General features: G+C 34.8%; 1 protein-coding gene across 1 annotated transcript; it reads left to right on the top strand.

Moving 5' to 3' along the window:
- Nucleotides 1-31631: 31631 nt before the first annotated feature.
- On the top strand, nucleotides 31632-47086 carry LOC141698523 (transportin-1). Its single transcript, XM_074503228.1, has 29 exons — nucleotides 31632-31989; nucleotides 32835-33122; nucleotides 33353-33442; nucleotides 33616-33693; nucleotides 33794-33874; nucleotides 34891-34941; nucleotides 35125-35210; nucleotides 35559-35625; nucleotides 35732-35788; nucleotides 35865-35894; nucleotides 35985-36044; nucleotides 36219-36332; nucleotides 36697-36810; nucleotides 37320-37418; nucleotides 38170-38295; nucleotides 38379-38453; nucleotides 38589-38660; nucleotides 38805-38915; nucleotides 39350-39433; nucleotides 41984-42088; nucleotides 42628-42729; nucleotides 42820-42882; nucleotides 42961-43035; nucleotides 44315-44386; nucleotides 44537-44661; nucleotides 45344-45395; nucleotides 45478-45546; nucleotides 45669-45728; nucleotides 46291-47086. The coding sequence occupies exons 1-29, from the start codon at nucleotides 31807-31809 to the stop codon at nucleotides 46372-46374; spliced, it is 2673 nt and encodes an 890-aa protein (XP_074359329.1). The 5' UTR covers nucleotides 31632-31806; the 3' UTR covers nucleotides 46375-47086.
- Nucleotides 47087-72089: the final 25003 nt, after the last annotated feature.

The raw sequence follows: 72089 nt of genomic DNA, 5'->3' as shown, positions 1-72089 counted from the left end.
AAATATCGTTGCAAGGTGATCTCATATATCTAACCTTGTCTCAATGTTTTTCTGAAAATCTTTGACATGCATAAGATAATCATTTACTAGATATAAGTTTAAAAGATGAAGTTACAAGATACTCCAATATACTTATATCTTTTCCAAATACTACTTGAACTACCACCGTTCAAGTTATAATGAGCTTTCAAAAGTTCATCACATAGATGAGACTACAAGACAAGATTTGAATAGATTTAATCTTTGAATATCATTATAAATAATGAAGTTACGAGATACTTCATTAAGTCCCGATATATATATACACCTATATATATACATACGTTTCCTGAAAACCTCTGTCATGTAAAGTATGAACAAAATTGCAATATCCAATAAATTTGGAAAGGAAAGAATTTTGGCATAAACCTGATATCTTGCTGATCAGGCAAAGATACAAATAAGTAACCTTTTCTACTAATAGATGGATGAATCCCCCACCGGTCATCACCCTGGCCACATAAGGACCTTTGTGCTGGACCGCCACCCGGCCTCTTACGCGTTGATGGACTGCCACCCAGCCACTTACACTTTGATAGACCGTACCCCGGCCTGTCGCTTATGCCGACTCAATTAGATGGGCTTACTTCCCGAACGTTGGGTAAGTAATCAATTCATTTGTCAAAATAACAACCTCGTTGTGAATATAATATACACCACAGAGCCGGATCCCTCAGGTTTTGAGCGAGTATTTAAATCCCCTTTGAAAGGAGGATCTTAAATATAAAATAATGAGTTTTGGGATCCGCCCTAACTTTTAGAAATCATTTTGAAGACTCGAAAACATTTTTAAGAATGTTTGGAGTACTGCTGATTTATTAAAATAAATCAGTCCCGATATATTAGAAATATCTGAATATTATTATTTAAATAATATTCTTATAAAGATAATCCTTATAAAAATATTCGAAGTAGAAGTTTTAAAACTCATACTTGAAATGGATATTAAATAACCAAATATATACTTATATGAAAGTACTATCTTTATTTGAATAATCGAAAATAAGTTTGATTATCGAACATTATTCTTTAATAAAATAAAGAATATTATTAAATAATAAGCGGAGTCATAATACCTCGAATGAATATTATAAATAATATTCATTAAATAAAATAAAGTGAGTCATACATCCTCAAATGAATATTCAAATAATATTTATTAAATAATATAAAGTTATCGAATAAACCTTATTCGATTAATAGTTTTGAAAACTATTCATATATATATATAATATACTCGGGAATATCGACTCCCGGTTTAGAAATATGTTCACCTTTTGATCCCCTATACTAAGGGTAAACTCAAATACCGCTTATCTCTAGCATAGGTATTATGCAACTATATGCATTTGAACCAACAGATATATAAATCAAGAATATGAAACAGGCATGCATATATACCATATCACATGCTACAATATATCGCAAGAATTTGCTAATAACAAATATGCATTTATCGCAAGATCATGCATATACACATATACATCACAACAACAGTTATACGGGTAGAAAACTTGCCTGAGTGACTGGGGGTTATTAATGGCTTGGGACAAGTCTGGTAACCTATAAACAACATATAAGTTGGAATTAAACCAAAGTCACTTGTAAATCTATACTTTAACCAATTTAGACTCTAACGCTCGCCTTGCGCTTAATGATTCTCTTAAGTCGCTCGAGTACCCTCGGCTCCACCATTTTTAATAAATTAACCATTACGAGTTTTAAGGCGATTCTTTCGCGAGTGTCTTACCAACTGCCTAACACACTTAACATAATTGTTTCATACACTAATTAACCCTTTTAGGTTTTTAACCTATGTTTCAAAGTAAGGCGAGGGGTAATGTTTCGTTCGCGAAATGTCGTTACTTAAAACGGTCGTTTCTCCTAAACCGTACATCGGAATCAAACGAACCACATATCAAAACGAAGCTCGTAACATGAACTATCTAAACATGGCAATGGTCAAAACCTAGCAGGGAGTTCTCGGGTCCTAATGTTATGAACAAAAGCAAAGTAAATCGGATATTACGACGGCTATGTTTACGCGATTTCCCAATTTTATACCAACCAATTCAACACCAAATCAATACCAATCAATCCCAATACAACCATATGACCATATCACTCATCAACCACTTTAAACCATTTAAACCAAGCTCAAATCATACCATGAATCATCAAGAACAACTAGTGCTACTTTTTAACTCCAAAATCAACAAAAGTACTTAACCACTAAGATCTCAACATGTCAAAACAACTACTACACATAATCTCTCATTCCATCATCATAATCATTTATACCAAACAACTAAATGCTAAGATAATGAAGAGTTATACCTTCCTTGAAGCTTTTAATCCATGAAAGATCCTTGGAATGCCCATGGAAGCGTTAATCTAACCTCCTACAAGCTTGTTCTTTCAAAGAAATCAAGAACACAAAAATTAATTTCAAGAAAGTACTATTCACCATCTTCTTGAATGATTTATAGGAAATGCTAGGAAAGGATTTTGAAGCTAAGATTTCTAGGAAGTATGTAACTTAACTAGGAGAAGCTAGGATAATTACCTTGTAAATTAGCAAGTGGAGGAGCTTGGACTTCCCTTTTGCTAAGAAAGAAGCCGAGAGCTTCATGAAGAAAATGGAGTGTTTGGTGTTTTTTGTGATTTGTTTTGATTTGCCTTGGTTGTTTTTGTTTTGATTTTGGTTAATTACCTTATTAACCTTGAACTTTGTGTGGTTATCATTCATCCACACCTCCTTCCCCCCTATGTCATGCTTATGTCACCTTGTGATGTCATCATCCCTTACTTGCCCTCTTCTTATTGGTTGGATGACCTCATCATCCCTAACCTCCTTGATTAACTCCTAATTGTTTGCCTAATGACCACTGATCTGTTATACGGTTCGCTTAACTTTCGTTCTCATTTCTCGTTTGAGGGATCATACCCGGGATCTTATTACTTGGGTTCCCCTAACCTTTCTCAATACATTATATCCCTTTTATGATCCTCTCTTATAATCCTTGAATTTAAATCCTTTTTATCCTGTTACCTTATACTCAATTCTTTCGGTATCTGGTGTATTTTTAGGAAAAATCAAAGTGTTCGGATTTGGATTCTGACGATCTTTACATACACTTATATCCCATATAAAGTACTAATAAGATCTCATAATAACAATAGAAGAACCCCTACATAGGGTGGCATGAAAAGTTTTCTCATTCAGCATAATCTGCAAAATCACTATTCATAAGGGTTTCAAAAATTCCAAAATTTGGGGTTATTACACTGAGTTTATGCTATCAAATTCAGGTTCATGAGATGAGCTTCCATTCTCATGATTCACTAGTTCAGTTGACTCTTCATTTGTTCTGTGATTTGCATTGAATTCAGCTTCATAATCGGAATCACTATCAATGTTAAGGTTTTCAAATTTTAGGGCTTCAACTTCATTTTCATTAAGGCATTCCAAGTCTGGGCACTTGTCATCATCAAAAGTAACATCCGTGCTTTCCATAATTTTCTTTTGTTTAGTCACAGAGACTTTGTATGCAGTTCTCTCCAATGAATATCCTAGAAAAATTGGCTCAAAAACTTTAGAGTCAAATTTTCCCACATATTCAGAGTTGTCCTTCAACACATAGCACTTGCTTCTAAACACATGAAGATGCTTCACAGTAGGCTTCCTTTTAGACAAGATTGAGTAGGGTGATTTTTCAAGATTCTTGTTAATGAGATATTTGTTTATAGTATAACATGCATTGTTCACAGCTTCTTCCCAAAAACTAGTTGGCAACTTTGCATCTTGTAACATTGTTCTAGCAGCTTCTACCAATGTTCTGTTCTTTCTCTCAACTACACCATTTTGTTGAGGTGTCCAAGCTGCTGAGAACTCTTGAACAATGCCTTTATCTTTGTAAAATTCAGTTAAGGTTGCATTCCTGAATTCTGTTATACTATCCTCCTCAATCTTTTCACACAATTCTGATCTTCAGCCTGCTTGTCAATCTTCTTGATGTGTTCAATTATGATATGTGGAGTTTCATCTTTAGAGTGCATAAATTCTACCCATGTATACCTTGAGTAGTCATCCACCATCACAAGTGTATATCTTTTTCTTGAAATTGACTGGACATTGACTGGTCCAAATAAATTCATGTGAATAAGTTGCAGAGGTGCACTTATAGAATTCACAGTTTTACTCTTGTAACTTGATCTCTTCATTTTCCCTTTTTAACAAGCATCATGGATTTCATCTTGAGCAAATTCTAGATTAGGCATGTCTCTCACCAACTCCTTTTTTACTAGAGTATTGATTGCCTTAAAATTCAAGTGAAACAGTTTCTAATGCCACAGCTTACTTTGCTCAACAGATGCTTTGGTGTAGAAGCAACAAATTCAATCCTCATTTGCTGAGTCCAAGTCTGCATCAGATAAGCTTTCTTTCCTTGCTCTTTTTAGAGCAACTTCGCCAGTCTTTTTGCTCATAAAGATGCATTCTCCTTTGTCAAATGAGACCTTGAATCCTTTGTCTGCAAATTGACTAACACTAAGGAGATTCACTTCAAGACCAGCTACTAGTACTACATCTTCAATGACAACATTTTTATGAATCAGTTTGCCATATCCCATTGTGAAACCTTTGTTGTTGTCTCCAAAAGTCACTAATGGGACAGCCTTCTCCTCAAACTGTGATAGTAGGGTCATATCACTTGTCATATGTCTTGAGCATCCACTGTCTATGATCCATATGACTTTCTTTCCTTTGCCCTGCACACAATGAGTTTTAGGTATGTTTGGCAACCCAAGCAATGTTTGGTACTATTTTCTTGTTAACAGATTTGATAGAGGTAGAGTTTGATGATTCAGAAAGAGTAGAATTCATTGAGTGATGTGCATTTCCTTTTTAACTGAGGGCTCAATATTGATTTCCTTAAGATCAACTCTCAGTTTTTGGCAAATTATCATTACTTTCATGTTGCAAGGTATGCAGTCAAACTTGTCACATAATGAGTAGGGATCTTCAATTTTTGCCTCATTGTACTTGCATGCTCCCACTTCGGACTTACTAACAACCTTTTTACAAAGGTGAGTTAGATGATTCACAGAGCCACATTTTTGACATTGTTTTCTTGGAGCATCTGCAATATAGGAAAAATTGTTGCTCTTATTTATCCCAATCTTCCCATTTCTGTTCTTCTTTTTCTTTCTTACATCTTCAACTTTTATTTCCTTAACATGTGTCTTGGAATCTTGGTTGACCATGAGCTTGTTTTCAGTTTTGGAGATTGGAGTTGTTTCTGTATTTTTCTTCCCACTGTCCTCATTAGAAATTTCTTGCTTTATGATCAACTCCTCTTCACTGAAATCTATTTCACATGCTTTGAACATTGGTGCACCAACCTTTCTCAGCATGGTTGGGACATCTTCATTTTCTGTTGCTTTTCCTTAACCACCAACATCTTTCTTGTTGTTGTTCAAAGCATCATAATCAAGACCAATTGCTATGTTAGCACATGGTTTGTTCTTCTCATGGTATTGACCAACCAACTCATATGCATTCCTGAATGATTTTAGTTTCACCTCATTATTTTCAATCTTTTCTCTTAACACGACTTCAATTTCATTGGCACACTTCAGCTTATTTTTCAAATATTCATTCTCTTGCTTGACTGACTCAAGCTCCACAAACAATATATCCATCTTTTGCTTTTCACTCTCAAGCTTCTCATTAGCATTTGTTAACCTGCTAACTTTCTCAGTAGCTTCTACTAAGCTTGTGTGTATATGAAATATCTCCACACTCATTTTTCCACAGTCTCCTTATATTGACTAGTATTTTATTCAATGGTGGTAAGAGTTGGTACCTTTGATTTTGAAGTGGATGCTTCTTCATGCTCAAAGGCCATTAGAGCATAGTTTCCAACTTCTTCATCCTCATCATCAACATCAGTGTCATCCCAACTTTTTCCTTATGCAATATAAGCTTTTCCAGACTACTTCTTCAAGAGAGCTTCATACTTTGCTTCCAGTTCAAGATATGCCTTGTCTTTCTTTACCTTTTTAGGCTTTCTGCATTTAGTGGCAAAGTGACTCAACTCATCACAATTGAAGCACCTTATCTTTGATCTGTCCACAGATCCTGTTTTGTAGCCACCGTTGCTAACTAAATTATACTGAGTCTTTGGTTTCCAATTGTTGCTGTTGGAAGATTGTCCCTTGCTCTTGAAGAATCTTGGCTTCTTGACTCTTATGTTGGAGAATTTCCTTTCCAAGTAAGACATGGATTGGTCCATTTCATCAAGCTCATCCAAGGTGTAATATTCATCTTCTTCTAGCTCCAATACAACTTGCTTCTAAGGTCCTTTGTTCTCTTGTTCCATAGCTTGAACAACTAGAACTTGATCATCTTGCTCATCTTCACTTTCTTCTCTGTCATTCACAATCAAAACACTTGAACCATCAACAACATGTCCATAATATGCTTTCAGTGACTTTCTTTGCAGCATCTCAAGTTCATAGGTTTTCAAGATTCCATATAGAACTTCGAAAGTCATTATGTTTAAATCTTTTCCTTCTCTTATGGCTGATATCTCTTATTCAAGATGGTCAGGAAGAGCTAGAAAAAACTTTAGGTTAACCTCCTCAACTTCATAATATTTATCATGTAACTGCAAGTCATTTATCAGTTTGTTGAACCGTTCAAAAACTTCAGTAATTCCTTCTTTTGGTTTAGCCATAAACCCTTCATACTGAGAAACCATAATCCTCCTTTGGTTTGACCTAAATTCCTCTGTTCCTTCACATAATATCTCTATTTTCTCCAAAATCTATTTGGTTGTGTCACAGTTAACAATGTTATTGCACATTACATTATCAAGTGACTCTATCAAGATCAGCTGCATGCCACTATCGAGAGAGACTTTTTCTTTTTCAGGCTTAGTGTATTCTGAATGATCTGTAGGAGCATAATATGCTGGAATGACCATGTCTCCATCAGTAGATTCCTCAACTCTTACCATGGGGGTGAAAGGCCCATTCTTGAGGATCTGAATGTATAATGATTTAACCATCCTTATGAACATCATCATTTTCTTTTTTCATAATGTATAGTTAGATCTGTCAAAGGTAGGAATTTTGATACTGCTCAGTTTCTTTCTGTGTATTCATTCTTCCAAGTTCTTTAATCTATTTGATTTCATATTTTGCTTTGATACCACTTGTTGGGTAATGAATACAACACAGGGGGTGAATGTGTTTTAAACAATTTTAATGAATTTTTAAACTGTTATGAATGGTGAACAAAGTAATATGTATTGTAGAGATAATATGCTTTAACCGAATAATTAAAACATGCACATGAACACATTTATCTTTCAAAACTCACTTAATTTTATACTAAAATCAAGCTAGTGTTTTGCTACAAATTTCTGGGTTCTTAGAATGTTAAGATTTCAGCTTCTCTCTGGAGAGTTGCAATATTTTTCAGATCTATTTATTACTTCTAAAACAAAGCATCCAGTGTTTACTTTATAGAAGGATAAACACTGGTTTTACACAACATGCAATAGCATGTACTAAACCCTACTTTTGGATAATTAAATCTTTCTATTTCTGACTTAGTGTATCTTTGCAAATCATGCATGCCTGTGTTTTTACTTTGTCAGTTAATCTTGGCCTTTGATCTTGTACTCTTCAGCTGCTTTTGTAGACTTTTCAAATCAGTGATTGATTTGTTTGTTGATTGATAATCCTGGATATTAAACTGATCTGCATTCTATACTTTGAGTTTTATATCGAGATCTCCAGTTTGTCATATAGAGAACTTGACATCTCGATAAATATAATGACTTATCGAGATCTCTAATTGCTCTATAGTTGTTTTGACTTATCGAAGTCTCTGAGTTCTCTATAAGAGAATTTGACTCGTCGAGATCTCTCATCTTCATGTCTTCATTTTGACTTATCGATATCTCTGAGTTCTCTAGTGATAATTAGGCTTATCGATATCTCAGAGATCTCTAGTGATAATTTGGCTTATCGAAATCTCAGAGATCTCTATTGATATTTTGACTTATCGATATCTCCAATCTTCGTGTCTTCAATTTGGCTTTTCGATATCTCTAAGACTTCTCTATAAGTTTTTCCTTGACTTCTCGATAAGTCATTCTGGAGTTCTCGAATGACTTCTCTATAACACTTAATCTGTGACTTGTAGACTTCTTGACTTAGAATATTTTTCCCAAAATAGATTTATTCAACTCCAAGTTTCTTCACACTTTCTCTGAGGCATGATCTTCATGATCTTCTTCAAGATTTTTTTCTTAGGTTTGAGACTGTTTACAGAAAAATATTTGTGGCACCCTCCAAACCCGGGTCAGAAATTTGGGGTCCACACACACACCTTATTTATAACATATTTATAACAATAATAAAGATAATAATAATATGCAGTGACCCTACTTACCAACTATCACGGACCGCAACAGGTTAAAGTATGCACACAAGCCGAACACACACTTATATTACAAACCGTTCAAATCCCAACTATCCAAACTCAGAACTGAATATTAAACATTATTACAAACCTTTACAAACTTATATTATCCCAAAAGAAGCCTACTAGCTCAGCTCGATCAACCTGAACCCCTAGCTCTCGCACTGGACTGGGGATCCTCGTTACCAACATGTTCATTCTTAACTGGAAAAGAACATAAACAACATCGCACAAATGAGCTAACTAGCTCAGCAAGTCACAACGACAAAACTGAGAATAATGATCATCAGGTGAAAATGGTTACGATATCAAGTGAACAATGAATTATGATTTAGAATTGGACATTATACTTTCATTTTAAAAACCAAGGTTAGGCTGCTAATCAGTCACGCACTAACCCCGAGCAAAGCACACATCATTGCTCTAACTACTGGATCCAAGGCACACATTGGCCTAATTTGACCATCATATGGTCTGACCACGAATCTGGTCCACAATTTTTATAAAAACAATCAAATTCTAGCATAATAACAGAATAAGCAATAATAATCAATAAACAGAATCATTAACAACATTGGATGTTTCATAATGAAATGGTTTCAGAGTTCATGAGGATCAATATGGCATTTTCAAAGCTTAGCTGTTGGGTAATGAAAGAATTGGATAACAAAGGAATCAGTGTTTCAAGGTTTCAAGGATTTTGCCTTTCAAAGCATAGGATACAATGGTTTGAGTGTGAAGATAATTTGATTCAGTGTTTGGTATATAGTTTGTATGTATTTGCAGAATGATATTGTATATTTGTGGTTTGGGTTTAGGTATACAACAATCAAGGGTCTAGAAAGAATCAGGTTTACGGCTCAAGATCAAAACTGGAATCAGGGTTTGGGTTTTAGTGCTTCAAAGCACTTCCAATTTAGAACAGGACTATCAATCACTACAATATCTCGAGAAAGTTCAGAACACTTGCCTGGTGTTAGCTTACTACACTGTACTCGCTTCCAATCTCAACCGCCTTACTCCTCAACTACCTGTTTCCCTTTCCTACATTTTGCCTCTTCTGCTCACATATCATAAGCATCTATCAATAATCAACTCATACGATTCTATTCAACACATACTTCTATCTACCCTTCGTTTCACCCAAATCTGATTAACGGATTGAAAGTTATGCAATAAACAAGTACACATCGAATATAGAGACCGACAGTCAACCAACAAATCACATATAACACATAATACGTCACATAATCAATGACATATCATTTATAAAGAAGTTTCGGGTCATAAATAGGCTTTCTGGTATTTAAAATGATTTTTAAAACATTTTTCGAAATTAAAACGGGTCGTTGGATCAATTTCGGGTTAATAAACAAGGTTCGGTTAGCCAATTCTGGCTTCGAAACAATTTTATAATAATTATTGAGCCTTGGAAATAATTTAGAATAATATTTTAAAGCTCGAAACTATTTTTCGGAATTTTTAAATCATTTTTAAATAATTAAATCTAATTAATTAATTAATTAAAATTAATTAATAATTAATTAAATCAATTAATCAATTAATTTTTGAATTAATTGACCAATTAATCAATTAAAAATTAACTTAAATTAATTAACTATATAATTCAGATTTATTTTTGAATTACAAATAATTTTCGAAATTAAAATAATAGTTTTTAGAATTTTCAGAAATTAAAAACGAATTTTTCTAATAAAAATAAATAGGAAATATGATTTTTAAACATTTTTAAAACAGGAATCCTAAATTTGCAAAGTCTGGAAACTTCAGGGACCTAACTGTATCGTCCCCAAAAGTTCAGGTACCAAATTGCAATTTTTATAGGGGGTCGCCGGAAAACACCCTGTCTCGTCGGAGAACACGATCCAGAGGTGCTCACGCCACCACCACCTCCAGATCACAACTACACTTCACCAGGAACACACCCATACCAACAAATCAACATAACAGTCCCTGAGTTGGCCGGAATTTGGCCGTGAAGTTTGCAAGTTTCCGGCGAACTTCGGAAATATTCAAAACACAACTCCCTTCTCTACAGACCTCGTTGATTCATGAAACTTATACGACTGGATTGCAAATTTCGCAGAGAACAAAACCCACTATATCACAACATCAATCTATTCCAGAATAAGAAACCCCCAAATTTCAATTAAGAACATTCATACGGGTTATAAACCCTAATTTTAAAATTCGAAAATCAAACTCAAATTTGAACATGTTATTGAACTCCAAATCAGACGTATAATATATCAAAATCATCAGGAAAACAAGCTCTACAACATGCAATCATCAAATCATACAAACAATCATCCGAACAAAAATTCATATTTTTAATAAAATTAATTCGAAAATAAATAAAAATATAGAAAATAAACCTTGATTTCTGCAGTAAAACGAAACTCAGAATCTGATAGAACACTTCAAATCCTTTGGATTGAGTACTCGAGCTTTGAAAACAGAGATCGGTAACGCCTTCGTTTTGCTGTTTGATTCTTAGAACAGTTTATGAAATTAGGGGTTTTCTCTGAAAATTATATAATTATCTGTCTGTAAATGATTTTGATACGAAATAAAATACGGGTAAAGGCTATTTATATTTACGGAAAATTAGTATCCCGTTGGATCATTCCGGATATAAAACGGTACGTTTATTTATAAAAACTGATACAATCGGTATCGGTTTTCGGGATAATTATCCAAATCAGTACAATTTGTACTGCGGTCTTGGTCTCGGCACCTGGTTACACGTATTACGAAGTGATAATTGTGATAGTTTAATAAAAAGCTCCCGTTTTTTGAAAATACGAGTTTTATTGATTTACCGAAACGAATATTGTATCGAAAATGTTGCGCCGGGACTCGCGCAGGACAAACCGTACGCCGGATCGAAAAAGTCAAAACATGAAAAATGCTCGGAATATTACAATTAGGTTAGGAAGGAGTTCTCGGAAGAGTTTCGGGTTCCAAAAATGTAACAACGGGTGATGTCGGTTAGTTCCCGTTTTTATAAAATAGATTTTAAATACCCGAAAAAAGATTTTATAAATTTCATATGATTCTTATAAATTCATAAATCAACATAAAAATAATTAGGAAGATATGACAATTATCTATATTTTATTTTTGGACATATAAAAATTAAAATACTCAATTAATATTATTTTTGAATATCCAAATACAGATAACACTTAACAATTAATTCATAGAATAGATACTGAACACATATAATAATTATTTAATAGCAAAATAATTACACGATATATCCCGGATATTACATCCTTCCCCCTTAAAAGGATTATGTCCTCAGAATCTCCTAAGAAAACAAATGAGGGTACTTTTCTCTCATATCACTTTCTAACTCCCAGGTTGACTCTTCAACCTTTGGGGTTCTCCACAAAACTCTTACTAACTTTACCACTTTATTTCTTAATACTTTCTCTCTCTCCTCTAGAATCTCTATTGTACTTTCTACATATGACAAATCCGCCTGAAGCTCTATTGGCTCATATTCTATTACATGCCTGGAGTCTGGATTGTACTTCTTAAGTATTGATACGTGAAAAACATTGTGAATGTGCTCCATGTACGGTGGTAACGCCAACTCGTAAGCTACTTTGCCAAAATGCTTTAGGATCTCAAAAGGTCCGACATATCTTAGACTTATCTTTCCTTTCTTCCAAAACCTTGTTAGTCCTTTCCACGGTGATACTTTCAGTAATACCAAGCTTCCTTCTTCAAATTCCATGTCTTTCCTTGACTGGTCTGCGTATTTCCTTTGACGATCTTGTGCGGCTATCAATCTCTTCTGGATAATTTCAGCAACTTCCTTTGTCTGCTATACCAGTTCAGGTCCAAGTATCTTGCGTTCTCCAACTTCATCCCAATATACTAGAGATCTGCATTTGCGTCCATAAAGGGCTTCATAGGGTGGCATCCCAATGCTGGCGTGATAACTGTTGTTATAAGCAAACTCTACCAGAGGTAAATGCTCGTCCCAACTTCCTTTGAAATCAATAGCACAAACATGTAACATGTCCTCGATTGTCTGGATCGTTCTTTCAATTTGGCCGTCCGTCTGGGGATGATAGGCCATACTCATATTCAATCTTGTTCCTAAACATTCTTGAAAACTTTTCCAAAATCTTGAATTAAATCTTGGATCTCGATCAGATACGATAGACACAGGAACTGCATGACGAACTACGATTTCCTTTAGGTACATATGGACCAACTTATCGAGCGAAAATCTTTCATTTATAGGCAGAAAATGAGCTGACTTGGTAAGTCTATCCACTATAACCCAAATGGCATCATGATTAGCCCTTGTCCTTGGTAATCCAACTATAAAATCCATGACAATATGTTCCCACTTCCACTCTGGAATCTCCAATGGCTGTAACAATCCACTTGGTCTCTGATGCTCTGCTTTAACTCTCTGCCAGGTATAACATTTGCTAACCCATTCCGCAATTTCCCTCTTCATGTCTGGCCACCAATAATTCTTCTTTAAATTTTCTGTACATTTTGGTACTCCCTGGATGGAAGGAATATCTTGAACTATGTGCCTCTTGTAAAATTTCATTTTTCAGCTCCGTCACTGGTGGAATCCAAATTCTAGATGAAAACCTCAGAATACCTTGATCATCCTTTTGCGTGCATAACTCTTCACCTACCAAACGATTTATATCTTGATCCATTACATCTTCCTGACCTTTCTTTATTTTCTCCGGCAACTCCGGCTGGAAAGTCATACTGTACACTTTCGCTTCTTCAGGCTTGCAAACTCTAATCTCCAATTCCAATCTCTGAAATTCCTTATATATCTCTTCAGGTACTGATAACTCATTTAACATTTCCTTCCGACTTAACGCGTTCGCTACAATATTCGCTTTACCGGGATGATAATTAATCGAGCAATCATAATCTCTGATCAATTCTAACCATCTCATTTGCCTCATATTAAGTTCCTTTTGGGTGAATATATACTTCAAACTTTTATGATCTGTATAAATCTCACACTTTTCTCCGTAAAGGTAATGTCTCCAAATCTTCAAAGCAAACACTATGGCTGCTAGCTCCAAATCATGAGTAGGATACTTTTGTTTGTGTGGTTTCAATTGCCTTGACGCATACGCAATCACCTTGTCGTGCTGCATTAGAACACATCCTAATCCTTTGTGAGAAGCATCGCTATAAATTACGAAATTCTCTTGATCGTCTGGAAGTGACAAAACAGGTGTCGTGATTAATCTTCGCTTCAACTCCTGAAAACTTCCCTCGCACTTATCGTTCCATATAAACTTTTCATTCTTTCGTGTAATCTTTGTCAATGGTGTTGCAATCCTTGAGAAATTCTGGACGAATCGTCGGTAATATCCCGCCAATCCCAAGAAACTTCTTACCTCGGTGGGTGTTTGAAAGGAATATGTCCTAAGTCCAATCATGTATTAGGATTTAGGAATAACTTTTATCTGTTTTGATTTCATTGATATTAATAAAAGACTTGTTTTGTTTTTATTACGGGCTCTATCTATTTAAGTGTTTAAATAAGATATACCATAGTTTAGAGTAAAGCTTTTTATGGATTATGATGAGATCATTATAGTGAGACCTAAAAGATGATAACTCTAAACTTAAATAGTTCCTGATCATAGGATTACTAACTGGTAATTAATAATCCGCAAAGATCGGTACATACTATGCTTGCTTCATTATGAAGGATGTCTGTTTTCATAAACATTTGTGTGGTGACACTATAGCTAGTATGTAGGTGCTTATTATAGAATAAGTTCACTGAACATGACTCGCACAGCTGAACAACTGATGGAGTTCACTCACGTGTCAGTAGTTGTTCACATAGTGATAGTTGTACAAGTGTCCTTAGACTTGAGGTCATCATAGTCATCTTGTGTACATTGAACTATGCTTTGGTTTAGTTCTTAGTCTCCAGGGACATTGTAGGGTAGAAGGAGTTTATTGTACGGTAACTATTCACTGAATAGGTTCTAGGTATTCTAAGCAGTGAATTCATATTATCCGGATAGTCGCGATATGCTGAGAAGTATCCCTCACGATGTAGAATAAATGTGATTAATTATTTAATCATATTTAATAAATTAGAGAATTTATATAAATAATAATAAAATAGTTTTATTATTATTTATTTCTACTACCGGCTTAATATTGAACCTACAGGGTCACACCATAAAAAGAGAATGATTTAATGGTGGAGGAATTAATTAATAATGGCTAATAATTATTTATTTGTGAATTAAATAATTAATTGGCAAATTTAATAATTGATTAAATGAGATTTAATTGATTATAAATTAATTAAGAAAAGTTCTTAATATTATTAGTTAAGGATTTAATTTTTTGGAAATTAAATCAAGAGAGAGAATTATTTCTAAAGTGTTTAGAAAAAGGATTAATAATTAAAAGGTGTTTTAATTATTAATGAGAATAATAAATGGGATAATAATAATAATATTTATGGGAAAATTTCAGCTGAAAATTTTGCCTATAAATATACTATTATAAACCCTATTTTTATTCTAACCCCAAAATTTATAAAACCTAATTCTCTCCACCTCCTCCTCCTCCTTAACGTCGTTTTCTTGGTGGATACCGGTGGAGTGCTTCACGTTTGAGGAGCAGCTGCTAAGGATCTCCGATCGTTGCTTTTGGATCGTATATTAAAGGTTAGTAATTGATTCATATGTTTTTACCACGATTTATATGCTTTTATTTGGATTTTATATGTGTAAAAGTGTTTTACCATGCCTCCGCTGCGATTAAAATCCATCAATGGTATCAGAGCTTAAGTTGTATGCATATAGATCTCTGGTAAAAATTTCAGAATTTTATGTGCTTGTATGAATTAATTATAATTTTTACAAGTTATATTATCGATTAATTATGTCTGATGAGAAATCGTTTCTCAGAATAATTTTGAATGTTGATCTGGGTTCTACAAGTGTTGTAGATCGTCTGGGTATTTTTTTCATAATTTTATGATGTATAGATTTTTTATTATGAATTTTTGAAGTTGTTGTAATTAAATTCGTAATTAAATAAAGATATATATATATATATATATGAGTTGTAAGTATGTATATATATTTGTACATCTGCTTATTGTCTGTTGCTGTACTGTTGATTGCACGGAAAGAAAGAACAGATGTCAGGCACGGCGTTCGAGAATTGTCAGGCGGCTGTTCTGACAGGCGAAGAAACGCAGAAGAAAGGGTGTCGCGCATTCTGAGAATGCGTTACACCCTGTGGCACATTCACGGAATGCGTTACACCTTTTAATGGCTTAAAAGGCTTGTAACGCATCACCGGAATGCGTTACAGGGCTTGTAACACGTTCCTGTAATGCGTTACAGCCTGTCTGTTATTTTTAAATTTGATTTCTGGGAGTTTCTTAACTCCGTTTTGGGCGTGCAATATATCGTTGGATTCGTTTTTCCGAGACGGATCTAATGGAGTTATCAAATTTTAGTTTATATAAAAGTTTTGAACTGTTTATATTTCTGAAAGTGTTTTAAAGCTATTTTTTAACTGTTTTAACTGCTTTTAAATGCTTCATGTGATACATAGAGATGTATAATGCTTAGACCAATATGCTAGATGATGTAACATGCCTACCTTGACGTTTATTCATGTTTATATATGTGATATATGCTTAGTTTATCATGCGATGATAGATTTAGGTGAACTTAAATGAACATAAGGCGTTTGTTAGACAACCTACTATAGTGAAATTGTTTCATAACCTTAATGATAATATTATGAATACAATCATGAGATTCTTGTGTTTATGAAACACGTAATTGAATATGAATTTTTGATATGAGAGAAAGGATGATTCTGTCAACAACAGATTTCTATCTGTAAGAAAGGGTTATTAAGTGACGCATCTTGACAATGCTCCACCCGATCTGGAAATCATCTGATTATTGATTATTGATTTGAAATATTTAATTTAAAAGGAAGAATCTCTTTATAATATGATTATGATTGTAACGTAATATAATCCCTCTAAAATTAAATAATATCAAGTAGTAATTGGTCAATGACACAACGGGCTTGTGTCGGTCATAGCCTTCCAACATGATAGAAAGTAGTTCTTATTTTTGAATTATTGTCGGTTCGTGCTACAGCCGAGGGCTTTGATTTCGAAATAAGAAATACTTGTCTATTACATAGAGATGTGTACGTTGAATTAGAATCTAAAGGTCGGTACGTGCCACAGCCGTGGGCCGTTGGAGACTGATTCAATTGTACGGAATGTTGGGTTAGACTTGATTTAGAATATTGAGTTTGTCGTGCCACAGCCGTGACTCAATTATTCAAGAGGCTAAAGTTTGATTAGGGAATAACATAAGATGTAATTGACAAGAGTTGTCTGCCTATTGAACATTACATGGAGGTTCATGCTACAGCCGGGGTTGTGTAATGGAATGTAGGATCCCTATTCCCACTAGCATTATGAATGCTTAATTTTTCACGTAGGGGGTTGAATAAATTAGATAAACTAGTGGGAGCCACTTATGAATAAAGACCCGATTCATATAGTGTTTTGAAATGAAATTGAATATTTGCTAAGTGTTGTTATGTGTTTATCATTTACAGATTTACTATATTATGTCTTCTGCACTATCACTCAGGAGCATACTAGATGCTCACAAGTTGACTGGTCCTAATTATGCTGACTGGCTTCGAAACTTGAGAATTGTTCTCAGGATTGAGAAGCTGGAATACGTGATTGACTCACCTAAGCCTACTGAACCTGCTAGCGATGCGCATAATGATGAACATGTTGTGTATCGTAAGTGGATAGATGATGCAAATGTTGCTCAATGCATCATGCTAGCTTCCATGAACATTGAGCTACAGAAGCAACATGAGCATATGGATGCTCACACTATCCTCATGCATCTACAAGAGTTGTATGATGTGGCAGGGAGGACAGCTCGATATGAGATATCGAAGGAGCTGTTCGGTTGTAGGATGTCTGAGGCATCATCTGTGAATGACCATGTACTTAAGATGATCAATTTGATTGAACGTCTTGGACAACTTGGTTTTGCCATGGATGGGGAGCTGAGCCAAGACTTGGTCTTGCAATCGCTTCCGAGTTCGTTCTCGCAGTTTGTTGTGAACTTTCACATGAATAAGTTGGATGTCAGCCTGCCTGAACTCCACAACATGTTGAAGACTGCGGAATCGAATTTCCCCCCTAAGAAGAGTTCTGTTCTTCTAATTGGTGAAGGTTCCAATCCTAAGAAAAGGAAGAGGAACCCTTCCAAGAAGAAGAAAGTAGGTGAGAAAACGCCGGTTCCACCAAAAGCTGAAGACCCCAAGAGCAAAGTTGTTTGCTTTCACTGTAACGAGGTGGGGCACTGGAAGAGGAACTGCAAGGTTTACCTTGCAGAATTGAAAAAGATGAAGGGTAGTGAGACTATAGCTTCTGATTCAGGTATGTTCATGATAAAAGTGAATATGTCATTAAATCAATTTTCTACTTGGGTATTAGATACCGCCTGTGGTTCTCATATCTGCAATTTGTTGCAGGGACTAAGGAGAAGTAGGACTCTTGAGGAAAAGGAGGTGATTCTACTGATGGGAAATGGAGCAAGAGTTGCTGCTGAAGATGTAGAATCATTTCATTTACATATGCCTACGGGCAAGACTATTGTTTTTTAAATAATTGTTATTTTGTTCCCTCGATTGTGAGGAATATTATTCCCATGTTAGACTTGGCTGGATTTTCATTTATTATTGAGAATAATGAATGTTCTATTCTTAGAGATAATATTCTTTATGGACATGGTACTTTAAATAATGGTCTGTATAAATGTGACATAATTTACTTCAGATTGAACAAACTAATAAAAGAAAAGGGATGATGAAAATCTCACTTCATTGTGGCACTGCAGTCTCCATTTAGTAGACATGGAGAGAGGGTTGCAAATTTGCTATGAATGGTACACACAGATGTATGTGGACCAATGTCTACGCAAGCCATGGGTGGATTTTCATACTTCATTACTTTCATGGATAATAGATCTAGATTCGGATATGTGTTTGATGAAACACAAGTCTGAAGCCTTTGAAAAGTTCAAAGAGTATAAGTATGAAGTGGAGAAACAAACCAAACATAGTATTATAATTCTTTGATTAGATCGAGGTGGTGAATACTTGAATGGAGAGTTTCTGGATTATCTCAAAGTAAATGGCATAGTCTCCCAGTGGACGCCTCCAGATTGGTATCTGAAAGGAGAAATCGAACTTTGTTAAACATAGTTCGGTCCATGATGAGCTATGCGAATCTTCCAGTATTCCTATGGGGTTATGCATTGGAAACCTCAGCATATTTACTGAATAAGGTGCCTTCCAAAATCTGTTCCTCAAACTTCGTATGAAATATGGAAAGAAAGGAAACCGAGTCTTAAACACGTTAAGATTTGGGGATGTCCAGCTTATGTCAAGAAAGTTGACCCAGATAAGCTGGAATATCGATCCGTAAAATGTAGTTTTGTGGGATATCCTAAAGAGACTTTAGGGTATTACTTTTACACCGATCATCGGGTGTTTGTCTCCAGACATGCTACCTTCTTGGAAAAGGAGTTTATCCTTGAAGGAAACAGTGGGAGCAAAATTGAACTTGATGAAGTTCAAGAAACACAAACTACTACGGATCAAGTGGAAACACCTGTTCTGAGTGAACAACCTTCTATGGAACAGCCCATTCGTAGGTCAGGGAGGGTGTCTCGCCAACCTAAGAGGTAATATGGCCTTGTCATTGAGAATGACAATGAGTTGTCGATCATTGATGATGACGACCCTGTGACCTATAATGAGGCTATGAGTAGTGTTGACTCAGAGAAATGGCATAGTGCCATGAAATCCGGAATGAAATCTATGTATACGGGATACAAAAGAATGATTAGAGCAGATGGCCAGGTGGAGACCTTTAAGGCCAGGCTTTTGGGAAAAGGATTCAAACAAAGGCAATGGTTTGACTTTGATGAAACCTTTTACCTGTAGCACTGTTAAAATCAGTTCGGATTTTGCTTGCGATTGCTGCTTACTACGACTATGAGATCTGGCAATTATCCAGATGGTTTTCCTTCCAAGAGAAATAAAAACCTAGTGTGTAAGCTGTTGCGAACCATATGTGGTTTAAAGCAAGCTTCTCGAAGATGGAACATCCGTTTTGATGATACAATCAAAGAGTTTGGTTTTATGAAAAACATAGATGAACCATGTGTCTACAAAAGGGTTAGTGGGAGCGCGATAACATTTCTTGTGTTGTATTGAAATAGAGTTGACACACATAACAACATAGCAGACCCACTCACAAAGCTACTTTATGAAAGTCACTTTGATCGTCATAAAGACTAGATGGGTATTAGATACCAGAGTGATTGGCTTTAGTACAAGTGGGAGATTGAAAGGAATATGTCCTAAGTCCAATCATGTATTAGGATTTAGGAATAACTTTTATCTGTTTTGATTTCATTGATATTAATAAAAGACTTGTTTTATTTTTATTACGGGCTCTATCTATTTAAGTGTTTAAATAAGATATACCATAGTTTAGAGTAAAGCTTTTTATGGATTATGATAAGATCATAATAGTGAGACCTAAAAGATGATAACTCTAAACTTAAATAGTTCCTGATCATAGGATTACTAACTGGTAATTAATAATCCGCAAAGATCGGTACATACTATGCTTGCTTCATTATGAAGGATGTCTGTTCTCATAGATATTTGTGTGGTGACACTATAGCTAGTATGTTGGTGCTTATTATAGAATAAGTTCACTGAACATGACTCGCACAGCTGAACAACTGATGGAGTTCACTCACGTGTCAGTAGTTATTCACATAGTGATAGTTGTACAAGTATCCTTAGACTTGAGGTCATCATAGTCATCTTGTGTACACTGAACTATGCTTTGATTTAGTTCTTAGTCTCCAGGGACATTGTAGGGTAGAAGGAGTTTATTGTACGGTAACTATTCACTGAATAGGTTCTAGGTATACTAAGCAGTGAATTCATATTATCCGGATAGTCGCGATATGCTGAGAAGTATCCCTCACGATGTAGAATAAATGTGATTAATTAATTAATCATATTTAATAAATTAGAGAATTTATATAAATAATGATAAAATAGTTTTATTATTATTTATTTCTACTACCGGCTTAATATTGAACCTACAGGGTCCCATTATAAAAAGAGAATGATTTAATGGTGGAGGAATTAATTAATAATGGCTAATAATTATTTATTTGTGAAATAAATAATTAATTGGCAAATTTAATAATTGATTAAATGAGATTTAATTGATTATAAATTAATTAAGAAAATTTCTTAATATTATTAATTAAGGATTTAATTTGTTAGAAATTAAATCAAGAGAGAGAATTATTTCTAAAGTGTTTAGAAAAAGGATTAATAATTAAAAGGTGTTTTAATTATTAATGAGAATAATAAATGGGATAATAATAATAATATTTATGAGAAAATTTCAGCTGAAAATTTTGCCTATAAATATACTATTATAAACCCTATTTTTATTCTAACCCCAAAATTTTATAAAACCTAATTCTCTCCACCTCCTCCTCCTCCTTAACGTCGTTTTCTTGGTGGATACCGGTGGAGTGCTTCACGTTTGAGGAGTAGCTGCTAAGGATCTCCGATCGTTGCTTTTGGATCGCATATTAAAGGTTAGTAATCGATTCATATGTTTTTACCACGATTTATATGCTTTTATTTGGATTTTATATGTGTAAAAGTGTTTTACCATGCCTCCGCTGCGATTAAAATCCATCAGTGTTCTCGGTCTCTCCCAATTTGTAATTGCTTTGATCTTTGCTGGGTCCACTTTGATCCCTTCATTACTGACTATGTGTCCTAAGAACTGAACCTCCTGTAACCAAAACTCACACTTCGAGAATTTAGCATATAACTTCTTTTTCCTTAAAATCTCCAAAGATGTTCTCAAATGTTCCGCATGATCCTCTTCCGTCTTTGAATAAATTAAAATATCATCTATAAACACAATAACGAACTTATCCAAATACTCCTTGAAAATTCTGTTCATCAGGTCCATAAACGCTGTCGGGGCATTGGTCAATCCAAAAGACATTACTAAAAATTCATAATGTCCATACCTCGTTCTGAAAGCTGTCTTTGGTATATCTTCTGGCTTGATCTTTAGTTGATGATATCCCGATCTTAAATCAATTTTGGAGAAGTACTTGGTTCCCTTCAATTGGTCAAACAAATCGTCAATTCTAGGTAACAGATACTTGTTCTTGATTGTAAGCTTGTTAAGATCCATGTAGTCGATACACAGTCTCATGCTTCCATCTTTCTTCTTGACAAATAATACCGGTGCACCCCACGGGGACACACTGGGTCTGATTACTCCTTTCTCTAACAGCTCTTGCAATTGCTTCGCTAACTATTTTATCTCAACGGACGCCATTCTATACGGGGCCTTGGATACTGGTTCGGTTCCAGGTGCTAAGTCGATCGCAAATTCAATTTCTCTATCTGGAGGAAGTCCTGGCAATTCGTCGGGAAACACGTTTGGAAATTCATTCACTACTGGAATATCTTCAAGTTTTGCTGGCTCCTGACTTTTGTCAATCACATATGCTGCGAAATGCTCGCATCCTTGCCGTAATAACTTCTTGGCTTGAATCATTGTTAAGAACTTCTTTATTTGCTTCTGGCCCTTGAACATTACTATCCTTTCGTCTGGCGTTTTCACCATTACCTTCTTATTTCGACAATCTATCTGGGCATCATGCTTAGATAACCAATTCATCCCTAATATAACGTCAAATTCTCCTAACTTAAATGGTATCAAATCTACACAAAATTTACTACCAGATATCTCAATCTCACAATTCCCACAAACTTGATTAACAGATATACGTTCTTGATTTGTTAATTCCACAGTCATTATTTCATTTAAATACTCAACTGGACAATTTAACTTACTAACAAAATCCTGTGAAATAAATGATCGAGTTGCTCCCGAGTCTATTAACACTTTGGCACATAAAGAATTCATATTAAGCGTACCTGCCACGACATCCGTATCCTGGATAGCATCCTTCACAGACATGTCAAAAACTCTAGCCCTTGGAGTCTCATTCACTGTTGGGGTAGATCCCATAATTCTCAATGCATTACTGACTGGGGCTGGTGTCTTGCAATCCCTGGCCATATGTCCTGGCTTTTCACATTTGAAGCACGTAAATCCAATGGCTGGAACCTTCACTGCTAGATTCCGGATAGGCTGATCCTTATTTGCTGGCTCTCTTGCTGGCTGATTTCGGCACTCCCTCGAATAGTGCCCTTTCTGGTTACATTTGAAACATACCACATTTAACTTATTGCAAACTCCTCCATGCTTCTTTCCACATACTTGACAATCCGGAAAAGTTAGTCTCAACGGATTTGGCTGATTCGTATTAACTGGTCGGTTACCCTGGCCTCCGTCGCCTGCATTTTGTCTCTTGAAAGTAAAATTTCTCCCTGGCTGAAACTTGCCTTTCTTAACATTTGGAAACTTCCCTGGTTGTGACTGACCTTCATTCCCTTCAAATCTCCTTTTCTTACTTTCCTTCTCCTTCTGTGACATCTCACTTTCTGTCTCCGCGATCATGGCCTTCTGTACCACTCCTCCATAGGACTCCAACTCAAAAATAGCTACCTTCCCTCTGATCCATGGCTTCAAGCCTTGCTGGAATCTCTTAGCTTTCTTCCTGTCAGTATCCACATACGACGGCACATACCTTGACAATTCTTCAAACTTACTTTCATAATCTGCCACCGACATATTCCCTTGCTTCAATTCTAAAAACTTCAGCTCCATCTGATCTTGGATAAACTGAGGAAAATACTTTTCTAAAAACAATTCCTTAAACCTCTCCCAAGTAATAGCATATATACCTTCCAATGTCTTCACCATCTCCCACCAATAGGTGGCCTCATTCTTCAAATAGTAACTTGCAAACTCAACCTTCTGCTCATCTTTCACTTTTACCAAGGCGAATGCCTTCTCTATTTCCTTTAACCACACATTTGCTTCAATCGGCTCTAAGGAACCCTTGAATTCTGGTGGGTTTACTGCCTGAAAAGTTTTGAAGGTTACATGGGGATTGGTCTGCCTTTGTTGTTGTTGTGCCAGGTGAACTGTTTGTTGTGCCAAGATTTGAAGAATCTGGGCTATTGCTGGGTCTATGGGTCCTGGGTTCACATTCGGGTTTGTATCATCTTGGTTGTTATTATTGTTGTTGTTGGTTTCTTCATTCTGGGTGTTGGTGCGGGTATTTCTTCTGGGAGGCATTTTCTGTAAAGAATCAAACAACTTATTTAGCTTTTGAATCAAATCTTTTGCATAAAAGAAAAGTTTTATAAAACAAAAATATCTCTTTTTCAAAACAGTTGTAACTAAGTAAATTGCATGCTTCTTTACAGAATACAAACAGTTATGGAAAACAGGATACATGGTATCACAGGGAATAACTGGTGCAATAAATAAGGTAAAGTAACACAGGTACAATAAAGGAAATGACAGTAATGGAAAGAAAAAGGTACTGATATATATAGATCAAAAGTTTTGGGTAGTACAAGCGTAAAGACGCTTCGAAAGTAAAAGCAAAAGGGTACAACAACCTACTCACTAGTCAACATAGCTAGTCTATAAATACAACTCAAAAGCTTACTGATACACACTACACACTACTGTACATACTATATAACCATAACAACACTGCTCAACATCTCTATCTCTGGATCTCTGACTCATGGTAGGTCTGGACCTCCAATCTCCTCAAGCTCTTCTAGAACCCACTTAGCCCACTCCACTAAGAAATCAGGGGTGATGTCCTCATGTGTAGCCTCAGCAATCCTCACTGCAGTTGTCCTATAAAATGCCTGTAGCCTCTCTCTGAGTCGCCTCTCACCACTCCCAACCTCTCTGGTACCCATAATATGTAGTAACTCCTGAATCTGACCCTGAAGGAACCGCTGCTCCATAAGGCAGGCCTCAAACTGATGATATGGGACAGGATAGGAAGAGAACTGGAAAGGTACTCCTGTGACTGAATGACCAGTAAAGCATGAATCAGCAGGTGGGGGTCATCTAACATGGGGCCTCATGCCTGGGGGTGGAATAGCCTGCAGTGGTACGGGCTGCAACACAGGTGGAGGTAGAATAGCCAATGCTGGTGGAATAACAGGACGTGGATCCGATGATGGCGCTCCAACTGAAGGCTCTGAGTGATCAGCTGATACGGGAATAAAAGAGTCGGCCATCGCTGCTATCTGAAATCATATCGTAATATAAGAATCTCGAACCACGACGCGAATTATACTAATACCGGTTATACCGTAACACTCAACCTCTCGACGTTTTATCATTTTATTCCTTACTTCTAATCCTAACCCTCTACCCATTCCCGTCAACCTAGGCTTGTGTCAGTGACTTATAACCTGTAGCTCTGATACCAAACCTGTGGCGCCCACCAAACCCGGGTCAGAAGTTTGGGGTCCACACACACACACCTTATTTATAACCTGTTTATAACAATAATAAAGATAATAATAATATACAGTGACCCTACTTACTAACTACCACGGACCGCAACAGGTTAAAGTATGCACACAAGCCGAACACACACTTATATTACAAACCGTTCGATCCCAACTATCCAAACTCAGAACTGAGTATTAAACATCATTACAAACTTATATTATCCCAAAAGAAGCCTACTAGCTCAGCTCGATTAACCTGAACCCCTAGCTCTCGCGTTGGACTGGGGATCCTCGTTACCAACATGTTCCTTCTTAACTGGAAAAGAACATAAACAACATCGCACAAATGAGCTAACTAGCTCAGCAAGTCACAATGACAAAACTGAGAATAATGATCATCAGGTGAAAATGGTTACGATATCAAGTGAACAATGAATTATGATTTAGAATTGGACATTATACTTTCATTTTAAAAACCAAGGTTAGGCTGCTGATCAGTCACGCACTAACCCCGAGCAAAGCACACATCATTGCTCTAACTACTGGATCCAAGGCACACATTGGCCTAATTTGACCATCATATGGTCTGACCACGAATCTGGTCCACAATTTTTATAAAAACAATCCAATTCTAGCATAATAACAGAATAAGCAATAATAAACAATAAACAGAATCATTAACAATATTGGATGTTTCATAATGAAATGGTTTCAGAGTTCATGAGGATCAATATGGCATTTTCAAAGCTTAGTTGTTGGGTAATGAAATAATTGGATAATAAAGGAATCAGTGTTTCAAGGTTTCAAGGATTTTGCATTTCAAAGCATATGATACAATGGTTTGAGTGTGAAGATAATTCGATTCAGTGTTTGGTATATAGTTTGTATGTATTTGCAGAATGATATTGTATATTTGTGGTTCGGGTTTAGGTATACAACAATCAAGGGTATAAAAAGAATCAGGTTTACGGCTCAAGATCAAAACTAGAATCAGGGTTTGGGTTTTAGTGCTTCAAAGCACTTGCAATTTAGAACATGACTATCAATCACTACAATATCTCGAGAAAGTTCAGAACACTTGCCTGGTGTTAGCTTACTACACTGTACTCGCTTCAAATCTCAACCGCCTTACTCCTCAACTACCTGTTTCCCTTGCCTACGTTTTGCCTCTTCTGCTCACATATCATAAGCATCTATCAATAATTAACTCATACGATTCTATTCAACACATACTTCTATCTACCCTTCGTTTCACCCAAATCTGATTAACGGATTCAAAGTTATGCAATAAACAAGTACACATCGAATATAGAGACCGACAGTCAACCAACAAATCACATATAACACATAATACGTCACATAATCAATGACATATCATTTATAAAGAAGTTTCGGGTCATAAATAGGTTTTCTGGTATTTAAAATGATTTTTAAAACATTTTTCGGAATTAAAACGGGTCGTTGGATCAATTTCGGGTTAATAAACAGGGTTCGGTTAGCCAATTCTGGCTTCGAAACAATTTTATAATAATTATTGAGCCTTGGAAATAATTTAGAATAATATTTTAAAGCTCGAAACTATTTTTCAGAATTTTTAAATCATTTTTAAATAATTAAATCTAATTAATTAATTAATTAAAATCAATTAATAATTAATTAAATCAATTAATCAATTAATTTTCGAATTAATTGACCAATTAATCAATTAAAAATTAACTAAAATTAATTAACTAAATAATTCAGATTTATTTTTGAATTACAAATAATTTTCGAAATTAAAATAATAGTTTTTAGAATTTTCAGAAATTAAAAACGAATTTTTCAAATAAAAATAAATAGGAAATATGATTTTTAAACATTTTTAAAACAGGAATCCTAAATTTGCAAAATCTGGAAACTTCAGGGACCTAACTGTATCGTCCCCAAAAGTTCAGGTACCAAACTGCAATTTTTACAGGGGGTCGCCGAAAAATACCCTCTCTCGCCGGAGAACACGATCTAGGGGTGCTCAGGCCACCACCACCTCCAGATCACAACTACACTTCACCAGGAATATACCCATGCCAACAAATCAACCAAACAGTCCCTGAGTTGGCCGGAATTTGGCCGTGAAGTTTGCCAGTTTCCGGCGAACTTCGGAAATATTCAAAACACAACTCCCTTCTCTACAGACCTCGTTGATTCATGAAACTTATACGACTGGATTGCAAATTTCACAGAGAACAAAACCCACTATATCACAACATCAATCTATTCCAGAATAAGAAACCCCCAAATTTCAATTAAGAACATTCATACGGGTTATAAACCCTAATTTTAAAATTCGAAAATTAAACTCAAATTTGAACATGTTATTGAACTCCAAATCAGACGTATAATATATCAAAATCATCAGGAAAACAAGCTCTACAACATGCAATCATCAAATCATACAAACAATCATCCGAACAAAAATTCATATTTTTAATAAAATTAATTCGAAAATAAATAAAAATATAGAAAATAAACCTTGATTTCTGCAGTAAAACGAAGCTCAGAATCTGATAGAACACTTCAAATCCTTTGGATTGAGTACTCGAGCTTTGAAAACAGAGATCGGTAACGCCTTCGTTTTGTTGTTTGATTCTTAGAATAGTTTATGAAATTAGGGTTTTTCTCTGAAAATTATATAATTATCTGTCTGCAAATGATTTTGATACGAAATAAAATACGGGTAAAGGCTATTTATATTTACTGAAAATTAGTATCCCGTTGGATCATTCCGGATATAAAACGGTACGTTTATTTATAAAAACTGATCCAATCGGTATCGGTTTTCGGGATAATTATCCAAATCAGTACAATTTGTACTGCGGTCTTGGTCTCAGCGCCTGGTTACACGTATTACGAAGTGATAATTGTGATAGTTTAATAAAAAGCTCCCGTTTTTCGAAAATACGAGTTTTATTGATTTACCGAAATGAATATTGTATCGAAAATGTTGCGCCGGGACCCACGTAGGACAAACCGTACGCCGGATCGAAAAAGTCAAAACATGGAAAATGCTCGGAATATTACAATTAGGTTAGGAAGGAGTTCTCGGAAGAGTTTCGGGTTCCAAAAATGTAACAACGGGTGACGTCGGTTGGTTCTCGTTTTTATAAAATAGATTTTAAATATCCGAAAAAAGATTTTATAAATTTTATATGATTCTTATAAATTCATAAATCAACATAAAAATAATTAGGAAGATATGACAATTATCTATATTTTATTTTGGACATATAAAAATTAAAATACTCAATTAATATTATTTTTGAATATCCAAATACAGATAACACTTAACAATTAATTCATAGAATAGATACTGAACACATATAATAATTATTTAATAGCAAAATAATTACACGATATATCCCGGATATTACAATATTCCAGTCTAATATAATTACAATTTTACAGAATTAAGTGATATAATACAAAATGCAAACTTAGATTATCATACAACTTACTTAGAGTTGTCAATTTAACCTAGTCTTGTTATAGTATAGGCATATCTTGCACAACAGGGGGCATTGGAAATTTTGTTGGATGACAGAGATGTCCTTTATCTAATCGGCTATAAAACATACGATATTTACAAGCATGTAATAAATAACTACCCTAAGTTGCAATTATGATGAGATGGATACTAAATTCTTGGCATCCCCTAAAATAAACATGCAGTACAAGAATAAGGGGTTTTCTAAAATATTGAAGAATCTAAGCAAACATTATAGTCCAACTTTTTTTTGAAGGAGGAGAACATTTAAGTTGTAAGAAAAGTGTTTATGCTGCCATCAATGTTTGTACTGGCTTCTACATCCCTCAGGATGAAACCCCTCATGATAGTGAAATGTTGGAGGTCAGGAACCAACATGTAACACTTTCACTAACTTCGTAAATCACACACAAAGTTCTGGTTATGTGTTCTACACTGACTTTTCTTCCATTAAAAATGTACATATGCCTCGACGTCAACTGACCACCTTGATGGGATATGATCTCTACAATATACAACGGTCTGGAAGAAGATTCAAACGAAGGAATACTTGTTTACCAATTTTCTATTTCTTATAAATGAATATTATTAACTATGTTTCCGTATTTCAAACAATTTATAAATTATGATACGTATATTGTATAATTTGTTTTTTTACTTGTTATGTCATCGATTATACAAGGCGCAACACTGCGGGCTTAACTCGTTATTAATAGGGTGAAAAAGCTCGTAATAATCACAACCGGACAAGATCTTTCCAAAATATCCACCGGTCGATGTGATTTTCCTAAGTAATCACCTAATACTCTATATGTTATGCTCGTGAAAAGGCCGCATCTTCATGTTACATTGGTGACACCAATATTTATCTTCAACTACCCCCACCCCAACACAAGATATATAAGATATGCTTACGAAAAAGTGGTATCATTTGATTACGTCGAATGACGAAGTGTAATAATTCGATACGCGGATATAAACCATGTTGCCACTCGATTTATTATATATTTTCTTCAAAAATAGATTTTTCATTTTTCCCATTACTATATAGACAAAATTACTTTAATGCCCCGTTTGAAAACCTGGATTTCATTTGAAATTCTGGATTTGATCAAATAACATGTTTGGTAATTTGGATTTGGATTTCATTTGAAATCCAAGATATTGAAATATTAGTATAAAATATGAGAATTTGAAATGACAACTCAAATTCAGTAATTTAAAATGCATCATTTGAAATGAAATACATGTTTCCAAACACCCTGTAAAGGAGTTCTTGACTCAAACATTAATTCTTTATCATCAAATTCGTTTTGCCAGTGTATTATGTTGGTGCCATATTTCCACCCTGACTCCCAAACTCGAATTTTCACACTTTTGCAAATCCTAATTTTATCCTTTTAATCACATTTTTTGTATTTAGCAAATAAGTATATGTTTGTATATGTTTTCACCCTTACTAATATACGCAATGTAATAACTAATAAGTGAGTAAAAAATGTTTATAGATTGGTTATTGGAAAAAATGAGTATTGTGGGATTTGATTTCCAGAACAAATAAATGTGAAAAAACAAAACTATCATGATTGCACAATAAACAGCAAAATAAAAAATATATGTGAGGATAATTTTGTCTTTTCACATAATTTTTGATCTGGAAGCAAAAAAGTTGATCTGAAATTATAAATTCCGTATTATGGAAAATATTTTTTTATTTTAATACCAATATTATTATAGAAGCTGATTAACATGAGTGAAATATCAAATATTAAGATAAAATTAGTAAGGGTCTTACTCCATTGAGAACTTTTTTTGGTGAGATATGAGATCTAATCTCAATCACACAAATTTAAATTTATTTTTAATCTAGACCACTCATTTTAAATCTCATCATCATCTCCAACCATCATCTCTTCCATCATCTTCTTTCTACTTACCACCTACCACCTCCTCCAATCACCGACAACCACTATTTCCGGCCACCACTAATTCCGGCGACCTCCGAAAAATCACCACCGTCAAAATATAAAGTCACCATCGGAAACATAAAAATCACCACATTCAGCCACTAGCAAACAAAAACTTACCACAACTGGTCACTGCCAGTACCCACCAGATCCGACCACCAACTCCGTTCATCAACTACAATCACCAATACTATAACAAAAATCACCACCGGGAACTAAAAAACACCGTATCTGGTCACAGATAAACAATAAATAATCACAGAAAAATAATAATCACCACAATTAATCACTTAATCCGCTACATCAGCATCATCGTAACCACCATACCAGAACCACATATGTCCATTATATTCGATAAATCGCTGCAATTGACCAAAAAATCACCGAATTTTTAAATCCAATCATTAATATAAGTCCAGAACAACAAATATACATGTACACCACAATCCAATGATCGTATGAAACAAAACACCAGTGATAAACTCGTTGAAACAACTCTTTTTATCCCGGTGGAAAGCATTTAAATTAGAGCTCAGATCAACATTTTACTGAGTCGACTCACTCGAATCGACGTGTTTCTTATTTCGATGAATTGGCCAATTTTCGACGATATCGTTTTGGTCAGGCCCGACAATCAGATCACGATTGATTGGAGTTTTGAAATATCAGTTGTTTGTGTTTGTAGGCTGTATGTATATTCGTATGTATATGGGAAAGAAGGCTGATCGTGGGTGGTAATAGAGAGTGCAGGAGATGGGGGTGATAAAAAGAATATATAAAATATGATTTGTGTTTTATATGATTTGTGTGGTTGTGATTAAATTTTAAACTAAAAATTGTGTGGCTGAGATTAGATCTGAGTTCTCAGGGGGTTCTCATTTGAGTAATTCCCAAATTAGTAATTTGTAAATAATAATAAGAAGAAATGAAAAGATGTCCATGACTTGACTACTGAATGAGGGCGAGTGATTGGTGCGTACATATACATGTTGCATAGGTCCGCAAACAGACAATAACAAGCACTCTATCATTCTCTCGCTTCTTCTTCTTTGACAGTCTAGTTGATTCTGTTTAAACACAACACATCACATACATACATACATACAACTCCAACTGTTGTTGTGTTGGTCTTATTAATAATAATAAATTGAATAATAAAATGCTGTGTCGTAAACCCTAATTAGGGGATGGCGATGGCGGCCGTGAGTGAGTGGAAGGCAGAAGAGGAAGGGTTTAGAGAGATCTGTGGATTATTAGAACAACAAATATCACCGGCTTCTGATAAGTCTCAGATTTGGAACCAACTTCAACATTACTCTCTGTTTCCTGATTTTAATAATTACCTTGCTTTTATCCTCTCACGCGCTCAGGTTCTTATTCTTTCACCTGACCCTTTTCTTACATCTCTGTGCCTTCTTTCTGTTTCCTCATTACCTTTCCAATTGCTTCTTCTTCTTTTTTATTATATAATTTTTTCACTTCTTAACATCCCTGCTCTTTGTGTGTGTGTGTTTATGATTTACTGCTCAAGTTGCCTGATGTGAGAGAGAGAGATAGAGAGAGGGAGGGAGAGAGGGAGAGAGAGCAGGAGAGAGAGGGAGGGAGAGAGAGAGGGAGATAAATTATTTATCTTATCAGTATGCTAGATATATTAATGAGTTGTCGAGTTTAGATTGCCTTTATTAGATGGATTGACCTCAATTAAGGATAAGGATGATGCATCAGTGTATGTTGTTTACGACTGCTCCAAAGGTTTTCTATAGTGTTTGATTGTTGAATATTCAGTTGATTAGGGTTTGATCTTTCAGTATGCTTTAAATGGGGATGCGTTCTAGTAAACATTAATCATTGTCAGTAACGTTACTCTTTGTTTCTTTATCGTAGAAATATTTGTGTTTGACCGAGGGCCGAGGGGAGTTCGTGTTAGTGTACTGTCTTTGAATGCTTCTTTGTGTTATGCTTGCGTTTATTAATTTGTTCAATTACCTATTTATGATGGTCTTTACCTTGGAAGAAAAGGGAAATGCTCCTCTGGCCCATGAATTTGATTAAGAGGGGGGTGGGGGATAAGTGCGCTAATCATAAGAAACTTATTGTCTATTATTTTTAAAATAACTGTAAATTTTTCTAATCATAGTCAGGTCAATGTTTTTTTCACATACCATACCTCTACTACTGTTGATTAATTTACCTCATTTTTCCTTTGGAATAATAGAGCAAATCAGTGGAGGTTCGACAAGCAGCTGGCTTGCTTTTAAAAAATAACCTGAAAAATGCATATACAGCCATGCCTATGGCGAACCAGGAGTTTATAAAATCAGAGCTGCTACCGTGTTTGGGAGCAGGAGATAGGCAAATCAGGTCTACTGCAGGGACCATTATAAGCGTGCTGGTTCAGCTAGGGGGTGTCACAAGCTGGCCAGAGCTGTTGAATACCCTTGTGAAGTGCTTGGACAGCAATGACGTAAATCATATGGAAGGTGCTATGGATGCTTTATCAAAGGTATTTCTTACTTCTATCTAGCAATTTAGGATATCTCATTTGTAGCCATATTCTGTTCTCTTTCTCGTTTTAATATTCAGTTAATAAAATTTTCAAAACTAAGATTGGCAGCATAATATTGGAAGCTTTTATTAGCCTGTTGCTATTGGCTAAATAATAGATCATAGTTTTTTTTTTAAATCATGGAAGGAAACTTCACATGATCTAAGCGATGAAATGGTGTTATACAGATTTGTGAGGACATTCCCCAAGTGCTGGATTCTGAAACACCTGGGTCATCTGAAAGACCTATCAATATTTTCCTTCCCAGACTATTCCAGGTGACATAATATTTTGTTCGATTTAGAGAGAGACATTCATTATGAATGGGCTTTTTCTTTTTAGGGATAGGATTATTGTGTGAATAGCTGCAGATCTGGATTTCTCTGCTTTATTCTATTGCCCTAGTAGAGTTAAATCTCATCTATCCTTTCTTTTACCTGAATGCCAACAGTTGTTTCAATCCCCACATGCCTCGTTGAGAAAACTGTCGCTGGGCTCCGTTAATCAGTACATTATGTTAATGCCAAGTGTGAGTTGTTGCTGATTTTACATTACAATTTATTGTTGCTTTTGCAATGATGTTTGTCATCAACTGGTTAGCTTGTATGCATTGTTTCATTTGTTTTCAGGTACTGTATATGTCCATGGATAAATTTCTGCAAGGTTTGTTTGTTCTTGCTAATGATCCGAATGCAGAGGTCCGGAAATTGGTAAGTAGTTTCAATTGCTTAACTGTGACAAAATGCTTTTAATCTTTCGTTTTGATTGATTATAATTATACCATAAGTCCATGATGAATCTATTACTTTTATTTTTTTATTAATTACTTTGAAATATGTAAAATATTTTTTTTAATTAATCACTCAGATTAATAGTCAACTTTTTTTACCTTTATTTAGCTCGTGTTGAGTTTTCCGGTCTAGTTTGGTTGTCAAAGTAGTGGTATTATCTCACAATAGCATTAGTCGAGTAGGACATGAAGTCGCCTGACTGGAGAGTTAATGGTGTGAAACTTATGGGTGTTTGTTAAGGTCAATTTGTAATGTCCCCATTCCACACTGTAGTATGCGGGGGACATTTGTACAGAATATGTGCTTAAATTGGACTACAGAGTGCACCTGTATTTAGAACCTGCGGTGGGGTTTTGTGGATTACATAAGTTGGTAGAATTTTGGCCGTTTACTCAAGTTTTTTGGATTTAAACTTGGGTTTTGGACTTACTTTTAGATTGAACTCAGGACTTGACCCTGGCTTTCTGAGTTGTATATATGTTTTTTTGTCATCACATCAGAAAGCGAGATTTCTGAAGGAGAATCATACATATATCATGCTTTATCGTTACATCCTTCACTTGGGGAATTAAATTAGCTTTGGAACAACTGTAGTTGGTTACTCTTTTAGTCTTCTTGATAAATCTTTTAGGTTTCTTTTTGTTGTTGATTCAGCTTTTTGAGAATATTATATAGGTGTTATTGTATGGTACCTACCTTGTGTAGCTACAGATTTTACTGGACTGGAGTTTTTTGGTGGGGATGGTGAGGGGGAGGTATCATGGCCGTCAACTTACTTAAGACCTTGATGTTATAGTTAAATATTTGTTGGGCACTTTGACACAAGTCCATATGTCATAGAATATTTAGTTGGTTATTTCAAGAATTTTCCTGGTTCATATGTGCTTCTCAGCTAAGACTGACTTGCAATATTGTCCTTGATATGTCTTGAACAGGTTTGCGCGGCTTTTGTTCAGCTAATAGAAGTTCGTCCTGCATTTTTGGAGGTCTGAACTTATTTTACCCCTTCAGGGCATATTTTATTGTTTGGCCAATTAATAATCTTTATCTATGTTGCTTTTAGTTTTCGGTATGTGTTAATGTAAACAAACTATAGTAGTTCATTATTTCTATGATCATATATCTAACGACTAGTACTATTATAACTTTTTCTGGTGCCATGATGTCAGCCACACTTGAGGAATGTAATTGAATACATGCTGCAAGTCAACAAGGACCCTGATGATGAAGTGTCTCTTGAAGCCTGTGAATTCTGGTATCCTTCGATCTGTATTCAAATGCCTCTCCCTTCCCTTCAGTTATTTAATTTGGGTAACAGAGACTATCCTATTTTACATGTGGACAACAGTTATTCTAAACTCATTTTCTTTTTAAAAATCATTGCACCTAATATATTCTTCTAATACAAGCTCTTTAATATATTGTTTGATCTCTTTAATGAGCCTATATGTCTACATTCATTCCACATAATACAGAAGAACAAAGCATACACAACATTTGTAATAATGAGGAATTCCGTTTCTTTCACAATTTATTTTGGCCTCTTTGCCTCCTATCCCTTCTTTTTCTACCGTTGCCTGTTTTTAAGTTGATACTTTGACAGGTCTGCGTACTGCGAAGCTCAGTTACCACCTGAGAACATCAAGGAGTTCTTACCACGTTTAATTCCAGTATGGTTTTACTCTTGTGTTCTTTCTTCCTGTTTGGTGGTATGTTTTTATATAAGACTTTAAGGACCGTATTTGGTGTATCTCACAAATAACACAACTCCTATAGGTTTTATTATCAAACATGGCTTACGATGATGATGATGAGTCTCTTGCTGAAGCTGAGGTTTAGATCTATCTTTTTAGTGCTTTTGTTTGCTCTACCTTTTTTATGAAGTAGAAATGATGTAATTTTACTGCAGGAAGATGGGTCTCTTCCTGATCGAGACCAGGTTCGTGTTCATGGCCATCTCCTTTTTTCACTCTTATATCCTATAAACTTGTATCGTTGTGGAATTCTCAATAAATTCCTTGCCATACAGGATCTAAAACCACGTTTTCATTCATCACGCCTTCATGGATCGGAGGATGCTGAAGATGATGTAGGCTTTCTATTTACTCTCTTATTTTCATTAATTTTTATGTTACATTGCTTGGTCTTTTGCTTTCGATTTTTTGTATGGTCTTGATGGTCTTCCTTGATTAAATTTCAGTTGAATTAAGAAAGAGGTTTTCACTTTTCTTTATTTATCTGTTTTAATATCTTGTGACTGCAGGATGATGACATAGTAAATATTTGGAACTTGAGGAAGTGTAGTGCTGCTGCCCTTGATATTATTTCAAATGTATTTGGGGATGAGATCCTTCCAACGCTAATGCCTTATGTTCAGGTAAAGGTTTATATATATCAAACAATTTTTTTTTTTGTTTTCTCGTCTGTATAGTAGTTTCGTTTTTCCCCCAATTTTCCCCCATTGCCTTCTGGATATGGCAATTTTCGTGTCTTACTAAGAGTAGACGACAACATTCAAAGGAATACTGTAAATTTTTCCTGGACTGTTGTGCAATAGATTTATACGATGGTTGATGAGGGAAGTTACAAAGTACAATATGAAAAGCAGATGCCTTCTTTGACTTGTTCATTATTTCTATGCTGTAAATAATATTCTTATTATCCTGAGACATTTTGCATGGAATCCTGAGATTGCACAGAATTGGTTGAATACAATAATGCAGCTAGTTAATTTAATGCAGGCGAAGTTATCTACCTCTGATGATGAGACTTGGAAAGAAAGGGAAGCTGCAGTTTTAGCTCTAGGTGCCATAGCTGAGGGTTGCATCAATGGTCTTTATCCTCATCTTTCTCAGGTATGCTTGAACTCAACCTTGTTCTTATTTTGCCTTGCTAGCGCCTAGCTTCGCACCCAAAGAGCCTGGATGAATAGAGGTTTAAACAGTACGAGGTAAACAAGAGTAGAAGGATACCACTAGTTCAGAGCCTTAGTTGATTTTGACCAGGTCACTCGTGTAAGCTCAAAACTTTGAGATTCTATAAATTTGAAGAGCATTTGGGGTTTATATAGGCAAAAGGAGCACACGTCCAGATATGAATATGTGAATTATTCTTGTGTTGATGGGTGATGACTTACTATAAGTGTAGATCATTACTTTATTGCAAGTACTTAGTATACCATTTCTGCTTGTTTCGGTGGTGTGATAATTGGTGTCATGCAATACTATTACAGCTTTAGCAAGGCAAGTCTTTTTATTAGCACGAAATAGTCATTGCTCTTTTAAACTTGGATTTCGTGTAGATCGTAACTTTTATATCTTAATGTTGAATGATAAATGATACTCGGTGTTTTTTTCTCTCTTAGATTGTTGCTTTCCTCATCCCTCTCTTAGATGACAAGTTTCCCCTGATCAGAAGCATTTCCTGTTGGACACTTTCACGTTTCAGCAAATTTATTGTTGAGGTAATATCAGTTCATCATTCTATCTCCTTAACATTTTTTTTCTTTGATGCTGCATCTTAATGCATCCTCTTATATGTATATGACGAACACCATTAGCAGTTAGAGAGAATATATAATTTCCGGGAATCGATTCGCAGTAAGGTCATAGTAGCAAGATAAGAATAATAGTTGGGGAAGTAAAGATTTTAATATTTAACGGTGTGATATAAGATGGAAATAGTGAGGATCAAGGTATAGCCTAGTAGTAGAGGTGTCCATCTTATGGCTAGGTCCTGGATTCAAATCTGTTCTCCCATAGCCTATAAGAAATATATGCAAATTGGAATTTAAAAGAATCATGGTAAAAATGAGTAGAAAGTAATTTAGAAAATATTAGTTCTGAAAATGAAATTTACTATTGTTCTAGGCATGATATCTTTATATATTTATGAATGAACATCTATAGAGTTCATTTTTTTAATACAATATATTTTTCTTGTCAGGGGTAAATTTTCGTTAATGAATTGTATGAAATACGATATTTCTTTAAATATATTAAGAAATTAGGTAAGTCATTTGGTGTAAAGCTTGGCAGATGTTTAAAGAATTTATGTGATCGGATCACCCTGTATTGTTATATTTTTGGTGCACAATTAATAAAAACACTTGTAAAAACCAATACTGATCCTATTTGTCACAAAGCACATTTATATGCTAATCTTAATAATATCTTTAGCATGAAATACTAATAAAAGTGATGCACTTGCTTCAGGGTATTAATCATCCAGAAGGTCATAAACAATTTGACAAGGTCCTTATGGGTCTTCTGCGGAGAATTTTAGATAATAACAAGCGGGTGCAGGAGGCAGCTTGTTCAGCTTTTGCAACTCTGGAAGAGGTTTATATTTGAATATAATTAATACCGTGTTCCTACATTCGAGAATATCATTTACATGAGATGTTATTTTATATCATTTGCAGGAAGCTGCAGAAGAGCTGGCGCCAAGATTAGACGTAATATTGCAACACCTTATGTGCGCATTTGGGAAATATCAGGTTAATGCTTGCTGCGTTATTTACTTCTTTATGTTAATCAGTTGTCACTCCAATGACAACAGTGACCACTATTTGCCTGTGGCTCTCTTTCTCATCTTGCTTTCTTGTCTATTTATAATGCTCACATATGCTCAGAGGCGGAACCTTAGGATTGTGTATGATGCTATTGGAACTTTGGCAGATGCTGTTGGAGGGGAATTAAATCAGGTGCCAGATATTCTTTTCAATATATAATGAGCAAATCGTTAATATTACCATTCATTTGATATTGTTCAGATCCAGACTTATTCTCTGACATGTGTCTGTTTGGTGCATATTTCTGATTTTTGGTTCTTATTTGATGATTTACAGCCTGTGCATCTTGATGTGCTCATGCCACCGTTGATTGCTAAGTGGCAGCAATTATCAAATGCAGACAAAGACCTATTCCCGCTACTGGAGTGCTTTACTTCTATAGCACAGGTATGCAACTGCCTCTTATGCGTATATCGATTTTAGGTGCTGGTATGTAATGGTAGTTGTTCAATTTGCATATTGGTTTCTTACTTCTTTACACACACGCGCGCTCAAACACACACACACATATTGTCTGAATTACATTGCAGCACATATGAGCATTGATGAGAATGATGAGAATAAGGCAATTATTAACAATGGTTTTATGTAGAATACTAATGTTAAGTGTGAATGTGTACAAATTAACATCACGGTAAGATATGATCATCATTATTTGATATTTCTGCTATGGTTGAATTGAAATAGACTTCTATTCAGTTCAAAACTCTCATTGTGCATAATGCTTTTGCTATTCGTAACTGTAATCAAGGGCTCATGGTTGACTAATAATTATGTTGGAGTTTTAAGAAGGACATCTGATTTTCTTTATTCCTTTACAGGCATTGGGTACAGGATTCTCACAATTTGCTCAGCCTGTATTCCAGAGGTGCATTAACATCATCCAGACTCAAGAAATAGCCAAGGTCTTAATCGACATGATATTGTTTATCTTATTAATTAAATTGTCTGAATTCTAATTTGTTACCATCTATATATTACGTTGTCTCATTTGTCACATGTTTATTTGTACTTGCGCTTAAAAGAACATTAAACTTATCCTGTCCTTGGCTTTTATCATTATTCTTTGCTTTTGCAAAATTTTACTGTAGTTGCTTTCGGGTATTAATATGCATGTTCTGTATAACTTGTTGAAGTATTACTTTACAAGTATTAGTTAATGCTTAGTGTCGTGGTATTTCTGTTGTGCAGAAATTAATGAGGCGAGTTTGGTATGTGGTGTTGGTGTACCTAAAAATTCTCGAAGCACCAATTAGGTGCTAAATTAGTGGTTATGGTTTGTGGTTTGTTGTTTTGGCATAGTTCCTGTTTGGAAAATCTTATAAGTCAGCTTATTGATTTATAAGCCCGCAATAACTTATTGACGAGTGTTTGTCGACCTAACTTATAAGTTGAATTTACAACTTCTAAGCTGATAAGTTGAATGTTGGTAACGACATACTTTTTCTCAACTTATTTTTTTTTTATTAATTTTGGTTTTAAAACATATTTTTTTAAATGTTAATCTAACTTAAAATATAAGAATTAAGATAAATATATTTAAAAATTATATATTTTAGTTTATTTAAAAATAAAAAACATTTTGACTTATAAGTTAAATTATCCAAACACTTGTATAACTTATAAGCATTTATTAACTTATCACTTATCAGTCACTTATTCAGTTTAAGTAATAAGTTACTTATTTTAAGATTTCCCAAACGGGCAATTAAATGTTTTTAGGAGTTGATGAAATGCTGATATATGCTTAAATTGAAAAAACCTGCCATTGCATCCATACTATAATACATCAACTTTAAGAATTTAGAATAAGAGCAAGTCCAGCAGCCTCCTAACTCATTCCTTAAATATAGCTAATAAAAAATTAGCTTTTAGTAGCTTATGAGATGAATAAATATGTTTGTCTCCAACAATGCTACTTATACTTGTTCCTTATTTAATATTTTACCATTAAAAGTACATTGCATCAATTAAAGTATAATATGAGAGAGAGAGAGAGAGAGAGAGAGAGAGAGAGAGTTTCCCATAATATATTATAAAATAATGTTTTGAGAAGATGGGGCTAGTACTTGAAAATAAGAATTGAGATGTTGCTCTTAACTTTTTAAGGAAGCACTAAGAGGCCGTTGGAGCACATTTTTTGTTCCAAAGCCTTATAATCTAACTTCGGACATGAAATAGCTAGATGCTCTCTAAGTCAAGAAAAAGTGTTAATAGAAATTGATTGAATAACACTTTAAGTATAGTAGTAAGAAACTGTACTAGAATGTACTACCAACTGTTGAAATAATTTTAGGAACAAGGGGATATGTGACAATCTAGCTGTATAGATGAGCTACATACACTATTGAATGTTTGTATGGAATTCCATGTGCATATGTAAAGTTTAAACTTTAATTTGTAGGGTGAGTTAGAGTTCTTCTTCAACTATGTGACACATTCATCTTTCTAAATAAAGGTTTTCAATATTAGGAGTTTATTTAGTTATGAGACTTTCATAATGAGGATGTATATTTTATGTTTTTCAACGTGAAAATGCACATGCATCATATGCATTATTATGTATGGAAATCACATCTGTAAGTTTAGTTTGTAACATTTTTTTTATTAGTAATTACTAGTACTGGTATTAGACATAATTTGAATAGCGGGAGAAATATATGGTCAAAACCATAAGTTTAAAGTGAAAACATATTTGGTGAATTCATATGAATTCTTGAGTGAGAGTCAGATGTGGTGCTACCCTGGTTCCTTTTTATACTTCCCTTTTACACGTGTGCATATTTAAGGTTTAAACTATGCACCCTATATGAAATTGCATATGTATTTCCTTTTGAGTATAAGATAAGAATAAGACGCATGCAGATATATTACAAGCATTTACACTTTAGTACTTACCTTAAAAGTATGCGAAACATGCACATAAAAGAGAAAGGGGAAGTACATCTAAAGCTTACAATTTAGCAGTATTATACATGCTTGTTTGTTACTTACAATACAGCTTGGTTGTAGTCTGAGCAAATTCTTTCCTGAAGTCTTTCTTGTGTTCTTTTGTCAGACCTGGTTTTCATGATAACTACTTGTTCTAGCTCTGTTATCAAAACAGATTAACTGCTACATCCCTAGAAATGCTTATGCATTATAATATTTGTATTGTAAAGAAATTTGAATGGCATAGCTTTTTGTCTTTATAGTTTATAAAAACTGTTTCACCACTATATTTAGTGAAAGCCACATAAGTGTAGAATAAGGCAAAAGGGAAGGTTTAAGATGACTCTACAGGAAAATGCCAGTTGTAGTAGTCACTAGAGTTTGCTATATTTTGTTAATCAAGCTAAAGTGAAATACTTGATGTTTAAGATCCACTTTTTCTTTTATAGATAGTGGCTCCTCCATGTTATAAGTGCTAAATATATATCTTCTATTTCCAAACAATAATTACAACTTCATTTCAGGTTGATGCTTCAGCCGGCATTCAGTATGATAAAGATTTTATTGTCTGCTCTCTAGATCTTCTATCTGGACTGACAGAAGGTCTTGGGAGTGGGATTGAAAGTTTGGTATGCCCTTTCTTTATATATTTACTTTACTAGTCTTATTTGCTTGGATGTTAAGAGTATCTTTGTTTTCTGGTTGTGTAATTAATGCAGCTCTATTCCACCCTTAACTTAACCGTTCTCTCAGTGATTATCTTGAAGAATGATAGTATAGGATTGGAATTTGTCATTTGTTTTAAAATTTTATATATCTCCAAGTTTATTTTTTAGTCAAAACATTGCAAATCATGCCCCCACAGGTTTAGGATATATTGTTTCAAAAAAATATGGTTTGCGAAGCTATGTACAATATTTTTACCAAAGTATGGAACTGGACAGGTCTTACGTTGGTTTCAAGCTTTAATAAAAATTCTAAAATGATGATCATATACATGATTATTGGTACCGATAATTAGCCAAGTCAGCTTGTAGCGAAGGGACGTACATTGAAGCTCAATAATTTCTGCTACAAAAACAAACCACTTGCTTATGTGTAGTGATTAGTGAAGTATATTCTGGACCCTCGGTGACTTATTTTGAGAGGTTTGTATATTTCTCTTTAGGTTTCAAACAGTAACTTGCGGGATCTGCTTCTGCAATGTTGCATGGATGATGCTTCTGACATCCGACAAAGTGCCTTTGCACTTCTTGGAGATCTTGCAAGAGTAAGTTGAAAGTGAAGCACCCTAAGACTTTCATCTATTTTGTGTATAAATCATGTACATGTACCTAACGAATCTGTGATGCTTGATTAGGTTTGTCCTATTCATTTACACCCACGGTTGTCTGAATTTCTTGACATTGCTGCTAAGCAACTGGTAAGTGGACCTTTAGTTTTAATTCTTTGGATCATTTTATTTGCCTTGCAATTATTACAAGTCCTGTTTTCTTTACAGAGCACTCCGAAACTTAAAGAAAATGTTTCAGTGGCCAACAATGCTTGTTGGGCGATTGGAGAACTAGCAATCAAGGTTAATTTACTCTCCAAGGCTTAAAATGCCTCATTTTTCTTACATACTGTAAAGTTTAGTGTTTTAAAAATCACTGGGTGATTGGGGTACCTTCTACCGATTAAGCTTGTATTTGAGGATTAATCGGATGTATTATATATATACATGTATATATTAAAAATAATATTTTTATTAACTCCGTACATGTAGGCCGAGTCCTTATTTGCCTGATTTCGTCCAATTTCTCATTAAGCCCCATTTTCCCCTTTAGCTCTGATGTTATTGAAAATGCTTAGGCGCCCATATTTCCCTGAATCATGTTGTTTTACTACTCTCTAGCACCTATGGGAATTGAATTCTATTAATTAAGTTAGCAACAAATGAGAAGGATCGGAGTAATGTTTGTGGATTACCATGTAGATTGTAATACTTATATTTTGAAACAGTGGAATCAGATTTTTACCATAACAATGTGCTCTTGGGACGTTGTTTTGGGTACTTGAATATTCTTTTGAATAGAAATGGGCAATTAAGTTCATTACCTGAATTGGGAGCGGTGTAATGAAGTTGCAAATAGATTGTAATATTGATATCCGGGAATAGTAAATCAAGTATGATCTGATAGTTACAGTGACAACGTGCTCTTGGAAGGCTGATTTGGATATAATTACCTTTTAAAAATAAATAGGCAAGTAAGTTTTTCACCTAAACTGTGGGCAGATAAATCATATTGCAATCATCAACTATGTGTATTCCTTAGGTACAGTCCCATGCGTGTGGTTTTTAAGTTGAAGCATTAACAGGAGTTGTAGCATTAACAGATTTTGTCCACAGATGATCTTATGCAGCAGTTTCCCATATACGAGTACTGAAAGCCAAACCTTAGAATTCTATGTAATTTCTGCCTTGTCGTTTACCAGGGGTGATGAATTCTAGTGTTGTCAATGGCTTGAGTTATTTATTTAATACACTATTTTTTTGGTATCTATAAATTCAAAGTATTTTGTGCACATCAACTGATATCTACCAGGTACTTACTATTTTTTGTACCATAGTCTCCATCCCTATTAAATTTGAACGTGTAATAACAATGACTGTCTGCCTTGTTGAAAATATAAGATGGCTTGGAACCATCCCTGATTTTGGAATAAACTCTGAATTTTTACTGTTATCTAGCCCCTTGAAGCACATAGTTACTATGTAATACTTATAACATCGTGTCTATTTTCTGAAACCTGATTAAAGTACTGCTTGGAAAACAAAAGTGTTTTTGACTTGGCACTGAAATTGCAAAATTTAGGTACGTCAAGAAATATCTCCAGTAGTAATTTCGGTGATATCATCATTGGTTCCAATACTCCAACATGCTGAGGTTAGTTCCTATCTCTTAAAGTATCTTGCCCTGACCAGCTTTTTTCTTTAGAGCGTATGTATCTTCGTGCATATTTTTTTTTGTTTAACACCTATTATCTATAAATTATTATGTCCAAGTATTTAAACCTCTTTTATTAATGTTTAACAGGGGCTCAACAAGTCACTCATTGAGAACAGCTCTATCACACTTGGGAGGCTTGCATGGGTTTGTCCGGAGCTAGTATCGCCACACATGGAGCACTTCATGCAGTCTTGGTGTCTATCCTTATCAATGTATGTCATATCGTGCTTAATCTTGGCATCTTTCTCTATCTGTGTATGTTACACTTCATCTAATTGCTACATTTAAATATTAATATCCCAAATGCTGTCTAACTGCCGCGAAAGCTGCCTTAGTATCACTTATATGCCTGATTAAAATAATAGTCATTGCTCAGAGCATGCTATACTGTTTGAGTTAAAATTCATGAGCATCGAGAATCAGGTAAGATGTATTTGATGATTCAGTTCTCTTGACCTTAAATTATGCAATGAACAATTTTTGTTCCAACTACTAATTATACTAAATTATACCAAGGCCTTCTCTTTTCAAGACCGTACATAGGACTTTGAGGACACCAGATTATTGAGAGACTTAGTCTTGGTCTGTTGCCTAACTAAAATGCTAAAAATTTAATTGGCACATAGCCACTTGTATTCAGGCTTTGAAATGAAATTTAACAGGCCAAATTCCAGGTATTCATTTGAATTGATAATACTCGGGGGTTTAGAATTGAACTGTTCAGTCATTTTCTTGTCTATAAAATGTAATAGTGAACTGCTGTGGGGTTGTGATGATTTATACTTTTAGATTAATTTTCTCAAATGTCTGTCCCTCATTTCCTTCCTATCCTACTGCTGAAGAGTGTGTTAATCATCATTTATACCATGAATATCTATATGTATACTGTGGCAGGATACGAGATGATATAGAAAAAGAGGATGCCTTCCGTGGATTATGTGCAATGGTATGCACCTACATGTTTTTTTACCAGCAAATAGGTTATGATTAGAATTTTATATCCAAATATCTCTGTCAATGTCATACAGGTTAGAGCAAATCCATCGGGAGCTTTGAATTCACTGGCTTTTATGTGTAAAGCAATTGCAAGCTGGCGTGTAAGGAAGTTCTACAGTTGTCTTTACTTGAAATATGCCCTTACTTGATTTTGTACTTGAACTTGGAAATAAGTTAGATAAAAAGTTTCTATATCTTAATTCCATATTCTTATTTTTTTCAGGAAATAATGAGCGAGGAGCTGCGGAATGAAGTTTGCCAAGTTTTGCTTGGATATAAACAAGTATGAAATGCTTACATACATACTCAATATCATTGGCGCTTCGTTTTTTTTCCGTGTCACATTTTATGCTTGTTCAAAAATGACGTTTATAACAGATTTAATGTGACAGTGAATCAGTGATAAACTATAACAAAATATTAGTATTTTAATTTCCAAGCTCTGAAGTTATAGAAGATGCTGCTTAGGTGTCTACCTGTGAATGTCAGTGGATTTTCCCTATTGTGTTATTTTATCTAAAGATTTGGATAAACTATTCATTTGATCCTTGTTTTGTCCTTCCATTCTTTTTGAATATTCTCATTATGAACTTCTGGAGCTTAAAAAAATATCCTTTTGGCAATGAGGTAAACAGGTATCTGTAGCCGGACAGTTTATAATTAAAAGTGCAAAGTTTAAAAGCCAGTATAATTTGTAGTTGCGGAATGAGTTCAATTATCTTTTGTTTTTAACTTGGTGTTTCCAAGTAGATTGAAAGAAAAAACCTGTAGTCCTTGATTATATATGTTGCCTGTGCAAATAGTAATGTGTTACTTAAATCGTGTATGTATACGCTACTTGCCAGATGCTTAGAAATGGAGTATGGGAACAGTGCATGTCATCTTTGGAACCTCCTGTGAAGGAAAAGCTGTCAAAGTATCAAGTATAGTCTCCACTTTCCAGACCGGGGTTTGATCTACTTGGTTCACATTTTTTTCAGAACGATTGTAACTTCTACATCTTAGTGTACATTATATTGAGGGGGATCCATCTTATCTTCAAACAGTCACCAGAACTTGGATAAAGCCACTGAGTGATCACACATTGAAGCTTTAGAGCTGTATTTGTTTCATGCAAGGTCTATAAATGTTACAAGGTTTAATTAAGATAGAAGCTGGGATTCCAACATGGATATGATGTACAGAGTTGCAGGTTTCAAGAATTTGGGCTTTCCTTCTTGTTCTTCCCTAAAAAGGGGTTGTTACATCTTGCATTTAAGATTTAGATTAAATTATTACTGTATTGTAGTTTCTTTCAAACAGTTTTGACGTTACTTGGGTAGGTTTAGTCTTTTGTTCACTGAGGTGGTTCGGAAAGGTTCATATAAACATGGTTTATCAATTTTCATGTTTTGGCCAAGTGCTGTTATTTGTATTTAGTACCCGGAGCAGTTGTAATTGCGCATGTTTGAGTTGGATGGTGACGGGTTGGGAATAATAATTGTGAAGCGTAATATTATTTTGTCGTGTTGAGAAACTTTTTCTCGCCTAGTATGGTCAAGTGTGGCTTGTACATGATTTAGTTTTGAAAGTACCTGTACATAATGATTGGGTACCTAAATATTTAAGATTTGAACTTTGAATAGTCGATTTTGATGTTAATGGGGCCCCCTTGATCTAGGTTGGGTATGATATATATATTTGTAATTACATTTACAGTGAAGTTGAGTGTTACTAAAATTTCCGTCTGTCAGTAATAAAGAAGTTTTAGCTTTGATTCTCAAAACAATGGGCTATTAGTTTGTGACAAATCTCTCGATCTGCAAGTCGTTTGAAATACAAATATTCCATAGTTTTTAACTGTGTAGTACAAAAGCTGCAATGCTAATTCTTGCTACAACGAGGTTGGGTAGGCGTGCAATTGATAAAAAGAAAAAAAATGGATAAACAAACTAAGTCGCCCATATTTTGGGCGTTTAAAAGTTTGTTTATACTTTATATATACTATCTTAAATCCCGTGGTTTTACGGATTTATGTTATTATTTAAATTTTTTATTTATTTTATCGTATTATAATTTTAAAATATTCATATAAATATATAATAATTATATAAATATATAATAATTATAAATTTATAATAGAATAATATGTGCTCGGAGTTTAGTAGGATAAGAATAATACGTTTTAGTAGTTTAGCGGATATATATCACTTATTTTTTAATAATAAGATAAGTTGCGGTGTTAATTTAGTAGTATAAGTATTCTAAGTTTAGTAATTTAAAAATTTATTAATTTAGCGGATATATAACATTATTATTTACTTTTTTAATAACTAAAATTATGAAATAACCGTTGAATCAAATTATATCTAATTCCGATTATTATATTATAGTATAAATATTTAGAATCTTTTGATGTAATTGTAAAATCATGAATTTGATTCTAAATCCTATTTTGATATTAAAAATCATCTTTTGATTTCATATTATAATAAAGGCTATACTTATTTTAACACAGTATTTGATATGCTTTAATGTGCGGTGATGGTCAAGGTTCATCGAGTACGAAGGCCGGCAATGACTTATTTAATTTTCAAAGGTAAAAATATGCTAGTCAGGTTTTAGGAGTATAATACTTGTTACCCTGTGATACTTTAATTTGTACTAATATATTATTTCGGAACCCACATATTATGCTTATTATACATGACTGATTATAATATTTGTAATTTTATTATTTTATTATTTTATATAAATAAATTATAAAAATAATAATTATATATAATTGAGATTAATAAAGTTAAAATATTTACTTATTATTATTTTATATGTCTCATATTATTAAAAGATTCAAAATTTTGATAGTTAAAGTCTTAAAATATCCGCCTACTTAGCTTCGTTGAGTGGAGTTTTGGATAATTTGGTATTGTCTTTTGTCTTAAAATATTGTTTTTCTAATTTATTCTTGATTTATTAATTTTATTTTGAAAAGTGTTTCACATACTTTTGAGGAAGATGTTCACAAACCGACCAAATGAAATCATCATATTTCACTTATAATAGTATTAACATTATTTTTTAAAAGAATTATTATTTTATATTTTCTTGATTTATTAATTATCTTTTTATATTATAATTTAAATTACTAAAATTAATTTTGTATGGTTCCCTGCAAAAGAGTTAAGAAACAAGTTGAGTCTGATTAGAAATTAAGATAGATAATAATTCATAAAATTTGTAAATATATTAGATACATCATTTATTTTTTTAATAAATTATATTTGTTTAAATTTTGTTTTAAAAAACGTTAACAAACTTTTTGGGAGGGTGTTAATCAAACGATCAAACGAAATCATAATTCGCTTATAATAGCATAATTAGTATTATTTTTTTAACGATGCACGAGTTAATTATAATATTTATAATCTAATAATTTTATTATTGCATAAAAATAAATTATAAAAGACAATAATTATATATTATTGAGATTAATAACTTAAAATATTTACGTATTATTTTTGATGAATTATATTATTGAAGGGTTCAAATTAGATAGTTAAAATTTTAAAAACAGCTTGCTTTGCTGCGCGGGTGCAGAGGCATGTAGAAAAGTGGGAGTCTTGTATGTAGATGATTTGGTATTATTTTTCTCAATATTGTGTTTTTTAATTTTTTTTGATTTATTAATTTTTTTATTATATTTATAATTTAAATTACTAAAATTAATTTTGAAAGTGTTTTGTTCCCTGCAAAAAAGGTAAAAAAGAAATTAAGTGTGATGAGAATTTAAGTTGGATAATAATTTGTAGAGTTTGTAGTTATATTAGATACAAGATTTATTTTTTAAATATATTATATTTGTTTAAACTTTGTTTTGGAAGTTGTTAATCAACCGAACAAACGAAACCATGTTTCGCTTATAATATTATCGTATTAACCTATAATCCTTGTGATACACGGATTGATAATCACATTTGTAATTTTATTATTTTAATATTTTATAAAAATAAATTATGAAAAATAATAATTATATATTATTGAGATTAATGAAGTTAAAATATTATTATTGAGATTAATGAAGTTAAAATATTTAAGTATTATTTTATATGTATTATATTATTGAAGAATTCAAAATTTAGTTAGTTAAAATTTTAAAAGATTTTTTCTACTACATCCTATAGGTCACTTCGTTGAGCGGGTGCAGAGCATATAGGAAAATGGAGTCTTGAATAAAAGTAGTGTACCCGGATGATTTCCTATTGTTTTTCTTAATATTGTTTTTCTAGTTTTCTCTTGATTTATTAATTATATTGCTATATTATAATATGAATTACTAAAATTAATTTTGAAAGTTTTTGGTTCCCTATAAAAAAGGTAAGAAATAAATTGTGTGTAATTAGAAATTAAATTGGATAATAATTCATAGAGTTTGTATTTATATTAGATACATGATTTATTTTTTATTGAAATTGTCCTAATTCTTGAATTATGTTCCATTTAGTTGGTTATAGACTACTTGCTGAGGTAGATCTTGATGATACTAACAGAGACAAATAGGTTTTATCAATTTTTACTAAAGACTATGTGATAACTTTCATTAAACACATTCAAATGTTAGTTCTTTGCAGGAAGAACAAAGGTTTGAGATCATGACACATGACAGTAACCTGATCAAATCCTCTCCAATTCGAAATGGAGGTTCTCATTATTGATGAAAAACAACTGTCATAACAACAGTTTCTACTCTGAGCCTAATTATGAATTCACAAGTTATAAATACTAGTGTTATTTTATCAACATTTATTTTAAATACTGATTTAGTTTTTTCGGCATTTATTTTAAATACTAATTTAGTTCTTTCAACATTTATAGTTTACTTTTCATGATATAAATCATGTTGAAATGATTACATCTAGACCTTAATTAAGGACTACCTCTAGCTGTATGATCACAAATCACCCTTCTTTAACCACCTCTTATTTTTGTAGGACAATCTTTCTGAGCCTTTTACTGTGAGATGTGTGAAAAGATTGAGAGAAAAACAGAATATAAGAGAGGCAAGATCCTTCCTGGAAAAAGAAAAGTTAGATGAGAGATAGGATTTAGTAATCCTTGTGAGGAAGCTCAGACTATTGAAAGTCATGAGATGTGTGGTATGAAGAGTAGTGAGACTACTATAAAAGAATTAAGAGATTAAGTTTTATTTGCTATATGTTTGCAGATGCTCAGAGTACTAAAGGAACAGATGCTGAACATCAGTCTGTTGAATCTCAGGAAAACTCTAATATATCAAAGGATATTAATCTCCCTGCAAGTCTAAGTACTGATACTTTCTTGCAATCCATACATTCTACTATTCCACCACATGAGATAATCCCTGTTTTTGTTAAAAACAGTCCATTCATTTTACTTTTCCATCACATGAAGAAATCCCTGTTGTTGCTGAAGATGTAGTAGCACAACAATCCATTCATAAAGATTTATCCATTTCAGAATCACCACAGCATGTTACAGGAATTGAAGTTCTGGAAGTTATTATTGAAGCTCCAATTCATTTATCTACAATACTTGAAGATGTGGAGATAAATGCTGAAGGTGTTGAAGCTTCTGAAGCCACTGGATCAATTTCTCATTCTATTCTGCATACTGAAGCTGACAATAAAGGTCAGAAATTAGTGCAAGATCCCGCTGCTATTGAAGAATCTAATGATGGTAAAGAAACTCATGTATCTAATGCTATGTTAGATCCTGAGAATGATCTTTTATTACTGAAGATATGCATATGCATGTGAGACAATAGAAAATAAAAGAGTTAGATGCTAAGAAGAAGCAAGATTATTATGATAATCTCTGGAATGCTCATTGGAAAGATAATATGTATCCTATTTCCATAACACAGGCAGTTGAACATCTGGAAACAGCAGAACAAAAGATTACAAATCCTGATATGCTGAATCATCTGAAAGCATCAACTTTAGTTATCAGATCCTTACACACAGCTCATGAAGCAACTACTACTCAAATCAATCAGATTAAAGAATCATCGATTGCTTCAAAACTGACTACTCATCAGGAAATTCAGAAGCAAAATTCACCAATAGTTGCCCGAAAAACTGCAATTGAAGCCATTCAAGCTAGATTGAAAGCTCATCAAGCTCAAATGTCTGATCAACTTACTGAAGTACATAATTCAATGGAGCTGATTATTTCTCTACTGCTTGGTGATGATGCCAAAAAGAGGGAGAAAATTGATAAATCTAAATGCAAACAGCCGTCATTGATAGGTACTGTGACGCCCTCCAAACCTGGGGTCTAGATTTGGGGGTCACTCTACGATAAACAAAACTAAAATAGGCACAACGGAATAAAATAATAAATATGACCCCTTGCATGCAACTGGATCGATCATAGGTTATAGTATGAAACAGACACTAATACAAACCAATTGTTATTACAAGCCATAGGTCTATTTAGTTTTACAAACTATTCAAATTTTATTACAAACCTCCAGACTATTCAAACGTCCCAAACTGTCTACCTGGAAGACACACCAAGCTATTTACAAGCACTCGACTTCTGATCAAACCTGGAACTCAGGCATGCTCTAGCCTAGATGAAAGAATCAGAATAATAAACAAGTATGAGCGAAAGAAATGCTCAGCAAGCAGTAAAAAGTGTATGCTTGAAATAATAAATCACATTTTGATAATAACTGAGTAACCGGGTATAAACAGTGATATTTGATCAACAATAGAAGCTAAACAAGCTATAAACAATAAACGATAATTTTTGGATTGGAATCTTTCACCGACGGACGTACTATCACATGCTGATTAGCCCGTGTGATAGCTTTGGATCATGATTCGTAGAAACATGTCCCAAAACTCGAGTACTCAAATAAAAAGGTAATATATCTGCCTATGGCACAAGTTGTATTATAATATTTCATATAATACTTAGCCCTCCGCTGGACCGTCCGCCCCGGTCACTTACACATTCATCCAATCCATAAAACATTTTTAATCAAAGGAGTCGAATCAAACGACATCCTTAACAACATAACTCCCCATTTCTTACTATTCAGAGTTAGCTCAGGAACTGATGGCGAAGTAACTAGAATAATTAGTTACTCGCTATCTCATCTCACAGTTATACTGTATAGAGTAATTTCAGCGAAATATAAAAATATTTAACTATTTTGAACTTAGAATAGGGGAAAAAGTACTTGCATGATTATGATTAAACAATCTGATAAGAAAACTATTAAACTATTCTGAAATTAGAATAATAAATGAAACTTACAATCTAGGATTCAAAACAAACATCACTTAAACGATAAGTGAAGATATGGATACTTGCCTAGTATGCTTGATAAGCTTTCACTATAACCCTGGCTTATAACTGCTGCCTATCAACTCCGTCTAACACTTGACTGCACTCCTTGCTACTCGATTCTATAAACAAAAGGACTATCTTAATTGACAGAACCAAACTCAATCGACGTAACTATATGTCTTGACATCTACCCGGTCATTTATAACTAATCATGGAATTTTAAAACTGTAAACAGATAGCATGCATATCACATAACCCGTAATCATGGTATTCATATAACATCTAATCACATAATTCACGTAACACATAAGTCACATTGTCAAAACATAGATCTCAGTACGTTTAGAATTAAAATCAGGTCAATAACAGTGTTTATCGATTAGGTACCGACTCAAAATGATTCACAAATCAAATGACCTTACTATGCAAAAGAAATAGGTCTCGAAAGTATTTTTATTAAATGCGTGTTAGGAATATGTTGTGAACTTGATGATAAGTTGAACAAAATACCTTAGTAGATTTAACTTAGTGTATTGTAGCTCTCGACGGATGTTCTACAATAGTCCCGACGGATGAACTTTATAGTCCCGAAGGATGACATCTGAACATCCATCAAGAGTGTAGCTTATGTAATAATAAGTCTTGTAGCGCATATCTGCAAACAACAATGTATTAGTTGAGTAGATTCTGTAGGATTCTTTAAGTCATGTTGACTACTAGTTTAATATACAGAATAGGGTGACTAATTGTAAATATAAGATGTCTTGTAATTCTGTATAAGTGAAATAGAGTCAAGTGGCAGAAAGGCTCCCGACGGATGATCTACAAAGGCTCCCGACAGATGATCAACAAGGAAACCAACGGATGACCATCATAGTCCCGACGGATGATCAAATTCAAAATAGATGTTGACAGTGACAACACAGTCACATGCGTCGAGTGTTTGCAAAAGGAATGTGGCAGCCTAATTGTAGGATTTAGAGAACAAAGAAGCATTACCATTTCCATGCAAATATGAAGATATTCAAAGATGCTGGATAGTGTAATGAAGCAGCATGAAATCAGACTAGAAATAATTTTGATTTACTTGTTTGTATTTTTATAATGCAACTTGGTAGTATATAAACCAAGTGTAGCAAGTAGAACAAATAACTAAGAGAGCTAGAATTATTTTCAGAGAGACAGAAAAAGCTGTATTTGTTTAGCATCTCTTTATAATTCTGCAAGTTCACTTGTAAGCAGCTGTGTGCTATTCAAGCATCACAGAGTTCTCATCTTTATATATATATATATATATATATATATATATATATATATATATATATATATATATATATATATATCTGGTGGATAAGTTCAAATCCACCAGAAAGTTTTAAAACCTTGTGTTTTATTTCTTTGTGTTTTATTTTTACATTCTGCATTACAGAAAAATCCACACAGTTATATTATTTAGTGAGAACACTTTTAAAATCAGAAAAAGAAACCAGAATTACATTCAACCCCCTTTTGTAATTCTTGTTACATTGTTTGGGAATAATAATTGGTATCAGAGCAAGCTCTTGAAGTACAAGGAGTGTAAAGATCACCACAATTAACAAGATGAACAGAAAAGATGTTGGAGTAAAGATTTCATTTATGGACAAAGAGAACTATCACCATTGGAAGGTGAAGATGCACCTGCATCTCCTGTCTCAAGATGAAGCATATGTGGACTACATTGAAAAAGGTCCATATGTCCCTATGAGAGCTGCTACAGGAAATGAAGCATCAGTCCCAAAACCACAAGCAGAATGGTCAGATCCAGACAAAGAACAAGTTCAAAAGGATAAAAAAAGCCATGAACATCCTGTTTAATGGTGTTGACAGTGACATGTTTGACAACATCATAAACTGCAAGACTGCTAAGGATGTTTGGGATACAATCCAAGTTATATGTGATGGAACTGAGCAAGCAAGTGAGAACAAGATGCAACTCTTAATTCAACAATATGAGCATTTTCACAGTGAATAAAGTTAGTCACTCACTGATATTTCCGTAGATTCCAAAAACTACTGAATGCTCTAAAATTCCATGGAAGGGTCTATCAAATAAAAGACTCAAACCTCAAATTCCTTAGATCTCTGCCAAAGGAATGGAAACCTATGACAGTCTCATTGAGAAATTCCCAAGATTACAAGGAATTCACCTTGGATAGATTGTATGGTATCCTAAAAACCTATAAGCTTGAAATAGAGCAAGATGAGAAGATGGAGAGAGAAAGAAAGAAAGAAAGAAGGATCCATTGCATTGGTTGCTGAGCAAGAAAAAGAGAAGGAGATAAAGGTTGAAGCTGTTGATTCTGCACCAAACCCTAGAGTTTGTGAAGGCAAGGGAAAATGGCTAGTAGCTGAACATGAAGACCATCTGGGCCAAGATGACATGGATGACATATATGAGCATCTTGCTTTTCTATCCAGGAGATTTGCCAAGCTCAAATTCAAGAAGAATTTTGGAGCAACCAAGTCAAACAGAAACATGGTTGATAAGTCTAAGTTCAAATGTTTCAAGTGTGGCTTGGCAGGTCATTTTGCTAGTGAGTGCAGAAAGCCTGATTCTGGTAAAAAGAAGTTTGAGCCTGTTGATTATAAGCAGAAATACTTTGAGTTGCTCAAGTAAAAGGAAAGGGCTTTCATTACACAAGAAAATGACTGGGCTGCAGATGGATTGGAAGAGGAAGAAGATACAAGCTATGTCAATCTAGCACTTATGGCCAAATCAGATGAAACAGAGACAAGTTTATCAAGCAATCAGGTAATCACTACTAACCTAACTCATTTATCTAAAGCTGAGTGTAATGATACCATAAATGACATGTTTACTGAGTTATATCACCTGCGTGTTACACTCAAGTCTCTCAGTAAAGAAAATAATAAAATTAAAGAGAATAATGTGTTTTTAAGTGAAAGAAACAATGTGCCAGAGACTCAATTTGTTGAGTTTGAAAAATTGAAAATAGAATACAAGATTGCTAAAGATGAACTAACTGAATCCTTAAAGAAATAGGAGATTTTAAGAAAGCAACTTGAACGAGAACATGAAGTAATTAAGGCATGGAAATCATCTAGAGATGTCCATGCTCAACTTACTAAAGTTCAAGGAATAGAATCTTTTCGTGATTATTAGGGCTAAACACGCGCTAATAATTCACGGAAGTATACGCGTTCACAAGTAATATATAATTGTTTCTAGTTCGTTCCCACAAAGACTGGCTTGGTTAACTATGTAATTTATGCACTTATGCACCAATGATATGGTTATTATCCAATGCTAAGATGATAACAAATTTGAGGTTAATTATAACTACGAATTAAACTAACAATTATAACTAAGAGAGTAAAGAGAGTTGTATATTATATGAGACAAACATGAGATTCTAACTTCATTAAATACTTCATTCAATAGCCTTATTGTTCTTAACATGCAATGGTGATGACACTAATCAGATAACACGAAACTGCTAAACGCCAACTTTCATTGCACAAATAACATACAACCAGACATCCACAAAAGAGATAGAAGCTGAATAGACACCAATTATATTGAGACCCTATATGTCTATAGAATTTGACAACATAAAGGTTTAAAGTACAAGTTATCTATCATGATTACATAGGGCAAATAAGATGGTTAAAATTACCTACGAATCATGCATAACAATAACACATGAACCTATGCTAGCATGGTAAGTTCTAAATCCTTAAATTCACTGTCACTTCATTAAACATTAACACGCTATCTAATAAGTTCGCGACTCACATAAGATGAATTAGCACAACCAATACTAGATTATCATACAATCACCACACATTAAGGCATCGAAATAATTTAACTAAAGAAATCCATAAGTAAATTCACTAGAACCCCACGATAACGATTAACCCATAATCAGACTCATCATCAACGTGGGTTTCGATGAAAGCATGGTATAATAAACATAGTCTTTATACTGAATAAATAAAAAAACCAAGTATGAAATAAGAGTAAGGTTCACAAATAAGAAAACTAGCATCCAATTTACACCTTAGAACAAAGATTCACAAGTAAAAACAAGATCTTCTTCGTCTTCGTTGAATCGTGCTAACATGGTCTTCATACGGCTCTCCTTGTGCTCTGATGCGTCTCTCTCTTGAAAACGTCCTTTATTTGAGTATATATAGCAGCCCATGCAAGATAGAAGTCCTCCAGTTGTAAGTCGATTAGAATCAGGATTCTGTGATCCCAACCTGGCACGGCCGCGCGCTTCATCAGTGCGGGCGAGCTGGCTTTCTGACAAATTGGCGCGGCCGTGCGCTAGACCAGCGTGGGCGCGCCGTGCTTCTGGAAAAACTTCTGATTTTCTTTAATTCCTGCTGTAATTAAGTTGGCTTCCCAAGATTTATTCTTTGGATACCATCCTAACACCATATTAGCACCAAAATAAAGCTAATTCACCTGATTCTTAGAATAATGCCTGAAATGCAAAAACACTGGAAAACACATTAAAACACCAACAACTTGAGTACAAATGCATCATTTCAAAGCTTAATAGAGCATTATAAAGTGTCATAAATGCCACTCAACAGTGATGCAGTCTGGAAAAAGAACAAGGAGAAGCTAGATTCTAATCTGGTTGAAGGACTCTCGACAGATGTGGACTCGACGGATGATGAAAATTATCCGTCGAATAATCAAAAGGATTATCCGTCAAAAGATAATGGGCCACATCCGTTGAGTGTGAGCAAACCAGTTAGCAAAGCTAAGCTAGCTAAGTTGAATGAAAAATATGGACCAGTTTCTAAGAACTTTGTTCCAGGAGAAACAAGTCAAGTGGATCAGAACAAAAGAATCAATGTAGGTCATCTGTCTATCAAGCAATTGAATGACAAACTGGAGAAAATTGAAGTGAAGGCATAGTCAAAAAGGAAAAATAATAGAAATGGGAAAATAGGAATTAACAAACATAACAATTACACACCTGATAAATATGCACCTAGAAAAATCTGTGTTAAGTGTGGTAGTATTAATCATTTATCTGTTAATGGCAAACTCGCTATGCCTACTCCTATGCCTGCACCTCTTTCATTTCCCAGCATGCCTACAATGCCTGTCAATGTTATGTCTGCACACAATTTGAATGCACAGTATGCTAACATGCCATTTGCACAAAATCCATATTATGCTGCATTTAGTATGCCACAAATGCCATTTAGCATGCCTTACTGGAATAACATGTTTGCACAAAGTATGCCCTTTCATGTTAACTAATATGTGCATGATAATTCTGCAATAATGAATGGTTTCAAAGGTCCAACTCAAATGAAAAAGGATGAATCTGAAATACCCAAGTCAAATGAGGTCAAACCTAAGAAACCAAAGTAAAAGGCTAACAAGGTAGGACCCAAGAAAACTTGGGTACCAAAATTAACTTGATTTTGATGTGTGCAGGGAAATAGAAAGAATCTTTGGTATCTGGATAGTGGTTGCTCAAGGCACATGACTGGAGATTCTACCCTGCTCACTGAGTTCAAGGAAAGAGTTGGCCCAAGTATTACTTTTGGAGATGACAACAAGGGTTATACTGTGGGATATGGTTTGATTTCAAAGGATAATATCATCATTGAGGAAGTTGCCCTAGTGGATGATCTTAAGCACAATCTATTGAGTATCAGCCAGCTTTGTGATAGGGGCAACTTAGTTACTTTTGATGCAGAAACCTGTGTTGTGACTAACAAGAAAAGAAACAAAGTGGTTCTCACTGGAGTGAAAAAAGACAATGTGTATCTAGCTGACTTCAACTCAACACATGCAGAATCTGTAACTTGTTTTCTCAGTAAAGCAAGTCAAGATGAAAGTTGGCTATGGCACAAGAAGCTGTCCCATATAAACTTCAAGACCATGAATGAGCTAGTCAAGAAAGAATTGGTTAGGGGTATTCCTCAAGTGGAGTTTTCAAAGGATGGATTGTGTGATGCCTGCCAGAAAGGAAAGAAGATTAAAACATCATTCAAAAGGAAGCTTGAATCAAAAATTGAAGAACCTTTGCAATTGTTGTACATGGATTTATTTGGACCAGTCAATGTATTGTCCAGCTCTAGGAAAAGATATTTCCTAGTAATTGTAGATGATTTCTCAAAGTTCTCTTGGATATATTGTCTAAAATCCAAAGATGAAGCTAGTGAAATCATCATCAATTACATAAGGCAAGTCAACAATCATCCTGATTTCAAAGTTAGAAGAATCAGGAGTGACAATGGAACTGAGTTCAAGAATTCTGTGATGAGATCATTTTGTGAAGAGAATGGTATCATGCATGTGTTTTCTGCAGCTAGACCTCCACAACAAAATGGAGTGGTGGAAAGGAAAAACAGATCTCTTATTGAAGCTGCAAGGACAATGCTAGAAGAATCAAAGTTAACAACATATTTTTGGGATGAAGCTGTGAATACTGCATGCTACACTCAGAATATTTCCTTGGTCAATCAAGCAAGATGCATGACACCCTACCAATTGTTCAAGAATAGGAAGCCAACTCTAAATTTTCTTCATGTCTTTGGATGCAAATGGTACATTCTAAGTAATCAAACTGAACAGCATGGAAAGTTTGATGCTAAAGCAGATGAAGGAATTTTTGTTGGATATGCTGTTGGAAAAGCATTCAGAGTCTACAATCTTAGAAAAAACATTGTCATGGAATCTGTACATATTGTGTTTGATGACAGTGATGATGATAGTGATCAAGAAATAGTGGCTAAGGATAATGCAGAAAAGGCTATCTCCAATGATGCACAAAATTCAGCATCAGTCAAGATACATAATGCATCATCCGTCAGAAGACAATCAACTTCATCCATCAGGATATAAAGTGCATCATCCGTCGAGAAGCAGAGAGTCAAAACAGATCACTTACAGAAAGAACTCCCTCTTTAAATCAAAGATCCTCAAACTCAGGGGGAGTTTCTTCTAATCAAAACTCAGTCACACATCAAGACAACAATGAGGCCTCTTCATCTAGAGCTAATCTACCCCAACAGAGAAAATGGACTAGGGATCACCCATTTGAACTGATCATTGGTGATGTATCCTCAAGAGTGCAAACATGGAAAGCAACTCAAGAGGAATGTCTGTATAGCAGCTTTCCATCTAAGGAAGAGCCTAAAAAGGTAGAAGAAGCTATGTTGGATCCTGATTGGGTTTTAGCTATGCAAGAGGAGCTAAACCAATTTGAGAGAAATAAGGTATGGAAGCTAGTACCCAAGCCTAAAGAAAAGAATCCAATTGACACCAAGTGGGTATTCAAAAACAAGATGGATGAAAATGGCATAGTTGTCAGGAACAAAGTGTTGTGTATATGTTGTGTACTTGATGATTTCATTAACAAAACACGTTGGTAGATTTTACTTAGTGAAAAATTGTAGCACTCGATGGATAAGGATTATAGTCCCGACGGATAACTCATTACAGTCCCGACGGATGATGTTTTATTATCCATCGGGTGAGTAGCTTATGTAACAATAAGTCTGTAGCACATTTATGCATACACATTGTTTAGATTCTGAAGTAGTATTCAAGTCATGTTGACTTTAACTAGATATGCAGAATAGGTTGATTAATTGTACATAGATGATGTCTTGTAATTCTGCATAAATGAAATGAAGTCAAGTGCCAGATTTCTACCCGACGGATAAATAACAATGCCATTCGACGGATGATCAACAAGACAACCCGACGGATGATCATGAACTCGACGGATGATGATGAACCCGATGGATAAAGAATTCAAACATCTGTTGACAGTGACAACAAAGTCACATGCGTCGAGTGTATTCAAATGGAATGTGGAAGCCTATTCAACTGGGTTTTAGAGAACAAAGAAGCATTGCCATTTCCATGCTATTATGAAGATATTCAAAGATGCTGGAATAGAGTAATGAAGTAGCATAGTATTAGACTTGATAGTTTTATTTTATTATCTTGTCTTATTGCTTTGTAATCTTGGTGATATATAAACCAAGAAGTAGCAAATAGAATACCTAACTAAGCAACCAAGAGAGAAACATTTTTAAGCTGTATTCTTAGCATTTCTCTACAATCTTAGTTGTTGTCAATTTGTAAGCAGCTGTGACCCAATTGCTACACAGAGTTCTCTTGATATATTATATATCTCTGGTGGATACATTCAAATCCACCAGAAAGTTTTTAAAGACTTGTGTTTTTAATTACTTGTGTTTTGATTCATTTCAAGTTATTATTCCGCACTCTGCAAATCAATTCACACTGATATATATATTTAAGTTAGAACAATTTTATTTGTGAAAAAGTTTCAAGAATTCCATTCAACCTCCCTTCTGTAATTCTTATTGCATTGTTAAGGGACTAACAATTGGTATCAGAGCAAGCTCTTGATAAACAAAGAGTTTAAAGATCACAACAAAACAACAAGATGAACAAGAAGGATGTTGGATTCAAGATTCCATTTCCGGATAAAGATAATTACCATCGCTGGAAGGTAAAGATGCATCTTCATTTACTTTCTCAAGATGAGGCCTATATAGATTGCATAGAAAGAGGCCCTCATGTACCAATGAGAGCTGCAACTGGAAATGAGCCATCTGTCCCCAAGCCAGGGCATGAATGGTCTGATCCTGATATTGAACAAGTCAGGAAATATAAGAAGGCCATGAATATCCTGTTCAATGGAGTTGATGGTGATATGTTTGACAACATCATCAATTGCAAAACTGCCAAGGATGTTTGGGATATAATACAGATTATCTGTGATGGCACTGAGCAAGTTAGAGAAAACAAGATGCAACTACTGATTCAGCAATATGAGCATTTTCATAGTGAAGAAAATGAGTCTCTCACTGACATCTTTAGTAGGTTTCAAAAACTACTAAATGCTCTGAAGCTGCATGGAAGGGTCTATCAGATAAAAGACTCCAATTTGAAGTTCCTTAGATCTCTTCCAAAGGAATGGAAACCTATGACAGTCTCATTGAGAAACTCTCAAGATTACAAGGAGTTTACTTTGGAGAGACTATATGACATCCTGAAAACCTATGAGCTTGAAATAGAGCAAGATGAGAGGATGGAGAGAGGAAAGAAGAAAGGAGGATCCATTGCACTAGTTGCTGAGTTAGAAAAAGAGAAGGAGATGAAGATGGAAGCTGTTGAATCAACTTCAAAGGTTTGTGAAAATAAGGGCAAGGGGCTGGCAGCAGAAAATGAAGATTCTTTGAGCCAAGATGACATGGAAGATATTGATGAACATCTAACATTTCTTTACAGAAGATTTGCCAAGCTCAAGTTCAAGAAGAACTTTGGAGCAACTAAGCCAAATAGAAACACGGTGGATAAACCAAAATTCAAGTGTTTCAAATGTGGCTTGGCAGGGCACTTTTCCAGTGAGTGTAGAAAGTCAGATTCCAACAAAAAGAAGTTTGAGCCTATGGATTATAAACAGAAATACTTTGAGCTGCTCAAACAAAAGGAAAGGGCTTTCATTACACAATAAAATGACTGGGCTGCAGATGGTCTGGATGAGGATGAGGATGTCAGCTATGTCAATCTAGCCCTAATGGCCAAATCTGATGAAACAGTGACAAGTTCTTCAAGTAATCAGGTAATCACCACTAACCTTGCACATTTATCTAAAGCTGAGTGTAATGATGCTATAAATGACATGTCTACAGAATTATATCATTTGCGTGTTACACTTAAGTCTCTCACTCAAGAAAATGCTAAAATCAAAGAAAACAATTTGTTTTTGAGTGAGAGGAATAATGTGCTAGAGTCTCAATTCATTGAATTTGAAAAATTAAGAATTGAGTGCAAAATTGCTAAGGATGAATTAACTGAGTTCTTGAAGAAAGAAGAGATCTTGAAGAAGCAGCTTGAACGTGAACATGATGTGATTAAGGTATGGAAAACATCTCGAGATGTTCATGCTCAAATCACCAAAGTTCAAGGGATTGAGTCCTTTTGTGATGCAGCCTGGAAGAAGAACAAGGAGAAGCTGGAATCCAATTTGGTGGAAGGATTGCTAACAGATGTAGACTCGACGGATGATTTGGGTCATCTGTCGGATAGCAAAAAGGGTTATCCGTCGAGTGACATAAATCCTCATTCGTCGACTGTGAGCAAGCCTGTGAGTAAAGCCAAGCTTGTCAAGTTAAATGAGAGATATGGATCAGTTTCCAAGAATTTTGTTCCAGGAGAATCTAGTCAAGTGAAGAAGGAGAAGAAGGCTAATGTTGGTCATATGACTGTCAAGCAATTGAGTGACAGACTTGAAAAGATTGAGGTTAAAACAGAGGCTAAACGGAAAAATAATAGAAATGGTAAAGTAGGGATTAACAAACACAATAACTACACACCTAATAAATATGATCCTAGAAAAATCTGTGTCAAGTGTGGTAGTGTAAATCATTTATCTGTTAATTGCAAATCTGCCATGCCTACTTCCATATCTGTGCCACCTCACTTTTCCAACATGAATGCCATGCCTCCTATGCCTATGAATGCTATGTCTACACAGAATATGAATGCACAATTTGCTAATATGCCATTTGCACCTAATCCTTATTATGCTACATTTAGTATGCCACAAATGCCATTTAGCATACCTTACTGGAATAACATGTTCACTAATAGCATGCCATTCCCTGTTAATCATAATATACATGATAATTCTGCTGTAATGAATGGTTTTAAAGGTTCAACTCAAATGACTATGGATAAATCTGATATCCCCAAGTCAAATGAGATCAAACCTAAGAAACAGAAAAAAAAGCTAACAAGGCAGGACCCAAGGAAACTTGGGTACCAAATCAACTTGATTTGATTTTGATGTGTGCAGGGAAACAGAAAGAATCTATGGTACTTGGATAGTGGATGTTCAAGACACATGACTGGTGATTCTACCCTGCTCACAGAGTTCAAGGAGAGAGCCGGCCCTAGTATTACTTTTGGAGATGACAGCAAGGGTTATACTGTGGGATATGGCTTGATTTCAAAAGACAATGTCATCATTGAGGAAGTTGCCTTAGTGGATGGTCTCAAGCATAATTTGCTGAGTATCAGCCAGCTTTGTGATAAAGGCAACTCAGTAACCTTCAATTCAGAAGCCTGTGTTATGACTAACAAGAGGAGCAACAAAGTGGTTCTCACTGGTGTGAGAAAAGGAAATGTGTACCTAGCTGACTTCAACTCATCAAATGCAAAATCTATTACTTGTCTTCTCAGCAAAGCAAGTCAGGATGAAAGTTGGTTATGGCACAAAAAGCTATAACATTTAAACTTTAAGACCATGAATGAACTAGTAAAGAAAGAACTGGTTAGAGGTATACCTCAAGTGGAGTTTTCTAAGGATGGATTGTGTGAACCTGTCAAAAAGAAAATCAGATCAAAGCATCATTTAGAAAGAAGCTTGATTCAATAATTGAAGAACCTTTGCAACTGCTACACATGGATTTGTTTGGACCAGTCAATGTGTTGTCCATTTCAAGGAAACGATTTTACCTAGTAATTGTAGATGATTTCTCAAAGTTCTTTTGGACATATTTCCTAAAGTTTAAAGATGAGGCTAGTGAAATCATCATCAATCACATAAGACAAGTCAATAATCATCCTGATTTCAAAGTAAAAAGAATCAGGAGTGATAATGGAACCGAGTTCAAGAATTCTGCCATGAGAGCATTTTGTGAAGAAAATGGATTTTTTCATGAGTTTTCAGCAGCAAGAACTCCACAAAAAAATGGAGTAGTGAAAAGGAAGAACATATCACTTATTGAAGCTGCCAGGACTATGCTTGAAGAGTCTAAATTACCAACATATTTCTGGGCTGAAGCTGTAAATACTGTATGCTACACTCAGAATATTTCTTTGATTAATCAAGCAAAATGCATGACTCCCTATCAATTATTCAAGAACAAGAAGCCAACTCTAATTTTTCTTCATGTCTTTGGCTGCAAATGTTATTTCTTGAGAAATCAAACTGATCAGAATGGGAAGCTTGATGCTAAAGCAGATGAAGGAATTTTTGTTGGATATGCTGTTGGTAAAGCATATAGAGTCTTCAATCTAAGAACCAACATTGTTATGGAATCAATACATGTTGTGTTTGATGATAAAAAGATTGAAGGACTGCAAGATGGAGACTACCATGAGAGCCTCAAATTTGACAATGTGGAGATGGTTAGTGATGACAGTGATGATGAAAGTGATCAAGAAAAAGTATCAAAGGATAATGCAGAAAAATCTACTACCAATGAAGCACAAAATTCAACATCTGTCGAGTTGAATAATGCTTCATCCGTCGGGAGACAATCTGCCTTATCCGTCGGAAGGCAATCTGCTTCATCCGTCGGTACTCAAAATTCACCATCCGTCGGGTCATCAAAAGGAGCTGAGAGTCAGGATAGATCACTTACAGAAAACACCCCTTTCTCAAATAAAAGATCCATTAACTTAGGGGGAGTTTCAAATAATCAAAACTCAATCACACATCAAGACAACAATGAGGCCTCTTCATCTAGAGCTAATCTACCTCAACAAAGAAAATGGACAAAAGATCACCCCTTTGAGCTCATCATTGGTGATGTATCTTCTAGAGTTCAAACAAGGAGATCAACTCAAGAAGAATGTCTATACAACAGCTTTCTTTCAAAGGAAGAACCAAAGAAGGTAGAAGAAGCTTTGTTGGATCCTGATTGGATTTTAGCTATGCAGGAGGAGCTAAACTAATTTAAGAGGAATAAGGTATGGAAGCTGGTGCCCAAGCCTAAAGGAAAGAATCCAATTGACACCAAGTGGGTATTCAAAAACAAGATGGATGAAAATGGCATAGTTGTCAGGAAAAAAGTGTTGTGTATATGTTGTGTACTTGATGATTTCATTAACAAAACACCTTGGTAGATTTTACTTAGTCAAAAATTGTAGCACTCGATGGATAAGGATGAAATGAGTATGATGGGAGAACTAACTTACTTTATTGGTTTGCAAGTTAAGCAAGTTAGTGATGGTATATTCATTAGTCAAACTAAATACATTTATGATCTTTTAAAGAAGTTTGATCTACTGGATTGCACATCTGCAAAAACTCCCATGACCACTGCAACTAAGCTTGAATTAAACACTACTAAAAAGTCTGTAGATATTTCAAGTTATAGGGGCATAATTGGCTCACTTCTGTACTTAACAGCTAGTAGGCCAAATATAATGTTTTCTACATGTTTGTATGCTAGATTTTAGGCTGATCCTAGAGAATCTCACTTAGTAGCTATTAAGAGAATTTTCAGATATCTCAAGGGAACACCAAAACTTTGCATTTGGTACCCCAGAGATTCTGGTTTTGATCTAACTGGTTATTCAGATGCAGATTATGCAGGTTGTAGAATTGATAGAAAAAGTACAACAGAAACCTGTCAATTTCTAGGAAATAAGCTTGTGTCCTGGTTCAGTGAAAAGTAAAATTCAGTTTCTACCTCTACAGCTGAAGCTAAATATATTGCTGCTGGCAGTTACCGTGAACAGATTATGTGGATGAAAAATCAATTTCTAGACTATTGTCTGCAAGTTGAGAGGATTCCTATTTACTGTGATAACACAAGTGCAATTGCCATCACTGAAAATCTAGTACAACATTTAAGGACAAAGTACATAGACATCAAGTACCACTTCATAAGGGAACATGTAATGAATGGTACTGTGGAACTACATTTTGTTCCAAGTGAAAAGCAGCTTGCAGATATTTTTACCAAGCCACTGGATGAATCCACCTTCTCAAGGTTGGTAAGTGAGTTAGGTATGCTTAATTATTCTTAAATCTTTTCAGATAATTTGCAGGTTGTTATGCAGCCAGAAATTTAATTGATTTTTCAGTCCTAGATGGAATTTTGGCTAATTCAAAATTTACATCTCGACAAATGATCTTTATCCATCGAGTTTGATCATCCGTCGGTATATTGCTTGTAAATAAAAATCAATTATTTTTCTGGAATATTTTATAACTCGACGGATAACAGTTTATTCTCATCCGTCGAATTGTCTTAATCTTAGCCGTTAATTTACTGAACATTAGCCATCGAGTATACTTACAGTTTGTAAGCATAACACGACGGATAATTGATGGAATTTTTACAGTTTACTTTTAAACGGCTATTTTAGGCAATTTTCATTGGTTACTTTATTTTACTTTATTATTTTTGACAGTTATTTTTGAGATAGTATAAAAGCTTATTTCATTTCCATTCCTTTTCTTTTATCATTCTCAAATTATCTGCTCTAAATTCTCTCTTTCTCAAAAGCATCTCTATCTCTGCAATTTCCACTCTCTAACAATGGCACCAGTAGTCAAGATCATGTCATAAACTAGATACATCTATGAGAAGAACAACTTCACGGCTCTAGTGAATAAGGGGATTTAACATTCAAGTGACTACCATAAAATGATGGATTTTGTGAAGAACTACAAACTCAGCTATGCAATGCTAGAATCACCCACCATCTTCTATGAGGTTGTTGAAGAGATGTGGACTACTGCTTCATACAACCTGACAGATAAGACCATCACGCTCACCATTAAAGGTAAGGAATTCTGTATTAATAGTGATGTTATCAAAGGATGTTTCAAGATTCCTGATAATACTGTGACCTCACCACACACAGACACTGATATAGTTAATATGCTTAATTCCATGAACTATGCTCTCTCTACTTCTAAGTTAAGTGACATTAGGAGATTGGGTCTTAGGAAGGAATGAAGTTTCTTGTGTGATGTAGTGACCAAGGTCTTTTCTGGTAAAATCAGTAATTTTGATTCTGTCAATATTTCCATGCTTTACATGCTAATTACAGATAAGTTCTTTAATTTCAGTTATCTTGTTTTGTTTGAGTTGGGTTTTAAATTAGGAGAGTTATAAGAGGGGCAAAAATGTTTATTATGCTAGATTTTTCATGATGTGAGCTAACCACCTCTCTGAGGAAATTGTACTTGAGAACCCAAACAACAAATTAGATTGTTGGGTTCAAGAGAGAAGAATTATTGCAGATTTGAACAGGGCAAATCATCATAGAGAAGTGCCACTCTTCTATTTCCCTATAATGGAAGCACTTCAGGTTAGTGAGGTAAGTTCATCTGTCCGTACTATTCCAACCTCACAAATTTCTTTGAATTCTAGTGTAACAATGGCAACTGTGTCAATGACCCAACAGTTGCCTACCCAAGCTACTAAATCATCAAAAATTTCAAAATCCAAATCAAAGAAAGCCCCCTCTAGCATCTCTCAAAAGATGCCAGTTGCAAAATCTACCAAAACCCAAGAGGGGAGTGTGAAGGTCGGTAAGGTAGGTGAAGGACAGGGTGAACATAAAAGAAATCCTAAGAATAAGGATGGAGAGTTGAGTGGTTCCCAGCCTAGCCACACTGCAGTTTCCCAACAAGCTGCAGTGATTAATAAGGATAAAAGCTCATTTCTAGTTACATCCTCCCAAAAGGATGTGGCTATTGAACAAAGCTCTCTGCCAAGAGCACAAGCCAAGATGGTAAGGGACACTAGCTCACCCCAAACTTATGCCAGAAAGAAGAAATCCAAAACCTTTGGGGATGTACAGGGTTCACACACTGTGCAAACTGGTGCTAAAGACACAATCACTCCACCTTCACAAATTCAGCTTGATGTGGCTCTAATAAATGTGGAGTCACAACCAAAATCATTAGTTGTAGAAGCACCTCAAACACCAAATTCTCCTACAAACTCTCTGGATGTTGACTTGATCAATACATCAATTCCTGATTCCCCTTCTTTAACTTTGTTGGGGAAGCCAAAATCTATTGCAAGTGAGCATCATCTTTTGGATGATTTGTTGGCTCACTTGCCAATTCTTTCAGGAACTGTTGAAACATCTGTGCCCAAAATCTCATCAATCAGCACAGAGTCTACAATAGTTTCAATTCCAAGTTTATTCATTTCTACTCTCTCGATGGATATTGCTCATCCGTCGAGTAGTGATTGTATCCCGACCAATAAGCTTAACAGCATTTATCCGTCTGATAGTCAAACTGCTAACCCGATGGATATTCCTCATCCGTCGGGTGTCTCAGCACAACTTCAAATTTCATCTATTATCTCTAGTGCAGAAGACTTAAAGGTAGTACAGTCACTCTTAGGATTGAGGAAAGAGAGTGTTATGAGTGAGAGTCTGGGTTTCTCCCAGGAAAAAGGAGAGCAAAAGAGTGAAAATATGCAATCCATTCCTTCAGGATTGACAAAACAGTGTGAGAGGAGTCCCACCTTAGATGGTAAAGGTGAGGGTGTGAGGGTGGGAAGCCAGGGTGAGACCCTGATGCAACAAAAGAGAGAACAAGAGAGAAATGCAGGTACAGGAGCTATAAGGATGGATGTCATTGCTAGTGAGTTAATGAATGTCCAGGATGCAGACATGGAGGGACTATCTCAGTAATCTCAAGCTATTATAGATTCCACCTCCCTTGATGCTGAGGCATTTACTCACACTATTCTAGCTTATCAACTTCTAGTTGAACATGGCAATGCCAATGCAAAAAGGATGCTAAATTTGGTGTATACCACTCAGTCAATGCTAAGAGCTAAGGATGCCATCACAGCTTTGCCCTCTACAGCTGGTGATGTTGATTATGAGACTGGTGGTTTAGCAGATTTCTTTGGAGATGAAGGTGGAGATAGTGAAGAAGAGCCATTGGACATTGGGGGAGAAGTAGGTTCCAGTTCAAGATCAGGCATGCCATTATGGGAATTTTCAAAACATTGTGATGAACACTACTTCAAGACAACCCTAATCCAACTCATAAATTAGACAAATTCTGCTCTTAAAACCACTACAAATGCCAACACCAAGAAGCTCCTTCAAGCACATCTTGCTTCTCTGCAACTACAACAGATTCAAGGCTTCCAACATGTTAGAGATGTGAACACCATCAAGGGTGATATTGATGAGATGTAAAAGGCTATTTCTGACAAGATGGACTCTAAGCTTCCAGAAGATACAATGCTTGACATCAAGAGATAACTCAGGAAAAATTCTGATCTTGCCACAAAGATAGATGCCTTAGGTACAAGAATGTCAGCTATGGAAGCATCTCTAACAACCATTCATCTTCATCAAGCTCAATAAACAAACTTGCTTCAGAAACTGGTGGCTGCAGAAACCTCCTCTTCTACTCAACTTGATGATAACAAAAAGGGGGAGAAAGGACCAAGTGAGGGGGAGAAGCTTCAAATTCAAATCAGTAAAGTAATTGTGCCTGCAATTGCTTTCACCAAGCCACCAGTAACAGACAGTATTGATCTGATCAATGCAGCAACATCCAATTTAAGAGAAGCTGAAAAGGAGCAGTTAAAGCTAATCAACTGGGAGAAAATTGATGAGGACATACAAAAGAAGTTTGGGCTAGTCAAGGAGCCAGTAAAGACAACCATTCATCACTCTTAAGTCAAGCAGATCTCTGTGAATGAAATGAGCATGAACTATCTGGAAAGAGGACAGCCATCCTGCATCAAATCTCCAAAGGCTAAAATTATTCTGAAGCCAAGGGTGAACTATCCAAAATTATCATTCAAGAACCCTTTGGATACAGTATATGAGACACCTAAGCCTGATGAGAAGAAGCTTCAGTCAAGATCGATTGCCTTCTACAAGGATCCAGCTGATTCAACTTTAAAAATGAGAATTGCTAAAGTTTTCAAGAATGGGAAAGAAATTTGTTTGGTGGCTGGAAATCCTCAATTTGCTCAAGCAAAGAGAGAAGAAAAGGCAAGATTGAAGTAGGAAAAGAAGCAAGCTATTCTAAATGCCAAAAAGGCTAAGCAAAAGAAAGAGCAAGCTGCTATCTTGGCCAAGCTACAAGCTGTGAAACCAACACAACAGATTCCTGCTCAGCCATCTGAAATCACTGAATCTCAAGATCCAAAGAAGCAAGCTGAATCACAACAGAAGAAATCTCAGAGATACAAGGAATTGGCCAAAAGAACCAAAAGGAAATTAAACTTTGTTGGTAAGGAATTGGAGGATCAGTTTCCCAAGGAATCCACTCCAACTACAACTCAAGCATCAAAACCCTCTGTGGTATTTGAAGACATCAAGGTGGTGGATCCTTACAGGAACATTCATGGTGAACCTATTGTGCCTAAGGATGAACCAATAGACTGGGAGAGCCTACCAATTCCTGACTTCAATCTGCCAATCCTTAACAAGCCAAAGAGAACAAAGTCAAGAGCAGTTAAGAAAGTAAAGTTGTAACCTCTCAAATCCAAATCTCTAGTCAAGGCTCAATCTAAAGTTAACAAGGGATATTACATGTACTTGTGTGACATCAAGGAATTCTCTGATCTAAATCTCTATCTAGATGAACTAGAAGAAGTGAGAGGAATTGATGCATACAGAAATCTACCTGAAAGGTTAGTTTTCAAGTACAAGGAAGGAAAAAAGATTCAATGGCCACTTCATAGGATCCTTCAAGAAAGCCAAACTGTACTGATAAAGGTTTATTCATCTTTCAAGAAGAACTTTGGGTTCAATGTAACTGCAAGAAGACTGAAGAAGATTGAAGAACTGAGGAGTATTAGAGCTAAAGATGCACTCCCAAAGACTCTAATTATTCCTTACACAGGGAGAAGAGTGCATCTAAGGCCCTACTGGCTGATGGAGTTCATGGATGACAAAAGAGTTAGAAGATTTTTCAGATTGGAAGACCAATTGAGCATCTCTAGCAATGAGACTCTCTTGGAGATGCAAGAAAAGCTAAATCTCTCAGAATCTGATGAACTGGAATTCCACAGACAGCTCCAAAATCAGATAGAAGAAAACAACAGAAAGCTTGGAAAGAGATCCAGACCTTCAAGGAACTAGATAAATCTGCTCAGGCTAGAGGAGCACCTTGAAAATGACTGTGAGTTAAACTTTGTACATTTTGTTAAATGATGCACTTTACAGTTTTATCTACTTACTTTCAAAGTTGTATTTTTAGGGTGTTTTGTTATCATCAAGTTTCTCTTAATTTATGGCTACAATTCCAGTAGACATAAATTGGGGGAGATTATTGTGTATATGTTGTATCCTTGATGATTTCATTAACAAAACACCTTGGTAGATTTTACTTAGTGAAAAATTGTAGCACTCGATGGATAAGGATTATAGTCCCGACGGATAACTCATTATAGTCCCGACAGATGATGTTTTATTATCCATCGAGTGAGTAGCTTATGTAACAATAAGTCTGTAGCACATTTCTGCATACATTGTTTATATTCTATAGTAGTACTCAAGTCATGT

This window comes from Apium graveolens, chromosome 11 (assembly GCF_009905375.1).
Source record: "Apium graveolens cultivar Ventura chromosome 11, ASM990537v1, whole genome shotgun sequence".
NCBI classification, from domain to species: Eukaryota; Viridiplantae; Streptophyta; class Magnoliopsida; order Apiales; family Apiaceae; genus Apium; species Apium graveolens.
Note: the sequence above shows the minus strand (reverse complement) of the source record. Positions and strands in the feature narration are given on the sequence as shown.

Excerpts from the sequence above, each read along its gene's own strand:
- LOC141698523 (XM_074503228.1), top strand. The coding sequence starts at position 31,807 with ATGGCGATGGCGGCCGTGAGTGAGTGGAAGGCAGAAGAGGAAGGGTTT. Across the intron at positions 45,547-45,668 it reads AAGCAATTGCAAGCTGGCGT|GAAATAATGAGCGAGGAGCT; the intron begins GTAAGGAAGTTC and ends TATTTTTTTCAG. Across the intron at positions 45,729-46,290 it reads TTTTGCTTGGATATAAACAA|ATGCTTAGAAATGGAGTATG; the intron begins GTATGAAATGCT and ends GCTACTTGCCAG.